A 60,318-nucleotide genomic window follows, 5' to 3' on the forward strand; every position below is an offset into this window, starting at 1 on the left:
TATTTATATATGAAAATAAAAGAATAAAATCTGTTGAAACTGTTCTAAGAAGGGGGAAAGGGGAAAGAGAGAGAACAATGGAGGGGGTAAATCTAACTAAGATATATTGTAAGCACATATGTAAATATCACTATATGTCTGTATATAACTTACATGCTAATAAAATTTTTTTTAAATCTAGAGTTATAAAAATTCAGCTTTAAAAAATTCTTGGGCAATAAAACAACTTTCATTATTCTGATTTACAAACTAGGTCTTTGAATTCAAGATAGCTAATTAAATTGTTTACTTCTCCCTCCCAATATTTTTTCCTTTAAATGACAAAATAAACATAGAAACTAGTCTCTAGAATCATTGAAAATCAGAGGAGGAATAATAACCTACCACAAAATTGAGAAATTTATACAAGACCAAGTATATGGAAACACAAAATATCTGGGTGCAGGACTAGCAAGCTAGGTACAAGCTTTCAAGAGTCTTCTCCCAAGAGCATTGCACAGATGCATTTAATCCCAGCAACAAGTTGTGACAACACAAATAAGTGTTGTCTACCAGGGAAGTTTACTGAAAACTAAGACCAGGGTTTTACTCAAAGACTGTTTAAGTAGACACCCTCTGGCAGCACATACCAACATCTCGGACTGAAAGAAAGCAGGAGTTCATAATAAACCAGTTGACAAAGTTTAGGCACAGCAAGCCTCTACACATTGAAAAACTGGGGGAAAAGAACTAGATGAATTTGAATTCCAGAAGAGAAGCCCTGTGGAGGTAGGCTCAACAGTAAGCATCTCAGTGTCTTTGGGCCTGAATCTATTCATAACTCTGGTGCCAAAAGGAATGCTTTAATGATATTTCCACAGCCTGAGCATAAGAGCCCCTGTATAAAGATGAAGGGATTGGCCTAAATGTTGGATAAGTCAGCTCTAATTTCTCTGTATCTTGCATTTAACTGAGACCTTGAAAAGACCAAATATGAGGCATCAGTCATATTCAGGAATGTGACTGAGTTTCACTAAGAGGAAGTGAACTAGCCTCAGCTCACAGGGCCGCCTAGAGTCTGGATGCTGGAGACCAATGGGAACTTGGTCTCTGTGAAGTGTTAGGGCACCAAACCAGATGTGATCCTTAAATTTTAACAACACAGAAGGCCATGAATAGAAGAGGGAGAAATGCCACAGAAGGTCTTTCAAGGAAAACTCAGTCTAAGGTTATGCATGGGAATTATAATAATCTGATAACCACTTAAGTCCAAAAATATCTCTAAGAAATAAACCTATGACTCAGGATGAATTTGAAAGATAATTTAGATTCTGGGAGATACCACGGAAGAAAGAAATCATTTGACTGTAATAGATGTAGAAAATCATTCTACCACATCTCATCAAGTACTCATTTAAAAGCTTATGAATGTGGTAAGTGTATGAAAGTTTTCAACCAAAAGCCAAACCTCAATCGGTTGCTGGTGGCTCATGCCTATAATCCTAGTTACTTGGGATTGGTAAGATCATGATTTGAGCCCAGCCCAGACAAACAGTTCTTGAGACCCTATGTCCAAAATAACCAAAGCAAAATGGACTGGAGGTGTGGCTCAACTGACTGAGTGCCTGCTTTGTAAGTGCAAAGCCCTGAGTTCAAACTCGTCTTACCAAAAAAAAAAAAAAAAAGGGACATTCTTCTGTACCTTTCACCAAGAATGATATCAATGTGGGTTTATGTATAGCAAATATTCTGAGACGTTACATGCACAAGCACATTTTTATGTTCTAACATTTGACAACTTGTCTGAATATAACATAGTGGGTTATTTTCCTTTAAAATATTTCATTATTTTCTTGAACTCAGCTTTTAAGCTTGATGTCAATGTTTCATATTCCTCTGTTAAGTGTTCGCTGTCTTTAGCTTTGCTATTCTTAAAATTTCACCATCATGTGTTTGGTTTGAGGTTTTTCCTTCTTTCTCTTGTTTTGTATCTTCTGAGCACATTCATTATGGAATTGTCTTCATTTAATTCTTGGAAATGTATCCTTCTTATAAATATTTTTGTTCTGATTTCTCTTTACTTCTGGGACCATTAATCGGATACTGGTCCTTTTAATTCCCCATCATTTCTATAGATAGATATTGATCCTCCTCGCCTCTTCACCCTTGTCTGCTGACATCTGAACTTTTTCAATCTAATCTCGCCAATCAGTGAAGGACAAGAATGAAAAACAGGTCACGCTAAGGGGAAGTCACATATGAGAAAAGGAGGGTAAAAGGAGGAAGTAAAGAAGGTAAATATGGTTAATGTACCTTCTATACAAGAATGAATATAGAATTTTTAAACCTGTTGAAATAACCATAAGAGGACTAAGGTAAAAAGGAGGAAAATGAAAGGGGTGAAACAACTTGGGATACAATACATATGTACATGGAAATATCATAATGAAACTCTCTGTATAGCTATCTTAAACAATTGAGTATCTTTTCAAAAATGGAGGACAAGAAAGTAAAACAGGTCCTTTCTGGAGGTTGGTACTAGTGGGAGGGGGAGGATATAAGGAAAGGGTACAGCAGGGCTAATATGGTAGAAATATTATGTATTCATGGGGATAAAGGCGAATGGTAGTAGGAGTGAATTTAACTAAAGTATACTGAAAGTACTTTTGTAAATGCCACAATGTACCCCTAGGACAATATATATAATAAAAATAACTAAATCAAGCAGAGAATAACAACAAAAAAAGGACAGAGTCCCAGATTACATTTTAGACACAAGATATGGCAATAAAAATTTATTATGAGGGATATACATGAAAGAATTCAGAAAGATTACATGTATATGATGTAATGATATATGGCAGACAACTATAAAGTGACAGAAATCTAATGCAGCAATACTGATAACTGACAAAAGAGAATTCAAAATAGCTTTCCTGGGGACATAACACATACTTACAAAAGGAATGTACATGCATCTAATATAGTTCTAAATTATATAAATCCCAAGCTAACAAACTATAGTTAAATTATTAAATATACAACTACAACCAAATATTTTAACATACAATAGACCCTTGGTATTTGGGGATATATGATTCTGTATACCATCATTGAAGAAAAAACTGTGAGTGCTCAAGATGCAGAGTTCAGTGCTCTACTGATACTTGATTCATCCTTCCCATAACACATCCAACTTCCATTAAAAGCATGCCACCTTTCAACAAATCAAAAATGCTCACTTTATCACCTAAATTAAGCACATTGTTTGCCTTGCTTTTTTATTATTGTTTATTCATTTATTCATATGCGTATACATTGTTTGGGCTATCTCTTCCCCTCCCCCAACCCTTCTCCTTCCTCTTCTCCAATTTTGAAGAGAATAAGCAGTAAGAGAGACATAGTATTTTTGCTAGTTGAGATAATAGCTATATAGAGAGATTCCTAGCATTGCTTCCATGTACATATGTATTATAACCCAAATTGTTTCATGTCTACCAGACCTCTTCACTACTTCCTGGTCACCTTTCCATAGTGGCCTCTATCAGTTGCACTACTTTATTAGCTCCTCTATAGTGGGCACATCAAACACTTTCAAGTTTTAGATTTCCTTCCCTTTCCCTATTCCTCCTGTATAGGTTCCCCTTAGCGTGTGACCCATGTCCAATATTACTGCATATGTTTTAGGTCTAAAGTCCACATATGAGGGAGAACATATGATTTTTGGCCTCCTGAGCCTAGCTAACTTCACTTAAGCTGATGTTCTTTGGTTTCATCCATTTACTTGCAAATACTGCCTTGCTTCTTGAGACGCATTTTTAAAGAAAATTAAGGACAGGTAAACACACAGCAGAACACACTATTTAAACATAATTAATGATAATGTGGGGCGGAGCTTTTCTGCATCAACTGAGCTGCATAATGTGTGCATGGGAATTAAAACTTTTTGGTTTTCTTTTTTTTTAAACCATTTGGCCAAACCATCACATGTAACAGATCCACAAATACGGCAGGCTTACTGTATTCAATTCTCAGAAAATAAACCAAGCAGTCAAAAAAAGCAGATTATAAATTTAAATATTTTAAAACATACTAATTTATGTTTAACCTCAATAATTAGAAAATACACATTCATTTCAAGTACAAATGGAGACATTCACAAAAGTGACAATCTCTTAAGCCAAAAAGAAAGCTTCAATATATTCTAAAAAGCTAAAACCATGCAAATCAGCTTCTCTGACAGTAATATAATGCAGGTAGAGGCAACTTTAAAAAGAATCATATACCTGCAAATTAAACATATAAGAAATCCTTGGGTTAAAGAGGAAATCATGAAAGAAGTTAGAAAACAGATAAAATTAAATAACTAAAAATACTTTCAAGGAATATTTAGAAGGCTGTATCGTTAAAATACTTCATTTAAAAATTAACCAATGAAATCAAAGTAAGAATTTAAGATGTTGCTTTTTTTACAAAACACAAAGGAACAAAAAAAATTACAAAAGATGAAATCAAGAATTAATGAAAGGAAAAAAGAGGTATTTAACAAAACCGAAAACTAATTTTTGGAAAGATAAACCTAATAGGCAGAACTATGAAAAAAAAGAGAAAATGAAAAAAAAATAAAATGGAGGAAATGTAAAACTTAAACAATTTTAACAATCAAAAGGGTGAAAAATAGGAAGTATACAGTCTAGCAGTTAGGATTCCTGGTTCACCCGGGTGGCCTAGGTTCTACTGATAGGGCAATGTGCCTGACACTTTGCTGGGCACTGGTGGCTCACCTGTCATCCTCACTACTTGGGAGGCTGAGATCGAGGTCTGTGGCCAGCCCGGACAAATAGTTGAATAGTTGGCAAGAACCCATCTCCAAAAATAAAAAAAAGGAAATTACAAAATGCTTGACAAGAATGTGAACAGGTACTGCTGATGTGGATGTAAATTCAGTCAGTCTGCAAAGCCACCCAGCAGTATTTAGTGAAATTGTGCCAGAAATATTCTTGGACAAATTCTAAAAGGAGTAAGTAAAATGTGGTCAATACCCAATTGGAGAACTAAATGTGGGCATAGCAATACAGATACACCATTAAAATATAGTAGCAAGTGAAGACTAAACAAAATGGAACATTAGAAGTATAGCCCACACACTAGAAGTTTTCAAAAATTTGATCTCTATACTCCCTAATGTTCCAAATACTCACTGAAGGTCCCAGAGAACTTCTTTAAAAAAAGACTATACAAGCATACAATTAGCCAGATAATGACATACTCTGTAGCCTCTGGAAAATTCCACTATTCACTTGTGAGAGGGAAAGACAAATATCACAGTGCTACTATGAAAAACTTCATTGGAAAGATCTGAGTCAAGCCCACTTTTTTTTTTTTTTTTTTTTTGGCAGTACTGGGGTTTGAACTCAGAGTGTCATGCTTGCTTAGCAGCCCTGTTTTGTGTTAGATATTTTTCATAGGGTCTCTTGAACTATTTGCCTGGGGCTGGCTTTGAACCTCAATCCTCCTGATTTCTGCCTCCTGAGTAGTTAGGATTACAGGCTGAGCCACCGGCCCCCCAGCTTCAGCCCACACTTTGAAGAGCTTTGTCCCACACCCACATATGTGTGTCCAACACATTAACATCTTTCTGCCTTTGTGACATTTAATTAATTAGAGAAAATTTCAAATCTGTTGTGATATTTAATTTTGCAGCAATGCTAAGTTTACATGATAGGCACTATGCAAAGTATTTTTTGCATATAACCATTTAAACCTCACATCAACCTGAGGATTACTGCAGTTTCCCCATTTTACAGATAAGCAAATTAAGGTATAGAATAGTTAACTGATTTCCCAAAGATCAACCAGCTAACTTGGAATATGTGAATTTGATCCCATACCTGGTTCTATAGCTCATGCAGAAAATCACACTTACTATACCACTTGTGATTCATATTTCATTTGCAAATCTACCTACCTGTGAGATGAGCAGTTAAGACACTGAGGAAGCCAGGTGTGGTGGTACACAACTGTAATTCCAGTTACTTGGGAAGCTGAGGCAGGACTTCAAGTTGGAGGTCAGCATGGGCAATTTAGCACTCTTGTCTTAAAATAAAAAGAGCTGGGGATGTAGCTCAGTGGTAGAATGCTATCTAGCACACATGAGGCATGTGGTTCAATCCCCAGTACCAGTGGGGGGTTGGAACCTGAGATGTGAGATTTATGGAAAATAGTAACTTGAGCTCTTCTCTCAATTACAACTTCATTTTTCCTAAAACACAAATTGAACTTTTTGACTAAACCTTCATTGGCATAGACAAAATGGCCACCTTAGAATAAACCTTGGTTGCAATAAAAGATGATCTAATCATTCCCTGGAGAAAATCCCGCAAGATAATTTGATGTGCATTTTTTTACACTCTACCTCATGTGACATGCAAAAGAAGCCTGTGATGAAGCTGGATAGGGATTATGTGGAAAGAGATTTAGACTAGTAACATCTGAACAGTAACTGAAATTCAGGTTGTTTTTCTCTCCCCATGCTCAAAAAAGGAAAAAAAAAAAAAAATCCCACCAAACTGTTTTTAGGAAGGTCTACACATTCTGACCTAAAATTTTTCTCCTCACATAACATGCTCAAATTAAACTTTTTTGGTTCTGTAAGCCAGGAAAATGCCTAACAATTTGCAGCCACATGTTTACAGAATAAAGAACTTCATGGGGCTGACGGAGTGGCTTAAGTGCAAGAGCCCCTGCCTAGCAAGTGTGAGGCCCTGACTCCAAACTCCAGTACCACCAAACAAACGAATCAAAACCAAAACCAAACAGTGCAACTTGGGCAAAATAACTCAGATATTACCCCTGTTCAAGGAATGGACAATATTTTATATCAGAGAGGCATAATGGAATGATAAAATAATTCTCTGGTTTGAGGTGTAGCTTTTCTGCTGGAGCAGTCTTTGGCAGTTTACTAAATGACATTGCTGAAATTACTCAGTAAAGAGTAGCGACGATGCCTCTCACTTATTAAACATTAAGGGACAGGGCTGGTAGAGTGGGTCAAGTGATAAAGCGTAATCCCTGAGTTCAAACCCCAGTACTACAAAAAAAAAAAAAACTGACAGTGAATGAAAAACTTTATGTTTATGATACCATTTTTCATACCCCTGAAGTAAAATTTATTATTCACTTTAATGTCCTTTTGTGCATGATCCCATTTATAACTAGTTTTAACTGCTAGAACTTGACCATCATGCTGTACTATAGAACAAAGTTTACAAAAACATAAAATCATAAAATGTACCATTTTCTGACAAGAAAGGCACTAACTCCTAATTACTCAAAGAAAAGTGTATTTTAAAACTAAACTGGTGGTTAAGTACCTGACTCCAGGGAAGTGGTTCAAAAACTGTTCTAATACCCGACCTAATTTCAAAAGATAGCTTTTTGAATGACATCAGCTACCAACTTGACAGTTACCTACACCTACATATAATTCATGGTTTAGTAAATTTGCCTTGCCAGTAGTACAGCTGCTTAACAATGGCATGTTTTGAAGTATTAATATGAAGACTGTCAACAAGGGTAAAGAGGAATGAGCCATGTCAGGACACACGGACTCTACATTAAACCATTTTTACCACATTATACAAGGTTGAGTCAGTCACTACTTCCTTTTGCCTGACATATCTTGAGGAATATATATATTATTCCCTCACATTTAAATACTAAAGATGGATATAAAATTGCACAATTTCCTTCAACGTGTTTTGTTACTTTCCTGTTAAAAGTAAAACATCTGAATTTACTTTCTTTTATAACTTCTAGAAGTATTTGATGTTCTTATTTTGTGTATAATGTAACCAGGTGTAAGGTTTTCCTTTTAGCTCTTGGTAAACTAATCCAATAGATCTCTCATCTTTAATTATAGAAAACAGAGGCTTTAAAATACTGTGTATTCACTTGGCTTTTGTTTGTAATGTCATTTCTTCCCAGCATGTTTTTTTTAATTTTTATTTTATTCATGTGTGCATACAATGTTTGGGTCATTTCTTCACCCTTACCCCCGCTCCCTCCCTAACCCCCATTAACCCTTGCTACGCAGCAGAAACTATTTTGCCCTTATTTCTAATTTTGTTGTAGAGAGAGTATAAGCAATAATAGGAAGGAACAAGGGTTTTTGCTAGTTGAGATAAGGATAGCTATACAGGGAGTTGACTCACATTGAGTTCCTGTGCATGTGTTACCTTCTAAGTTAATTCTTATTGAACTAACCTTTTCTCTAGTTCCTGGTCCCCTTCTCCTATTGGCCTCAGTTGCTTTAAAGCATTTGCTTTAGTTTCTCTGCATTGAGGGAAACAAATGCTAGCAAGTTTTTTAGGTGTCTTACCTATCCTCACCCCTCCCTTGTGTGCGCTCCCTTTTATTATGTGCTCAAAGTCCAATCCCCTTGTTGTGTTTGCCCTTGATCTAATGTCCGCATATGAGGGAGAACATATGATTTTTGGTCTTTTGGGCCAGGCTAACCTCACTCAGAATGATGTTCTCCAATTCCATCCATTTACCTGCAAATGGTAACATTTCGTTCTTCTTCATGGCTGCATAAAACTCCATTGTGTATGAATACCACATTTTCTTAATCCATTCATCAGTGGTGGGGCATCTTGGCTGTTTCCATAACTTGGCTATTGTGAATAGTGCCGCAATAAACATGGGTGTGCAGGTGCCTCTGGAGTAACCTGTGTCACATTCTTTTGGGTATATCCCCAAGAGTGGTATTGCTGGATCAAATGGTGTATCACTGTTTAGCTTTTTAAATAGCCTCCAAATTTCTTTCCAGAGTGGATGTACTAGTTTACATTCCCACCAGCAGTGTAAGAATGTTCCTTTTTCCCCGCATCCTGGCCAACACCTGTTGTTGGTGGTGTTGTTATTGATGGCTATTCTAACAGGGGTCAGGTGGAATCTTAGTGTGGTTTTGATTTGCATTTCCTTTATTGCTAGAGATGGTGAGCATTTTTTCATGTGTTTTTTTGCCATTTGAATTTCTTCTTTTGAGAAAGTTCTGTTTAGTTCACTTACCCATTTCTTTATTGGTTCATTAACTTTGGGAGAATTTAGTTTTTTAAGTTCTCTATATATTCTGGTTATCAGTCCTTTGTCTGATGTGTAGCTGGCAAATATTTTCTCCCACTCTGTGGGTGGTCTCTTCAGTTTAGAGAACATTTCTTTTGTTGAGCAGAAGCTTTTTAGTTTTATGAAGTCCTGTTTATCTATGCTGTCTCTTAGCTGCTGTGCTGCTGGGGTTCCATTGAGAAAGTTCTTGCCTATACCTATTAATTCCAGAGTATTTCCTACTCTTTCCTGTACCAACTTCAGAGTTTGGGGTCTGATATTAAGGTCCTTGATCCATTTTGACTTAATATTGGTATAGGGTGATCTACATGGACCTAGTTTCAGTTTTTTGCAGACTGCTAACCAGTTTTCCCAGCAGTTTTTGTTGAAGAGGCTGTCTATTCTCCATCCTATATTTTTAGCACCTTTGTCAAAGATAAGTTGGTTATACTTGTGTGGCTTCATATCTGGGTCCTCTATTCTGTTCCACTGGTCTTCATGTCTGTTTTTGTGCCAGTACCATGCTGTTTTTATTGTTATTGCTTTGTAATATAGTTTGAAGTCAGGTATCGTGATACCTCCAGCGTTGTTCTTTTGACTGAGTATTGCCTTGGCTATTCGTGGCTTCTTGTGTTCCCATATAAACTTAATGGTAGATTTTTCAATCTCTTTGATGTCATTGGAATTTTGATGGGAATTGTAAATTACTTTTGGGAGTATAGACATTTTTACTATGTTGATTCTACCAATCCACGAGCATGGGAGATTTCTCCACTTTCTATAGTCTTCCTCAATCTTTCTTCCAAAGTTTACAGTTTTCCTTGTAGAGGTTATTCACATCTTTTGTTAGGTTTACATCTAGGTATTTGATTTTTTTTGAGGCTATTGTAAATGGAATTGTTTTCATATATTCTTTCTCAGTTTGTTCATTATTAGTGTATAGAAATGGTAATGATTTTTCTATGTTGATTTTATATCCTGCTACCTTGCTGTAGCTGTTGATGATATGTAGGAGCTTTTGAGTAGTTTTTTGGGTCTTTAAGGTATAGGACCATATCGTCTGCAAATAGGGATATTTTGACAGTTTCTTTACCTATTTGTATTCCTTTTATTCCTTCTTGCATAATTGCTCTGGCTAGGAATTCCAGTGCTATGTTGAATAGGAGTGGAGATAGTGGGCATCATACATACTCCGTTAAGTATAATGCTGGCTGTAGGTTTGTCATATATAACTTTTATAATGTTGAGGTACTTTCCTTCTATTCCTAGTTTTCTTAGAGGTTTTATCATGAAATGGTGTTGGATCTTATCAAAGGCTTTTTCTGCATCCATTGAGATGATCAAGTGGTTTTTGTCTTTGCTTCTGTTAACGTGGTTTATTACGTTTATTGATTTTTGTATGTTGAACCACCCCTGCATTCCTGGGATGAAGCCTACTTGGTCGTGGTGAATGATCTTTTTGATGCGTTGTTGAATTCAGTTTGCCATTATTTTATTATTTCTGCATCAATGTTCATTAAGGAGATTGGCCTATAGTTCTCCTTCTTGGAGGTGTCTTTGCCTGGTTTTGGGATAAGTATAATACTGGCTTCATAAAATGTGTTAGGCAGTTTTCCTTCCCTTTCTATTTCCTGGAACAGTTTAAGGAGGGTTGGTATCAGTTCTTCTTTAAATGTCTGATAGAATTCAGCAGAGAATCCATCAGTCCTGGGCTTTTCTTTTTGGGGAAGACTCTTGATTGCTGCTTCAATTTCTTTTTATGTTATAGGTCTATTAAGGTGATTAATATCCTCTTGGTTCAGTTTTGGATGATCATATGTATCTAGAAATCTGTCCATTTCTTTAAGATTTCTGAATTTATTTGAATGTAGGTTCTCAAAGTAGTCTCTGATGTTTTCCTGAACTTCCATGGTGTTTGTTATCTCCCCTTTTGCATTCCTGATTCTACTAATTTGGGTTTTTTTTCTCCTCATTTTAGTCAGGTTTGCCAGGAGTGTGTTGATCTCGTTTATTTTTTCTTTTTTTTTTTTTTTTTTTTTTTTATTTTTTTTTTTCATTTTTCTTTTATTATTCATATGTGCATACAAGGCTTGGTTCATTTCTCCCCCCTGCCCCCACCCCCTCCCTCGTTTATTTTTTCAAAGAACCAACTTTTTGTTTCATTAATTCTTTGTACGGTTTTTTGGTTTCTATTTCATTGATTTCAGCTCTTATTTTTATTATTTCTCTCCTTTCCAGCATGTTTTCATATAGCAGTGACAAAAGATGCTCAACCTTGGCATTATTGATATAGAGTCAGACTAGTAAGAGGGGAGTCCTTTAAGTGGAATCCTTCATAGTGGACAGGGAGATCAGTGACATTCATTCTAGGGTAAAATTCATTCAGCTGAGACCTGAATGGCAAGGAGTAAACTATGCAAGTTTCTGAGTGAGGAACAATGAACTGATCAGCAGTCAAACTTTACAATTATCTTGCAACTGCTGATGACTCAAATCATGTTTTCTTACACTTGAAATTTTCAACCATCTCTCCTAAGGAATCATTAGCCTATCTTGGGCCCAATGGTATAATATTTCAGCACCATTCCTCTCATACACTTTGTTTTAGCACAAAAGAATTCAATGCAAGATGGAGAAACAAGTATGAGCACAGATTGGTATGGCAAAGCCGCCTGCCACTCCATGCTCCTGAATGAATCAGCCTCTGGTTCTCAGCAAAATCATGTCAGAGATCATGATTTTAAAATATTAACAATAGGTTTTGTACTCTAGCATTCAAATATCCAGAAAATAGTGTTAAACACTCCATTTTAATGTGGATGGTAGGTATAAGCACACACCAAGTGAAGCACTGTCCTAAGAATAAATATAGATAAGTAAGCATAAATAAAATAAGGGGAGAAAATCCAGAGACATGACTTGGAGGATGATTTGTAGATTCATCTGACTAAAGGAAGATAGACGATTTATAAAAGTAAAAACAGGAAATCTATGGATACATTAATTCATTCTTAAGGCCTGGGTTTCTTCTCAAACTAGAACATTTGGCCGTATCTCAGGAACTGAAGTTGTAAGAGTATATTCATTTCAACCACATCTAAATGGTTATAAGCAAATTCTAGATCATGTGGTGACCAATCACCTTATAACAACATATAGCTACCTATAAGAGCTTATATTTTCATATTGTGTCAGTACCATGTAATACCTAAAGCGAGAGAACTTTTATTGGGTCTATTCGCTGTTAGCTTGACAGTGTTGCAAAACTCATGTCTTAGTCAGGCACAACAGGACTACAAGATGTGGAGTTATGAGCTTAGTTTGTGAACAGTAGGCAAAAAAAATTTACAAAATTCTAACAAATGAAAAACAACTGTACACAAACCCAACCTCCTGCAATCTCTGACACAAGTACCCTCCACTGCAACAGAAATATAACCAAACACACACAAAGGCCACAAAACCCAGCAGCCCTCATAGCTCCTCCCTATCCCACCTACCTACCCATTTTCCTGCCCCCCCTTTTGTACCACCTTTACCAATTACCCAAGTTTCTATATTTAGCCTAATAACCACTACCCCCCCAACTCCCACTGTTTATAGATATTATCTACATAATATGTAAACAACTGGTTTAGCACTGAACCTGTGAATTTGTTATTCCTAAATTATACTCCAGGCCAGCAACATCAACCTGGCTAACAACCAAGTCAGTCACAACACACAAATTAAATCCAGGGAAAGAAAACAATTAAAACCACAAACTAGCCTATCAAGAACATAGTTGCACAGCACCAAGTGGAGTGATGGGAAGGAGGAGGGATGGAACCACTCTCCTCAAAAAAGTAATACAATACAGGATTCAGTGGCAAATGAAGAAAATGGATACCCAGTTACTGACCCCAACAAGAAAATGATAAATATCACTAAGGAACCCAGTGATGCCCAAAAAAAAACCAAAAAACAACAAAAAAACCACACCCTCAACAAGGAAATATTGGAAAAAACCACTGAGAAACTCATGGAGAAGAACTAGACACAGTTAGGCAAAAAGTACAAGACACACCAAAGAAATTTCAAGATGCCAAAAATAAAGAATATAAGAAGACACAGAAACAGATAAATGAACTCAGAGAGGACTTCAACAAACACCAAAGTGAAACAAAGGACACAATAAAAAAAGAGACATGAATTAAAGATGGCAACACAAAATATAAGGAGTTGAACAAAGATATGGAAAACCTCAGGAAAAAAAAAAAAAAAAGAATCAAACAGAAATCCTGGAAATAAAAAGTCCTTTTAGCCAAACAAAAAACACAGAGAAGGCTATTATTCAAGCAGACTACCAGTGGAAGACAGAATCTCAGAACTCGAAGATTAAACAGAAATTAAAGAAAAAAGAAACAAAAACGGAAGAAATGTTAGTCAAACAACTCAAGAGCTGTGAAAGGAATATGCATGAACTCAACAACTCCATCAAAAGACCAAACCTGAGAATCATGGGCAATGAAGAAGAGGTGCAAACCAAAGGAATACATAATATATTCAATAAAATAATAACAGAAAATTTCCCAACTCTCAAGAAAGTTTTGTCCATTCAGATACAGGAAGCTTCCAGGACACCAAACAGACTTGACCAAAATAGAATCTCCCCACAGCACATTATCATTAAAACAACAAGCACAGAGAAAGAATACTGAACGCTGTAAGAAAGAAAACGCAAATAACGTATAAAAGTGAGCCCATCAAAATAACAACAGATTTCACAACATAAACCTTAAAAGCAAGAAGAGCATAAAGTGAGGTATTTCAGGCACTGATATATTCTACCCAGCAAAACTATTATTCAAAATTGATGGAGCAATAAAAATGTTCCACGATAAACTAAAAAAAATGTATGACCACCAAGCCACCACTGCAGAAGAGTCTACAAGGAATTCTACACACAAAAGATGAAAGCAAACAAAACCATTAGAGGACAGGAAGTATTAAACCACAGGAAAAGACAAGCAATCAGACAGTAGCACTGATATGACTGCACACAATCACATGCTTAAACAACCTTAAACAACAAAAACAAGTAAATGGCAGGAATCAACACATACCTATCAATATTAACAGTGAATGTCACTAGACTCACCTCTCCCCCATCAAAAGACACTGTTTGGCAAACTGAATTAAAAAGGAAGATCTGACAATCTTTTGTTTACAAGAGACCCATCTTACTGACAAATAAACATTGGCTTAGGGTGAAAGGCTGGAAGATTTACCAAGCCAATGGCCCCCCAAAACAGGCAGGAGTAGCAATATTTTTATCAGACAAAGTAGACTTCAAACTTGCATTGATCAAACAAAACAAAGAAGGACATTTCATACTAATAAAACATGCAATACATCAAAAGGAAGTAACAATTAACCTAGATTAGGTTGCATTGCATTGCAGTATCAGTGCACCCAATTCCATCAAACATACACGAAAGGACTTAAAAGCACATATAGACTCCAACACAGTGGTACTGGAAGACTTTAATACCCCTCTATCACCAATAGATAGGTCATCCAAACAAAAAAAATCAACAAAAAAATCCTAGAAGTGAGTGACACCACAGATCAAATGGACATAACTGATGTCTACAGAATATCTCATCTAATAACAGCACAATATTCATTTTTCACAGACGCCCATGGAACTTTCTCCAAAATAGATCTTATCTTAGGACACAAAGCAAGCCTCAGCAAATGTAACAGAAATAACCCACTGCTTTCTATTTGATCACAATGCAATAAAAGTAGAACTCAACCATAAAAACAGCAGCAGAAAATATGCAAATAATTGGATGCAGGATAATACATTGCTCAACAATCATTGGGTCATAGAAGAAATCAAAAGATTCCAGGAAGTTCATGAAAATCAAAACACTACCTACCAGAATCTCTGGAATACAGCAAAGGCAGTCCTAAAGGAAAGTTTGTAGCCATGAGTAACATATATTAAAGGACAGAAAGATCTCAAATAAATGATCTAAGGATACATCTCAAACTCCTAGAAATACAAGAACAAGCAAAACATACAACAACCATGAGAGAATAATAAAAATAAGGGATGAAATTAACAGGAGACCAAAAAAAAAAAAAACAAAACAAAAAACGAAGACTCCACAAAACAAAAAGCTGGTTATTTTGAAAAAAATAAACAAGATGGATAAGCCCCTGGCAAATGTTACTAAAATGAGGAGGGAAAAGACCCAAATAAGTAAAATCAGAAGCAAAAAAGGGGAGAAAATAACCAAGGAAATCTAGGGAATCATCAGAGACTACTTTGAGAACCTATATTTCAATAAATTGGAAAATCATGGAATAAATGGGCAAATTTCTAGATACTTATGAGCATCAAAAACTGAACCAAGAGGATATTAACTATCTAAACAGATCTCTAACACGAAATGAATACGAAGGAGCAACAGTTTCCCTAAAAAGAAAGTTCAGGACCTGCCAGATCCTCTGTTGAACTCTACCAGACCTTTAATGAAGAACTAATATCAACACTCCTTAAAATTTTTCCATGAAATAGAAAGGGAAGGAACACTGCCTAACTCATTCTATGAAGCCAATATTACACTCATCCCAAAACCAGACAAAGACACATCCAAAAAGAACTACAGGACAATTTCCTTAACGAACACTGATGCAAAAATCCTCTATAAAATAATGGCAAGCCAAATCCAACAATGTATCAGGAAGATCATTCACTATGACCAAGTAAGCCTCATCCCAGGGATTCAGGGATGGTTCAACATATGCAAATCAATAAATGTAATACAGAACATTAATGGAAGCAAAAACAAAAACACTAGATCATCTCAATAGATACAGAAAAAGCCTTTGAAAAGATTCAACAGCACTTCATGATAACAGCTCTAAGAAAACTAGGAATAGAAGGAATGTACCTCAACATTATATATGACAGACCTACAGCCAACATCATACTTAATGGGAAAAACTGAAACCATTTCCCCTAAAGTCAGGAAACCCACTCTCCTCACGCCTATTCAACATAGTCCTGGAATTCCTAGCCAGAGCAATAAGGCAAGAATAAAAGGAATACAAATAGGTAAAGAATTTGTCAAATTATCTCTATATACAGACAACATGATCCTATACCTAAAAGACCTAAAAAACCTCCTAGACACTATAAACAGCTTTAGCAATGTAACAGGACACAAAATCATCTGACAAAAATCAGTAGCCTTTCTATACACCAACAATGAACAAATTGAGAAAGAATTAGAGGAAATCAGTTCCATTTACAATAGCTTAAAAAAAAAATCAAATACCTAGGAATAAACTTAACAAAAGATGTAAAAGACCTCTATAAGGAGAACTACAAACCAGTGAAGAAAGAGACAGAGGAAGACTACAGAAGGAAGAAAGATCTCCTGTGCTCATGGGTTGGCAGAATCAACATAGTAAAAATGACTATACTACCAAAAGCAATCAAACATATTCAACGCAACTCCCATCAAAATCCCAATGACATTCATCACATAGATTGATAAATCTACCCTAAAGTTCATTTGGAAACATAATAGTCCTGAATAGGCAAGGCAATATTCAGCAAAAAGAGCAATGCTAGAGGTATCATAATATCTGACGTCAAAGTATACTAGAGCTGTAAGTGGCACAAAAACAGATATGAAGACTTGTGGAACAGAATAGATGACCCAGATATGAATGGAACAGAATAGAGGACCCGGATATGAATACAGTTATTCCCCACCTTATTTTTGACAAGATGCCAAAAACATACAATGGAGAAAAACAGCCTCTTCAACAAATGTGGCTGGGAAAAGTGGCTATCTGCCTATCACCCTGTATTAGGACCTTACTATCAGACCCAAAACCTTGCAGTTAATTCAGGAGAGACCAGGGAATACTCTGGAAGCAATAGTTATAAGCAAGGACTTCCTCAGTTGACTTTGGATTTAAGTTATTGATTGGTACACAACTATTTCAGAGACACACAGCTGTACATACAAGACTGAAAATATAGCATATTCCATATCTATAGGAATATTTACATGGTCGTAACAGTAATAGCTACTGAGCCAATCAAAAATCATATACATATGCTAAAAAGATGTAAGGATCATTATTACATGTTGAAGATTGAGATATGGTACTATTCTGGATGTATTTAAAAAGCATAGAATCAGATGTGAAGTAAGGGGGGAAAGGAAGGACTCAAACATGAATCCAAAATTTTCAAGCTAAACAGTAAGAATGAAATTGGCATGTACTGGAATAAGGTAAACACAAAAGGGTCGCAAGTTGGGGTCATAAAAGATTAGAAGTTCAGATTTATAGTAATTTCACTATCAGGCACTCAATAAAATGTCAAGAAGACAGCTGGATATGAGTTTGAGGTTCAGAGCAAAGATTTGGATTGAAATACAAACTTAGTCATCACAACTATTGGTATTAAAAATGAGGCAAGACATAAGGAATTATCAAGCTCTACTTTGGAAATTTTCATTTTCAGATGTAAAAGAAACAGATATATAAGAAACAGAGTCAGAAGAGTAGGAAGGAAATTCACAGAAATGTGGTTGCTAAAAGCACATAGTTTCTACTCTATGGTTTTTGTTCTGCAAAATATACTACTATTTTCAATTTCTTATGTTTTTGTAAGACCCTACAGTTTCTTTCAGAGCCTTCTCTGTGTTAACTCAACCTTCATTTGAATCTTTCTATGACATGCTTATAGTATAAGCATGCTTATGGTGAATGAAACCAACTCAGCATAATAATGTTGAATCTTAAAACCAGTGAAGTCTTTTGTTAGAATTTCATCTAAATTACTGCTTCCATGACAAAAATTTATGAGATCATATTATAATAAACATTTATTTTGTAAACTATCTTATAGAGTCTAAAATCAAACAATTTCTTACTTCAACAACAGAAAGCACAATTTCAATCAATGTCTTTCCAGAAAAAGCCTACTCCAAAACTGAAGTGTCAAAACCCATGAACTGTACTACAACAAAAAAGGATGGGGGAAGGAGGGGGGAGAAAGACAATAGCTACTAAACTTCCACAGGAAGACTGTATAATTCAGGCAATGGCTAAATACCCAAGGGTACTACCCAGCCTCAAAAATTAACTGAAAATCTAAACTTAATAGAAAATTTCTTCTCAATAAGGCTTAGAAAATCATAATCTATTAAGTATACCATAGTATTAATTACATTATATAAACTGATATAAAAAAGTAAAGCATACAATATGGATTTCAAAGCCATCACTAGATGTAAACAAAACTTTTAAAAGCCATTCTTTAGCCCCAATTTAAAACAAACATTCAGGACTGGAATCTTCAGAATTTTCTAGAATCTTGAATATCCCTGTCTTCTCTTTAACTGGTCCTGAGGTCTTCATTTGATCTAAGAAAAAATATATGAAAACAGGTACTTTTTAAAAAGCATAAGAACCTAAGGGGGGAAAAAAATCATAAAAGAATTTTCAATAATATTATAAGAAGTCATCTGTCCAAAATACAAAAACCCACAGAAATGTGGGACACTTTTTTACTCAATAAGAATTAATAGTTACAAAAGCAAAAAGGTAGACTCCTATTACTACAACAACTAGAATGAGCCTGTGGAAAACACAATGTGAAGGATAAATCTGTTTTCATCTGAATTTAAAATATACAGATTTAAAACAATAAATGGAACACTGATTTTAATGTTTTCAGAGATGTTTTAAAAAGAAACTAAATCCTGGTTAGTTAAAAAGTTGAGAAGCAAGTACTATGAAAAACTTAACCTTAATAAACATTACAAATATCTTCAACTATGTATCTGTTTATGGTGTCATGTTTTACAGAGGCTTTTGTTTTTCTTTTTAATTATATAATGTGTGGGTTATTCTGTTTTAAAGACTATCTGCAAATACAAGCAATTTGGATAGATTATTTCTCTAGCCTATTATTCTCTTGTAGCATTAGTTAGGACTCGTAAAGTGAGAGCTGGTATACTTGATTACTCCTAAGTTTAGCAGCAATTTCACAGATGAATACTCTACCAGTTAAAGAGCTTTCTTCTCTATGTCTAGTTTTTAGAATTAGGAGGATGATTACGATGAGGTTTTTGTTACCTAATGAGGTAATTATCTGGTTCCTTAGTTTATGATATAAACTATTCTGGCACAAATTGTATGCTGTTGATTTTAATTGTTAATATATTTAAGATTTTCCCTTTTGTTTTCTTTCAGTTTTTTCCTATTTGAAATTTAAATTTCAGAGGCTGGCAGAGTGATTCAAGGGGGAGCATGCTTTCCTTGCAAGTGTGAGGCCCTGAGTTTAAACTGCCAAAAAGGGAAGTTAAATTTCAAATACACAGCTTATAACAAAAGATATATAAAACAATCTTTAAAGAATAGGATTAGAGGATTTACATTTCCCAAAGTATTAACTAGGTAGGTATAGTACTAGCATAGGATGAATATATGCAGCAAAGGACAGACTTGACAATATGGAAATAAACCCTTATATTTGAAATCAACTGATTTTCAACAAAGATGACAAAGAAACTCAACAGTGAAATGATAATTTCTTAACAAATGGTACTGGAACAACTTGAATACTGACATGCAAAAAAATAAGAACTCAGATTGTTACTTCATACTTTATACAATTATTTCTAATCTTTACAACACCCATAAAGGTCATGCTGCTGTCTTCTAAGAAGTTTTTAGGTTTTAGCTTTTATATTTTGGGTCCATGAACTATTTTATTTTTGTGTAGAGTATGAAGTAAGGATCTGAGTTCTTCGTCAAAATTTAAATATTTTGATCTTCAAAAAAACCCTAAACTTAAGAAATGAAAGTGAGGGCTGGAGGTGTGATTCAAGCAGTAGAGTGCCTGCAAAATTTATACCCAAGATGTGTTCTAAAATTCTTTCAATTTAATAAAACTCAGTTCCAATGAACTATTCGAAAATATACAGAAGACATTATGACACCGTATCACCCAAACTCTTAAGTTGATACAAGAAAGAGTAGGAAATACTCTGGAGTTAGTAGGTATAGGTAAGAACTTTCTCAATGAAACCCCAGCAGCACAGCAACTAAGAGATAGCATAGATAAATGGGACCTCATAAAACTAAAAAGCTTCTGTTCATCAAAAGAAATGGTCTCTAAACTGAAGAGAACACCCACAGAGTGGGAGAAAATATTTGCCAACTATACATCAGACAAAGGACTGATAACCAGAATATACAGGGAACTTAAAAAACTAAATTCTCCCAAAACTAATGAACCAATAAAGAAATGGGCAGGTGAACTAAACAGAACTTTCTCAAAAGAAGAAATTCAAATGGCCAAAAAACACATGAAAAAATGCTCACCATCTCTAGCAATAAAGGAAATGCAAATTAAAACCACACTAAGATTCCACCTCACCCCTGTTAGAATAGCCATCATCAGCAACACCACCAACAACAGGTGTTGGCGAGGATGCGGGGAAAAAGGAACCCTCTTACACTGTTGGTGGGAATGTAGACTAGTACAACCACTCTGGAAAAAAATTTGGAGGCTACTTAAAAAGCTGGACATCGATCTACCATTTGATCCAGCAATACCACTCTTGGGGATATACCCAAAAGACTGTTACTCCAGAGGCACCTGCACATCCATGTTTATTGCGGCACTATTCACAATAGCCAAGTTATGGAAACAGCCAAGATGCCCCACCACTGACGAATGGATTAAGAAAATGTGGTATCTATACACAATGGAATTTTATGCAGCCATGAAGAAGAACGAAATGTTATCATTCGCTGGTAAATGGATGGAATTGGAGAACATCATTCTGAGTGAGGTTAGCCTGGCTCAAAAGACCAAAAATCGTATGTTCTCCCTCATATGTGGACATTAGATCAAGGGCAAACACAACAAGGGGATTGGACTATGAGCACATGATAAAAGCGAGAGCACACAAGGGAGGGGTGAGGATAGGTAAGACACCTAAAAAACTAGCTAGCATTTGTTGCCCTTAATGCAGAGAAGCTAAAGCAGATACCTTAAAGTAACTGAGGCCAATAGGAAAAGGAGACCAGGAACTAGAGAAAAGGTTAGATCAAAAAGAATTAACCTAGAAGGTAACACCCACGCACAGGAAATCAATGTGAGTCAATGCCCTGTATAGCTATCCTTATCTCAACCAGCAAAACCCCTTGTTCCTTCCTATTATTGCTTATACTCTCTCTACAACAAAATTAGAGATAAGGGCAAAATAGTTTCTGCTGGGTATTGAGGGGGGGAGCGGGAGGGGATGGAGTGGGTGGTAAGGGAGGGGGTGGGGGCAGGGGGGAGAAATAAACCAAGCCTTGTATGCACATATGAATAATAAAAGGAAAATGAAAAAAAAAAAAGAATGTACTGAAAGTTTTCGAAAGTGGCTTTCCAAAAAATAAACAGATAAATGAGAGTTGTTGAAACTGTTCCAGGAATGGGGAAGGAGAGGATAAAGGAGAATGATGGAGGGGTGAACTCAACTATGATATAAGAACTTTTGTAAATGTCACAACAGTAATAAAAACAAATAAATAAAATTCAAAAAAAAAACCAAAACAAAAAACAAAAAAACCATCAAATAATATCAGAGCCTAGTTTGTAATTTCCATAGATTTCTGCAGTTAAAAATAACCATCACCAATTTCATGCTGCCAGCACAATGTCACTGAACACAGCTGGGAAAAGATGAGCAGCAGCAGCATACAGTAATATGGTATTTCCACCATATAAAAGACAAAAACCAAGAACAGAAATAACAGTAATATAAATGGATTAAATAGTAAGTGAAAATATTATAATTTATGATCAACATTGTAGGCAGTAACTTGTTCTTCTAAATTTAATCCTGTTGCTCTTATATATCAAGATAAGCAAAGAGTTAAAGGGAAGTTCTTAACAGACAAATTTCAGCTGATAAAGAATTACAGACAATAATTTTGCAACCCCTAACAAAAAAACAGTTCTAGTCAATCATCAAGGGATGCTAAATAAAAGTTGACAAGCCAGGCACTGGTGGCTCACATATGTAATCCTAGCTATTCAGGAGGCAGAGATTAGGAGGATCAAGTTTCAAAGCCAGCTCAGGCAAACAGATCCTATCTCAAAAAAAAAAAAAAAAAAAAAAACACAACCACCACAAAAAAGGGATACTAGAATGGCTCAAGGTGTAAGCCCGGCATTCAAGCCCCAATACTGCAAAAAAAGACAAGAAACTAATAGTAAGATTGGCCTGAATTTGCTGATCAAGCTTAAGCTTACTAAAAACTAAGAAACCCAGAAATGATGTACCTTCTGATATGATGAGAATAAAGCAGAGTTATTTTCCTGGCTCATATACAAAACTTAAATCTAATTAAGCCAAATTACAGAAAATATGTATAATGAAGACCAAGTTAAAGGACAACTCTACAATATGGGCGATTTTACAGGGCAAATAACTCAGGTTATTTATTGGGAGGAAGGTGTTATGAGAGAAACATAACAAGTAGTGCAATTTCGATCTTGATTAAAACTACACAAAATTTGAGACAAATGGGGAAACCTGAATGGACTGTGTAATAGATGAAATTAATGTATAAGTGACAATTCTCTTAAATGTAATAAAAATACAGTAGTTGCATTTAAAAATATGTTCTTCTCAGTAAAAAATAATAAAGAACTTATGGGCCAAATGTTTGATTGTAGAACTCCAACAAAAGAGAAATAGCAAGAAGATGAGACTGACTAAACATAGTAAACTATCGTTGTTCAATGAATTGTACAAGGGCTTTATTAGACTATGCTCTCTCTGTATATATTTCAAAGTTCCCATGAAAAATAAAGCATGACACTTACCAATGAGATCACTTCGATCTAGTAACAACTCTAGATCTTTATCACTAATGACTTTTTCTCTTGATCCTTTTACTTCCCTATAAAAGACAAAAATGTTCAAATTTATCTGAATAAATCAAAACTATGCACTACATTGTTCTAAAGTTAGGAAATTTTACCCTTCAAGGATGGGGGTGACTCAAACGGCAGAGAGCCTGCCTAGCAAGCATGAAGTCCAGAGTTCAAACTGCAGTCCTGAAAAAAAGAAAACAAAAAACGAAAAACTTACCTTTCATAATCTCTAGATTTTAATAATTCCATTAATTCCTTAGGATCTAAGAAGCTCTTAGACTGATTTAATCCAGACTGACCACCTTTGAAATGATCTAGGAAAAAAAAAAAATTCAACAGTCAACATACTAAAATTCCTTTTAAAACTACAACATACATACCCATGAGAATGGCTTAAAATTTAATAGCGACTAGAAAAGTGTTAGAAAGGAAGAACAATCAAAACTCTCAGGCTTTACTACCTCCATTTCTCTAAGCTTGACAACAGAGACAATTTTCATCTTTTGTTCAAACAGACTTTGTTGATATTTTATTGCTGCTAAGATAGAATCTCAGTAACTTATTGCCCTGGCTGGCAATGAACCACAATTCTTCTGACCTCTACCTCTTGAGTAACTGGGATTACAGATATCAGCTACTGCATCTGGCTAAAGTGAACTACTTTAATACTACTTTATTTAGTAGTACTAAAGTTTAATACTACTTTAATATACAATTAATAGCTTAATATTTAATATATTAAGAACTTGCAAGTTTTCTTAGAAACTTTTGGTAAACAAATATCTTAGAAGAAATATAAATTAAAATCATATCAAATTCCCTACGACAAAGAGTTTAGGATATTGCACCTTAAAATTATCCTTGACCCCTTTCTCTGGGCCTCATCTTAAAAAAACAAAACTAAACTAAACACTAAGGCTTCTGTATAGTCACCAACTCAGCATAGGCTGTTAACAGCTCCAAATTCCCCACTGCTTCTTTAAATTGTGTTAATTAAAAAGGTAATAATAATGACAATAACAAAAATTTACCATACACACTTAATGTACAACTGAAGTAAGATTAACATAAGTATCATTTACTTTTGTGGATGATCAACTTTTCCAGTTTTCTTTTAGCAGCTGCTCTTTCCACAATTTTCTGATCAATAGTATTTGCTGTAACAAGGCGATATACAACAACTGGCTTTGTCTGACCAATTCTATGACATCTATCCTGGGCCTGAAGATCAGACTGGGGATTCTAAAAATTAAAAGAAAAATATCACCCAACAGTATTAGGTTTAAATGAATAAAACTCATGATATATAGGTGAAGTCAATGTTCATGAAGCCAATGAGAAATTTTTGATGGAAGTTAAACTCAATTTAGACTTCATAAATAAAATCACCTCCTGTAGAGCCTTCACAGTCACAATTTTTTTTTAAATAATCCAGAGGAAACATTTCAAGTTTTTACATGCTAAAACTAAATACTTTAAAATAACTGAAACTACAACACGTACAATGAAGGATTAAAAACTCAAAATGGAAATATAATCAGCACATACCTGTACTTTCAACTTACCCAATCACTGTCATAAATGATAACTGTATCTGCTGCAGTCAAATTAATGCCCAGGCCACCAGCTCGTGTACTCACTAAGAAAATAAATACATCTGGATCTGTGTTGAAGTTGTGCATCTAAAACCAAACAGGATGTAAACACAACAAATTACAAAAGAAACTAACTTGAGCCAAAATGATCTTTCATATGTATAAAACAATTACGTTAACTAACAAAATCTCTGCCCCGTTAACAATTTTTCAAGCATTTCTCAGCCAGGTGTCAGTGACTCATATCTATAATCCACTCAGGAAACAGAGATCAGGAGGATCACATTTCAAGGCAGCTCAGGTAATTAGTTTGTGAGATCTTATCTCAAATATACCCAATGGTGAAGTGGTACGTGACAGAGTGCCTAAAGCTTAACTAAAGATAACTAATATAAAAAAAAGATGAGTAACTACAAGTGTGGTTCACGCAGCAGAATGTCTGCTTTACAAGAATGAAAGCTCTGAGTTCAAACTAACCCCTATCCCCCAACAAAAAATGATGAAAATCATTTGCCTAAAAAATGGAATTATTGGAAATAGTTGTCTGAATAAGAGGATGAATAGAAAACCTCTGTACTGATGGTGATGTTCCCTATCTTGATGAAGGTTTAAGACATATTTTCAAATGCATGTTAAAACTCATGAAATATATTTATTTACTTCAGAATGTATCATTTTGACCACAAAATTATACTGAAGTCATTGTAGAAAATAGTAACATCTACAATTCTTTTGAAATGTATTAAGAGGATGGAATGCTGAATGGACACAGCCAACAGACTGATGCTGCATCACAGATATGTGATAAAAATGTCTGACAATGATGGTTAAATAGGATATTATAAAATTGTGCCAGAAGATATACATGTGTGTATACACTAAGATTTCTTAGTACCGTTAGTACCATATCAAAGGCTTTTTTCATCCAACCACAGGGTTTTTGGTCATTCTTATAAATTTGTATGTCTTTCTTATCTATTACTTCAACAATCAAGATAAGAGTTACAAAACAGAATTTGGTATATGACATTGGTCTTACATTTTTTTCCCTCTCTGAGTAAGACATGGACCCATCAAGTCTACTGAAGTTGAAATTTCTAAGATGACAGTAATCCATCAAAATGTCCAACATTCTTGTCATTTGTGAAAAAAGCAGCACCTGAAATTTAAATATGTCTTAATGTTTCTATTGATTCTTAAAAAACTAAACAACCAAATTTCCAATCAAAAGTATTACCTTATGACCTCTTTTTTTAAGTTCTGGCAGCATTCTATCCAAAAGTAAGAACTTCCCAGAATTTGTCACTAATTCTTCATCGATCTTAAAAGTGCACAGAACAAGAAAATTCTCAATATAATTATTAATCATTTGTTTTATAAAAATGAAAATTATTTGAATAGTTCAATTTTCAATGACAAGTCATTATACAACTTATTGACACTGTTATTCGATCTTTTTTTTTTTTACAAATTACCAGACACTGATACTGAGCATATTTCATTAGGATAAGTTTATTTCTTATAACCAAGAATAACACATACAAAAATTACTGCCAATTTTTTTTTTTTCTTGCGGTACTGAAGGTTGTACTCAGGGCCTCATGCCAGCCATTTGAGCCCCCACTTAAGCCAATCTGCCAGCCCTTATTTGCACTGTGGGTATTTTCAATATTCAAACTATTTGCCTGGCCTGGCCTCCAACGGCAATCCTCGTAATCTTTGTCTCCCAAGTAGCTAGGATACAAGCATGAGCCACCGACGTGATTAGAAATCTTAACAGAAATTAAAGCACAGGAGTTTGTAAGCATCACAATTATTGAGATTAAGGAAATCTTTCACTTTTTGGTGAAATTACCACATCACAGAGGCATTTTAATTTGAATAGGCAAATTTTATTTCTTCCTTAGTCAAATATTAAACCAGTGATAGTCAAATGAGGGCAACTTTGCCCACCACCCCCAGGACTTATAGCAGTGGCTGGAGACATTTAGGTTGTCACAAATGGGGAAGGTATACACTACTGGCATCCAGAAGCTAGGTATGCCTCATGGTCTACAGTGTACAGGCCATTATCTCCTAAAAAAGTATTTGGCCAAAAATGTCAATACTGTCAGGCAAGAGAAATCCTATTGTGAAATAGTATGAATCAAGAGTTATTAAGGATTACCAAGAACAATTTATTTTAACATTATGCTATTTTTCCATTAATTGCACAAGAAAGCAATTCTATTCACATAATAGGAAACTCAAAACTCTCATCAACATTTTGGTTTTCTTTCTGGTTGTTATGAGCATGCAGGCTCATTTTGACAAGCTAAATATTAATTAAAACAAATACCGAAAAAGTGACTATCTCTGAAATAGAGAAAAAGAGTAGAGTGTAACTATATTATACAAACAAAAATGTCACTTTTTTTTCTTTTACAAAATCTGAAAACAAGAGGGTGGAATAGGTCCTGTCTGGCGGCAGGGCGGGGTTGGGGTGGGGGAGGGGGGTTGGGGGTAGGGGGATAGGGGGTGGGGAGTGGGTTGGCAACAGTTAAAATGGAGAGGATGTGAAGAAAGGGTATAGAACAGTGAATATAGTGTAAATACAGTATACACATGAATGTAAATGGAAAAATGAGACCTGCTGAAACTATTCCAGGAATGGGGGGAAAGGGGGAGGAAGGAGAATGATGGAGGGGATGAATTCAATTGTGATATATATATTTGATATAGTTTAAGAACTTCTGCAAGTGCCACAATGTACACCTACCCAACACGATAAAAAAAAGTTCACAGTATGAAAAACAGTAAAAATAAATAAAAACTAACGGTAATTCTTAGCTATTTACAGAGAATGTGTAATAAAAATTTTCAGTGAGTAAATAAAACCGTTAGTTGCACTGCACACAGAAGATAACCATCATTCTAACCCTCATGAGGTTCTCTAACTTTTGGGGAAGAATGTCTCAGCTTACTGGGATATTGTAATTTTGCTAAGATAAATAATACAGTATTTATTTTATGTAATAATAAATCAAACAAAATACTATTTACCCCAATACAAAAAAGCCACAGTAAACAAAATAAAACTTATTAAATGACATTCACCTTAAACTCTTGTGTAACAGGATCTATAGGGTACTCAATTAGATATGGATGATTACAGCATTTACGAAGTAGCATCATTATATTCTGCATCTTCAGATCAACTTCAGATTCTATAGGGATATTCACTTCCACAACAGTTCTATCAGAAGCAACAATATGTAAATATGAGAAATGCAAAAATCCAATAGAACTTAAAGAATATTTAAATTTATGTTCACACTCACACCTTTCTCTGTCCACCTCTGGCTGTATTTCACTGATTAATTTTTCCAATTCATTAGGAAAATCATCTATTTTGCTGTAATTTATTGATTTTCTAGTTCGCCGTTTTGGTCTTCCAGTAGCACTTATCTCAACTGTTTCTTTCTAAAAGAGAATTAATAGTTTGTTTAAAAGATAAGTAAAGTAAGGTGTAATATTTTTATGTACAAAATGATCTTAAGAATTAAGGAACGTCTTCTACAAGTTTAATAACTCTCTCAACATCACAATTACCAGAGATCCATAATATACAGTCAAATGTAAATGTTGCATGCACTTTTTTAAACCTAATGACAGTATCTGAAAGCAGTATGTTTATAGCTCCGTAAAGAAAAATTAATGATATGTAAAACTCTTTTGAACCTACGTAAAAAGATCCCTAATATTCAGTTACAATGATGATATCCCACCTCCAACCCTTGTAACATATGGGTGCCTACAGTGAATATTTCTTTCAAATATTTATTAATCCTGTTGGCTACCAATATATTACAAGGAATTATACATTTAGAACCATGATTCTTAAAAGCCTATGTGCTTGTTAAAAATATGTTTCCTGGGTCTTCGCTACCATTTCCTGTGTAGGGAACAGGAAATATTTCTCTTGCTCTTTTCTCCCTCCGGTACCTCTCCTAATAAACTTTACTGTTACTTTTACTTTAAAAAAAACAAGTGTTTCCAAGTTCATTCCCAGAAAGTATAATCTGAAACATGAATCTTAATTTTGTTTTCTTTTACAGTATGCAGGTGCCTAACCTATTTTTTTAGCAAGCATTTCTGATGACCACAAAATATGAACAGACTATCATTTAAATTTTAGCGGGACTATAGAAATTCACAAACAACTTTCGCTTTTGACATTATTCCTTATATTTCAATTAGAAATTCAACCAATTAAGTCAAAAAAACAAATAGGAGTCACACTGAAATCAACCATGAAATTTTATACCACATTTCATTTACTGTGTATTTCAAACCCATACTCTTACCTCAGTAGATCCAAACATTTTTGCAATTGTACGATTAACAATGGCTGTATAAAAGATCTCTTGTTTCTCTGAAAGTGGTGCATAAACAACTACTTCTCGTTTAGGAGGAACTTCAAGAGCAACATCAGATTTCAGTCTTCTCAACAAAAAAGGAGTTAGAATCTAAAATTTAAAGAAGAGTATCAATATTAAATATTCCTATTTTCAGGAAACACTGTCTCCACATTTCATACCCTTTCTTCCTATATAAACTGTATGGAACCGCAAAAAGTGACACTTAAAAGTATTACCTCCCTAAAATATTCCCATACCAGACCAGTATGACAAACTCCACAGTATCCATAGCACATTTCCTAATCTTTCAGAAACTTTATCTTGAATAATAATAAGCAGTAATAAGGATTAAAATTTAGTTCTCAAATTATAGTTTTAAAATGAGGTTTTGACTACTAGAAAAATGAACAGAGATGTTTCCTTAAGTCATAAAATTACTTTCCTTCACTACAAGCGACTATCAAATTTATAAACATAAGATAAAAATATTTTGTCACTAATTAGGCCTTTAGAAAATAACTACACTGGTTCAGCATTATTTTATATAATCTACAGCTTTACCTTTAAATCAGCTGACAATTGGATTACATATAGCAAAGCTCATTTGCAAAACTTGGTACTATTTTAAATAGTACCTATAGTAGAGAGCTGGACATGGTGGTGAACACCTGTGATCCCAGCCCCGGGGAGGCTGAGGCAGGAGGATTGTGAGCTCCATTACAGCCAGGGTTACATATTGAGACTTTGTCTCAAAAAAATCAGAAACAGGAACTGTATCAGAATAAAGACCACTACCAATGATTTAGGGGGAAAAAAAAAAAAAAAACTTTAGTAGTTCGCAGCTGTTTATCTACTGGGAATGAAAAAAAATGTAAATGTTTAGTAAATGTTTCCTTAATATGTTAAAAGATATTCATGTCTTAGTGACCAGAATGATGAAATACTTTTCTACCACTTGCACTCACTAATAAAGACATGTATAGAATATTTATAGATATATTTGCTAGTATACGAGCTTTCAAAATAGGAACAAGAAAAAGAATCTCATTTATACTTGGGCATTAGGAAAAGAAGTACAGGTATAATATGAGGAAAGGAAATTTTAAGTCTTCTTTTTCTAGTTTTAAAACTTTTTACCAGGAACCCTCTCTTGGGCCCCTCCCAGCTCTGAGAACTCTATGCTCTGCTACTTCTCTATTTCAATAAATTGTTACACACACACACACACACACACACACGATCATGTATTAAAAAAATTTTCTTTGGTGCTGGGAATTGAACCCATGGGTTCACACATGCTAGAAAAGGGCAATAGCCACTGAGCCACATTCTCAGCCCTTCTGTCTTCTGAGACAAATTATGTATCGGGCTGGTTTTGAACTCATGACCTTCCTGACTTAGCCTTCCATTTATTTGTAGGGTGATACCAGTTCCACCCCAAATCCCTCCATACAGAAAATGTTGAGAGCCTGAGAATATTCACTTGACTAAGAAAACATATGAGATTCTTAAACTGTCTCCAAATGATATCATTTTTGAATAAAGACTTTTCCCAGGTAATTCATTAAAACAGAATTAAAAGCCAAGCATAGAAGTTACATTAAAACAGTGTTATAGTCCAGGACCTGATGGATTTCTCTGCTGAATTCTATCAGACCTTTAAAGAAGAACTGATACCAACCCTCCTTAAATTGTTCCACAAAACAGAAAGGGAAGGAAAACTGCCTAACACATTTTATGAAGCCAGTATTACACTTACCCCAAAACCAGGCAAAGACACCTCCAAAAGGAGAACTATAGGCCAATCTCCTTAATGAACATTGATGCAAAAATTCTCAACAAAATAATGGCAAATCGAATTCAACAACACATGAAAAAGATTATTCACCACGACCAAGTAGGCTTCATCCCAGGAAAGCAGGGGTGGATCAACAGACGAAAATCAATAAACATAATAAACCACATTAACAGAAGCAAAGACAAAAACCACTTGATCATCTCAATAGATGCAGAAAAAGCCTTTGATAAGATCCAACACCATTTCATAAAAAAAGCTCTAAGAAAACTAGGAATAGAAGAAAGTACCTCAACATTATAAAAGCTATATATGACAAACCTACAGCCAGCATTATACTTAACGGAGTATGTATGATGCCCACTATCTCCACTCCTATTCAACATAGCACTGGAATTCCTAGCCAGAGCAATTATGCAAGAAGGAATAAAAGGAATACAAATAGGTAAAGAAACTGTCAAAATATCCCTATTTGCAGACGATATGGTCCTATACCTTAAAGACCCAAAAAACTCTACTCAAAAGCTCCTACATATCATCAACAGCTATAGCAAGGTAACAGAATATAAAATTAACATAGAAAAATCATTACCATTTCCATACACTAATAATGAACTGAGAAAGAATATATAAAAACAATTCCATTTACAATAGCCTCAAAAAAAAAAAAAAATCAAATACCTAGGTGTAAACTTAACAAAGGATATGAACGACCTCTACAAGGAAAACTATAAACTTCTCAAGAAAGACATTGAGGAAGACTATAGAAAGTGGCAAGATCTCCCATGCTCATGGATAGGTACAATCGACATAGTAAAAATGTCTATACTCCCAAAAGTAATCTACAATTCCCATCAAAATTCCAATGACATCAAAGAGATTGAAAAATCTACCATTAAATTTATATGGGAACACAAGAAGCCACGAATAGCCAAGGCAATACTCAGTCAAAAGAACAACGCTGGAGGTATCACGATACCTGACTTCAAACTATATTACAAAGCAATAACAATAAAAACAGCATGGTACTGGCACAAAAACAGACATGAAGACCAGTGGAACAGAATAGAGGACCCAGATATGAAGCCACACAAGTATAACCAACTTATCTTTGACAAAGGTGCTAAAAATATAGGATGGAGAATAGACAGCCTCTTCAACAAAAACTGCTGGGAAAACTGGTTAGCAGTCTGCAAAAAACTGAAACTAGGTCCATGTAGATCACCCTATACCAATATTAAGTCAAAATGGATCAAGGACCTTAATATCAGACCCCAAACTCTGAAGTTGGTACAGGAAAGAGTAGGAAATACTCTGGAATTAATAGGTATAGGCAAGAACTTTCTCAATGGAACCCCAGCAGCACAGCAGCTAAGAGACAGCATAGATAAACAGGACTTCATAAAACTAAAAAGCTTCTGCTCAACAAAAGAAATGTTCTCTAAACTGAAGAGACCACCCACAGAGTGGGAGAAAATATTTGCCAGCTACACATCAGACAAAGGACTGATAACCAGAATATATAGAGAACTTAAAAAACTAAATTCTCCCAAAGTTAATGAACCAATAAAGAAATGGGTAAGTGAACTAAACAGAACTTTCTCAAAAGAAGAAATTCAAATGGCAAAAAAACACATGAAAAAATGCTCACCATCTCTAGCAATAAAGGAAATGCAAATCAAAACCACACTAAGATTCCACCTGACCCCTGTTAGAATAGCCATCAATAACAACACCACCAACAACAGGTGTTGGCCAGGATGCGGGGGAAAAAGGAACATTCTTACACTGCTGGTGGGAATGTAAACTAGTACAACCACTCTGGAAAGAAATTTGGAGGCTATTTAAAAAGCTAAACAGTGATACACCATTTGATCCAGCAATACCACTCTTGGGGATATACCCAAAAGAATGTGACACAGGTTACTCCAGAGGCACCTGCACACCCATGTTTATTGCGGCACTATTCACAATAGCCAAGTTATGGAAACAGCCAAGATGCCCCACTACTGATGAATGGATTAAGAAAATGTGGTATTCATATACAATGGAGTTTTATGCAGCCATGAAGAAGAACGAAATGTTATCATTCGCAGGTAAATGGATGGAATTGGAGAACATCATTCTGAGTGAGGTTAGCCTGGCCCAAAAGATCAAAAATCGTATGTTCTCCCTCATATGTGGACATTAGATCAAGGGCAAAAACAACAAGGGGATTGGACTTTGAGCACATAATAAAAGGGAGAGCACACAAGGGAGGGGTGAGGATAGGTAAGACACCTTAAAAACTTGCTAGCATTTGTTTCCCTCAATGCAGAGAAACTAAAGCAAATGCTTTAAAGCAACTGAGGCCAATAGGAGAAGGGGACCAGGAACTAGAGAAAAGGTTAGTTCAATAAGAATTAACTTAGAAGGTAACACATGCACAGGAACTCAATGTGAGTCAACTCCCTGTATAGCTATCCTTATCTCAACTAGCAAAAACCCTTGTTCCTTCCTATTATTGCTTATACTCTCTCTTCAACAAAATTAGAGATAAGGGCAAAATAGTTTCTGCCGGGAAGCAAGGGGGTAGGTGGGGGGGCGCTATGGCATGGGGGGGGGTAATGACCCAAACATTGTATGCACATATGAATAAAAGCACTCCAAAAATGCCACCATTTTTATAAATTTATTGGATGGATATATCAAAATTCATTATCATAATCTTTATATTCAAGTAAATTGGAGGTTTTTTTAATAAAAAAGTTTTAAAAAGTAATTCTAGGGTGGGGGTGTGGCACAAACAATGTATACTCATGTAAGTAAATGTAAAAACGATAAAATAAAAGGAGATTAAAAAAAAGTAATTCTAGCAGGCTCCCTAATGAAATAATCAACCACAACAATATTGAATCACATGGTGATGATCATTTTTCAGAACACCTTTTTAAAAGGACTCATACTGGAAAGAGGCTTTTTACGTATACCCCCTTTACATTCCAATTTCTACAAACTCCCCTTGACTTGACTCTTAAATAAATTTCCTAAGAATCTTAATATCAAAACACTTTACTGTGCCTATGTCAAGGCAAAACACACCTCTTTCTTAATGTTATTTGCACCTAATGTTTCATACAGTGGGGCACTTAATGCTCCTGGAACAATTATGAGCCTAGTGAAAATGTTTTAAATTCACAAACACACACACACACATACATACATACCTGCATAAAAATACCATAGTTTACTCCAAAAAATGTGCTACACTAGTAACATATTTTAACATATATTATAAACCACTAAGGTACACTATTCCAAACACATAGTTCACAAAGGAGCAACAGACATTTTAGTATTTCAACTATGACTGCAACACATTTAGATATATAGGCAATTTGATATATAGGTTAATTGTCTGTATTTTAAAAGCTAACCTTTTCACCCAGAAATTCTACTTCTAGGAATTCTCTTCTAGGGAAATAACCAGAAATGAACTAAAACAGAAGTGTAGGTAGTACAATGTTGTTTACAGCAGAGGAAAATTTTAAAATAATAAGTAGATATAATTAACTACAGAGCAACAAGACAATGGGATAGTAAGTCACTGTTAAAGTCTAAGGACAATCTACATGTATTAAGAGAGCATTGATAATTTAACTTTTTATTTCACAAATGACAGACAACACGCGTTTACAGAGACAGAAGAGTTGGAATGACTTGGGGAAGAGGAACTATTATTTTCACTGTCCAATTCCTTACTGTTTCACTGTTTGCTCATTAGCATACAATAAACTTTAAAATCAGAAAAAAATATAAGGTGTTTAAATAGAAGGCATTCAGGGCCATATGATGAAGGGATCTTTGAAAGATAGTCTAAGGTAAAGAGGGGATCACCGGTTTCTGGGTCCCCCCTGCATTCCCCAATATGCAGTCTTTCTCTTCTCTTCTCTACAAATAAAAATCTTTCTGACCTCTATTGTGGGAGTCTGACTGTGCTTTCATTCTCAGAGCAGGGTCAAGATCCCTGAGCACCTGAAATTCCTGCGCGCCATCCATGCATCATATTTGGCAACACACGAAGGGACCAGCTGTCACCTGAGAATCCTTCAAACTACAGATGCCTCTGGTGGAGATGAAAACGACCTACTACAGCGGTCCCCTTGACGACCCCTCTCGTCAGCCCTGATGCTGTGGGCCCCTTCCCTGTCAGCAGGAAGCAGTTACTGAACAGTCCTCGTCATCCCTACCCCTAACAGCAGTTAGGGTGACCATTGAGAGGGGGGAATGAAGGACTGAAGGACAGACCTCAGGAGGTCAAGGAGACACTTCTCCTCCCTAAGGATTTGCATCTGAAAGGCATCTGGGCCCCCAGGCAATGCAAAAATAGGCTACAAAACCCACTCCCCACCCTGGCCCATGGGATCACTGGTTTCCGGGTCCCCCTGCATTCTCCAATATGCAATCTTTCTCTTCTCTTTTTCTCCAACTAAAATTCTCCACAAATAAAATCTTTCCGACCTCAAAAAAAAAAAAAATAAGGTAAAGAAGATAGAGTAGGGATTACAGGAAACAGTAGCATTAGACACCAGCCATGCAAAGAAATAAACCACACAAGTATTGTTGGCAAATATTACATGAACACATCTTCATTTTCTGGCTGACAAATATTTGTGATAAACCATGAGGGGGTTAAATAAGGATATATGAAAAAGAGCAAATTTTAGGTAAACGTGATTCGGTCATAAAACCCTGTGATCTCTGGAAGTGAAGAAAGGGCAAAAAACATCAATTAAACTTGGGAAGAGTCATTTTTCAAATCTCTACTACTACAAGGGGTTAAATAGATGGTCTCTAGGGTATTTTTGTATTCTATGAGCACAGTATGCAGAATAAGAAAATAAACACCTGGTGCAGCATATGCAACACATTCTGTTCTCTTTCTTTAGCTATAATATCTTCAGCAGTTTCAGAGAGACTAGTGATGTCAAACCAAGACTCAAAGCTGTAAAAGAAAAATGATTACAAGTTAACCCTAAGACATAAACTCATTTATATTAACATGACACAAGTTTTATAATTTCAGTTAATTTTTGTATTATTAAGAATGCAGTTATTAAATTCTCATACGCAGTTCTTTAAAAAACAACAGAAGACTTAGGGGTATGGCTGAAGTATAGAGTGCTTGATGGACCCTATATTCAAACTCCATTATCCCAAAACCAATCAAAAAAACCAACTGTGATCTGAAAGGGGATATTTTTTAAGTTAAAAAATATTAACATAAACTTGTAAGAGCATAAAGCCCAAGAAGACTAATGTAGCTTTTTTTTTGCTTGCTTTGTGGTGCTGAGGATGAAACTCAGGGTCTCAAGCATGCTAAAGCTATGACTCAACACGAAGACAAGTCTTTTTAATGACACATTCTAAACAGTTATAGAAGTTAACCAAGTTCATACCGTCTATCTCTGTAGGCATAAATCTGACCCAATCCCTCAATTTTTTTGTGTGTGGTGCTAGGAATCAAACACACAGCCAAAGCAAGCACTGTACAGTTGAGCTATAATCTCAGCCCATGGTTTTTACTAAGACACGGTCTAGCTATGTAGCACAGGTTGATGTCAAAACTCATCTTCCTGCCTCAGTTTTCCAAGTGCTTGGGTTATAAGCATGTACCACTATGGTGAACCCAACAAATGTTTCTAAATTCAACATACATATGTTGATAATGTTATCTACATACATCCTTAGTTCTTCTAATGTTAAAAAAAAACTACTCAAATGACCAAGCAAAAAGACGAACATATAATATAGGAGATAACATTAGCATATGCAATTGTGAAAAATGCTAGTTGCTTTTAACTAGTAGCTTTCAAATATGGATCGCCTGAAGTATGTTTTAAAAATTCAGATTCTTAGCTCCTACCTCAATATTCTAATGCAGTAGGTCTGCACAGGACCTGGAAAATCTTGATCATTAATAAAAATGTGCTTGGGTTACAGAAGACAACCTGGCCTTGGGCCAGCAATTTGGTAGTCAGATTTGGAATGCATAGTCAAAACATTGTAAATTATTCCCTTCACTGATGCCAACATAAGTATAAACCAATTCTTCTTTATTCATTCTTCTGTAGTATTTCCATCTTGATTATTTTTAACTTTTGATACCTCTTTTTCTATTCTAAGGACACTAATTATTTTCAGAAATTTTTTGTTTTTGAGATAGAAGCTAAAATTCAAACAGTTTCTACCATAAAAAGTGCCTAGCTGAAATCTGGAAACTTTGGTTTAATTTCTGCTCTGGTATTAACTAGTTAAATCTTGTAACAACTTTATGCCCAGGTTTTCTTATGTGTGAGGCAGGAAATGCGCTTAAACTCATTTGCCTGGGTTGTGTTTTGTAAAGATAAAATTAGAAAAATCAATCTGATAGCATTTTAGAAAGTTAAGACAAAAAAAAGTCTTAAACTATCTCAAGGTAGCATTTTTAGTTTTCCTTTAATCAATGTGAATTATTATTAAATCATCTTCTATTTATTTCCTCTTACATACTTAATGTTATGACTAAGACACACAATTTAAACCACCAAGAATCTTTCAAAACATATCATTTAAATCCAGCTACCTAGAAGGTGGCAGTTAAGTTTCAGCTAAGAGCACATACTTTCAAGGTTTGAGAACAAAAAAGAAGAAAACATTAAATAAGTGGCTTACCTACCTTTTCAAGTCATCAAATACATCTGGCAACAAAAAGTTTAGCAATGACCAAAGTTCTGATAAATTGTTTTGCAAGGGAGTACCAGTCAAAAGAAGTTTGTTATCAGCATTGAACCGTTTTAACTCCCTGATTAGACGGCACTTCATATTCTTAATCCTGTGGCCTTCATCTACTATTAAGTATTTCCAATAGCAATGCTAGAAAATGAATCGAGGGAAAATTTTTTAAAAAACAATCAAATTTTTTTTTTCCTAAAAGCATTTCTAAAAGATAAACTTTTTGTTTTAGAATGAATGGATATTGAATTTTATCATATGTTGGTATCAATTGAAAAAATCATGTTCTCCTTTGATGTAATGAAGTATATTAATGGATTCATCCCTAAAACCAGTGTATATGTGTTCCTCGAACAGACTTTCCTGTATCATGAAATAACAGCTGAAGTCCCTCATTAGTTCTGTAATCAAAGGAAACTGTACCTTTTATAACATTTGACCCAGTTGATATAAAATTCCTAAAAAAATTTAAAAAATAACCAAAGGTTTGCATTAGCTTCATGTGTTCAAAATATTAAAACAGAAGTTTTCGTTTTGAGGCATACATCTGAGGCTGACATTCTCTTTAATCTGACAATGTTCTCTCAATTTCTCTCACTTTTTTCTGGAGCTAAGTTTATCAACTTATATTTTCACAGAAAGTCACATATTTATTGTCACAAAGCTATCAGGAAACAGTTCTCATTTTTAAAATCTATGCATTCCCTTTTGCCTTACAGTTGAACAATCTTATAATCCATCCCATTTATCAGTTATTTCTGGAAATATACACAACTCTGGCAAGTACAGGTAACCTTAAAAAATATGACTGGCAAATTGGGAAAAGAGTATGAAATGATTCATCTTTGTATTTAATTTTATACAGTACATTCCCATAAGGAAATGGCGAAAATTACTATTACCTTTTAAATGTAACAACTGGAGATCCATCTAAAACTGCTAAATTAAGATACAAAACATAATTTGGAAATACATATGTTAAGGAAATGAGAAGAAACCTGAAAAACAAATTATTAAGTGGGCTCTGATACTACTGTTGTCTCTCAGGAACAGGAGGAGCCTCACACCTCCCCCACCCCTCCAAAAGTAAAATCCTTGAAATAACATTAGCTCAGTAAAGAGGAAAACCAGAAAAATTCTAGACAATGGCAAATGAAACTCGAAAGGAAGTTCAATTATTTCAATATGAGGAAGAAGAAATGAGAAGTGTTCATGTTATGTTATATACCTGAGTAGAAAACAAGAGCAGGTACAGTATGACCTTATGTATAAATTGCATCTATATGTTCACAGTATAAAAGTAAAATTCTTAGGTAGAATTAGAAGTATTTTCATATCTACACATTTTTCTATGAATAGAATCTATTATACTTTACTGTGAAGTGGTTTTGAATCTTAATACATATAATTTTAAACTTTTATTAAACTTCTGACCTAAGAATGTTACAAATCATATTCCAAAGTTTCACCCACATAAATGGAGCATTTGACAAACACTGATCATAATTATGCATGCCATAATACTCTACTCATGACCTATGTGTTTTAATGTTATGTTGAGCCCATTATTTAAGCTACTCTCCTAGTTTCATTCATGTTAAGAAAAACTCAAGGCACTCAGCAGTGACATCACATGGTCACAAAAGGGAAAAGTAGAGAAGTAAAAGAACTTTGTAAAACAGATCCAGCAGTGAAATAAGGTCACATTTCTAACCCTAGTGTAGTAACACCAAAGTTAATAAATAAGTAGCTGTAACATCAAAAAAACACAAAACAAAGCAAACAAACCAACAAAAAAAAAACCCAACCAAACAAAAAGAAACCCAGACATGGAAATGTCACTCACAATAGCTTAAGATACTCTAAAAATAACTGTCTTCAAATATTATACCTGTATTTCAATAAAATAAAAACTTCAATGTACTCAAAGTACATGTCACAAACATCTCTAATATATTAACAGATTAGGTCTATGTCTGATAGATTATAACATATTTAAAATGGTATTGTGGTCACAGATTAAAATGCCATAGGTTTTAATTTTATTAAAAAGACAACAGTGTTCATGCCAATCTCTTATTAATATAAGCCTCCAGTGTCTAGAGGAATTCACACACTACAATCAATTACTTTGACCAGAAAACTTAAACAAATGCTACCGGCTGGTGAGAAAATGGTGTAAGTACAATGTGTTTTATGGATTACAAAGAAATCATCTGTACCTGTAATGCATTTCGGTCTCTCATGGCTATTTCAAATGATGTGATTACCACAGGATGAATCTGCAGTGTCCCTTTTCTTTTGTGAATATTCCTTACCAATTTTCGACGTTCCTGCTGGGTTCCATGATATAACATAGTAGGAATCTAAAAGATTTTATATTGTTTAAGAACAAAATATAAATACCAGTAATTTGAAAAATATGAAACAAGTAATTTTCTGGGAAACAAGGTAATCTAAGTTAAGTTTTATTTTTCTATAACAAAATGTGTCAATCTAACAAATCATTTTTGACAACCAAGGAGAAAAAGAAAAAAGGTGGGGAAAAAGCCACAAGACTAAAACCACACAAAAAAATAGTTAAGAGAAAGACACAGTTGGGCAAGCTGAAAGCTATTTCTAGAAGATAATCTTCTCATAACACAGGGATGTGCATAAGATAATGTGTTCTAAAGAATACACATTACATGGATATAGACTTTTTTTTTTTTGAGTACTGGGGTTTGAACTCAGGTCCTACACCTTGAACCACTCCACAAGCCCTATTTTGTGATAGATTTTTCCAAGATAGGGTCTTTGCCTGGAGCTGGCTTTGAACCACAATCCTCCTGATCTCTGTATCCTGAGTAGCTAAGATTACAGGAGTGGACCATGGGTGCCCGGCTGAACATTCTTAAATATCCATGAAAGAATAAACAGGATTTAAAACAAAAAATTCTACTTACATCTGTCTCAGGTGAATTAAATTATCCAATCCATGAAAACCATCCAAGAACATCTAAAAATATCTAAGATAGTAAAGTATCTAAGATAGTGGTAGAGTGGCTCAAGTGGTAGAGTGCCAGCTTCGTAAGTTCAAACTCTAGTACCACTCCTTTTACAAGTTAAAAATATCTGAGATTACCAATACCCACTCGTCTATGTAAACTTACAGAAAGGCACTGCTCATACTGGGTGAGTCAAATGCTTATACAGAGATCAATATAATTATAGTAGGAGGTCTACAATCTTAATTCCTGCAACAAAATTTTAAAATGTAATTAATAATACATTTGATATAAGAAAATATGTCTTACTTCTGGTGTAAATCTTTTGAATTCAGCCATCCAGTTAGGAAGTGTAGACAAAGGGCCACAGACAAGAAAAGGTCCAGGTACTCCTCTCTGAATCATTAAGGCAATAGTAGCAATGCACTGAACAGTCTTCCCCAATCCCATTTCATCTGCTAAAATGCCATTAATTCCATTTTCCCAAAGCATCTGGACAAAAGAATGTACAATGTATTTAAACTGTGATGTAAACATCTCCTGAGATAGCAATAGGTTACTCTTCTTGAAAAGTATACTCATTATAATGAGACTGACATTCACACCCTAAGTTATAACAACACTTACAAGAAATCATTTATCAAAGCCACAAAGCGTGAAAATCTAATAAGATGTTTTTCATTTTTAAAATTTATTCAGGGTGAGGCTGAGTGGCTTGAGCTTGAGTGGCTCAAGAAGTAGAGCACCTGCCTAGCAAGTGTAAAGCCCTGAGTTCAAATCCCAGTACCACCAAAAAGAAATTATCCAGGGTAAATAAATTGGAAAAAATTAAATGCATATATATATTTGTTTTTTTGTTTTTATCTTGGGCAGTACTGGGGTTTGAACTCAAGGACTCATACTTGGTAGGCAAGTGTTATACCACTTGCGCTACTCCACCAGCCTGTTTTGTGTTAGGTATTTTCGAGATAAAGTTTAGCAAGCCATTTGCCCAGGCTGGCTTCAAACCTTGATTCTCTTGGTATCTGCCTCTTAAGTAGCTAGGATTACAATGTGAGCAACCCTCACCCAGCCAAGTATTTGTTTTGTATATAAGATAGTAAAACATAAAAGTAACAACTTAAGTTGTAGTACATTAGATTACTTAGGCTATCACAGAACAAACAATATATTGTATTAAAACTGACAAATATGCCTGGAAGCAAGGGGGAAGGGGGGAAATTTTGGAGGAGAAATGACCCAAACAATGTATGCACATGTGAATAAATGAATAATAAAAAACTGAAAAAAAAAAAAAAAGAACCTGACAAATCATTACCCTAAGCCATTCCATGCCTTCTACTTGGTACCACCGCATCACTCCTCCTGTGAAATGCTTTGGTTGTTGAAAGGGAACTGGCTGTCCATTACATTTTCGAACTGGGTCAAAAAAGAATTTAGCATTCTGCCTAACAGTTTGAGACAATCTGTCTTTAATTATGCTATTTGAATCTTTATTTTTCTGAAGATCTTCCACACAGAGATTAGTAGAGGAGGAGCTGTCATCCTAAAAGAAAAAATGATTAATCAGATGTTTGATACAAAATGTTATACTCACCCCTCATTTATCAGAAAAATGTAACTAGCAATCAAAATCTAGTCCTCGATCTAGTACAATCCAGGACTGAGAGTGTAGCTCACATGGTACAATGCTTGCCTAGCAAACAAGATGCCCTGAGTTCAATTCCTAGTACTGGACTTCTTCTGCTTCCCTATGTAACCTTGTAATTGGAGGGGTTTTCATAAGTCAACTCAGGTAACAAGTAACTTCTCTATATAAAAAGTTGGGAGGAAGAGTAATATGGGAACTGAAATCAAGCCTGCTGAAACAGAACTAAACAAAATCTTTAAAAGCTTCCACCTGGTGCGTGTATTCGTGTGTGTGTGGGTGTCTGTAAACATGGCTACAGGCACTTGCATCACTGCTATGATTACAAGTTAGAAGCATCACAGATATATGCTTAAATATTCTTATGTCAAAGAATGGAATGCCTAAATTTGGTATCTAAGTAACAATGTTGATAAGAAAGTAAACGTACAGTTTTCTTTTTTAAAGCAGAGAAATAGAGTAAATGATGAGAAATGGAATAAATGGTAATTAAAATTACTTTCCTAAGCAGTAAGTAAATGACTCAAATTTAATTTTACATTATAAATCTTACCTCATTCTCCTTTTTATTTTTTTTAGCCACAGACAAAATTTCCTAGATTGAAAAACCAAGAAAAAAAATGTGAGACATTTATTTAACAAATATTTATTCTGTGCATATTTTATGCTAGCAGATGGTGGAATATAATGAAAATAAAATTTCAAACTGGTGGTCCTTAAGAAGAATTAGGCCTTATAGTCATTTTTTGCTCATAGTCTCCTAAGAAAATTTCTGAATTAATTGTCAACATGTTGAAAAAAAAAAAAAAACCTGGAATATTCCAGTTTAAAAAAAAAAATGCCAAGTACACTAAGTACATATTCACACAGGCTGACAATGAGTTCCAATCCAGTACCACAAAAAAAATCTAACAAAAAGAAGTCTATAAAACTAAGATGACAGTTCAGATTAGTCTAAAATCGATTGAAGTTTGGTAGAAAATTTCAATTTTTTGGCAGCTTCACAATATAAATGAAATATATTAAACAGAAAAATATATTCATTATTAATTGAAAGTTTCACTTGGTCACTTAATTCTTTTTTTTTTAAAAAGTGAAACAAGTCTCTCCTTTTCTCATTACCTGCATCTACAAGTTTATATATCTTATATTTAAGGGCCGATTTTAAAATATTAACCAATTTCTTTTCATAAAACCTAAGAGCAATCAAACTATCAAAAACATGCTAAAAAGCCATTAACACTAATTCTTATAGCTTTAAGGGAACTCGAAACCTACTATAGTTATTTAACATTGAATTATCCAGTGTCCTCTTCCTTTTATTTTTTTACCTCTTTTGACATGACCTCCGAAATACTGTATGTTTCATCTTCTCTTCCTCTTTTCTTTTTCATAACTATAAAAAAAATTTCATTTTTATAGTAATTAAAAGAAATAGAAAAACATATTTTTCAAATCTAGAAGAAGGAAATTTACCTGGATTCTCTTCACTTCCAACAACTGAATTTTTACCCTGCAAAACAAAGATTTAGAATGCCACTTTTACTAAGGGTCATTATGGTATTACATATTAATAGATAATGAAGCCAATGATGGTGGCTCATGCCTATAATCCTATTCAGGCGGCAGAGATCAGGAAGATCATGGTTTGAAGCTAGCCCCAGGCAAACAGTTCATGAGACCCTATCTCGAAAAATACTGTCACAAAAAAGGGCTGGTGGAGTGACTCAAGTGGTAAAGCACCTGCCTAGCAAGCGTGAGGCCCTGAGGTCAAGCCCCAGTGCCACAAAAGAAAAGAAGATATTGACTAACTTGAGGAAAAATGTTCCTTGCAATTGAACCACACCCAGTTTTTCCAAGGTAGAAACACAAGACCCCACCTTTAGAACAAAAGGGAGTCGAGTAAGGGAACAACCTAACCTCCGCAAAGTAAGTTGGCTAGCTCAAAGTGAAAGATGTATTAAGGAGTAAATGGCTAAATCCCATAAAATTTATGAATTTATGAACTTATGAATAAACATATGTTCTTCAGAAACCAAAAATCCCTAGGACTAGCAAATAAATCATCAGTTTTGAATAACTGATTTAGTTGCAAAAAACTGCCCACTTATAAAATGTCTTCAAACATAGTATTTAAGATTCTTTCCGAAGTGAGTCAAATTTTGACATAGTAAAAAAGTCCTGATAATAAGAAAATGACAGGGTCATACTTTAGTTTTCCTTCTATTTCTTAAATAAAAAGAAACAGATTTTAAATGTTTCTATGGAGCTTGTAACAAAAGTAGGTTAACAAAGAAAAAGTAAAATTGATGATGACATAAGTAAAAAGAATATAAAGAATTGCTTCAGTATTTAAGATCACATATAAAAACTATTCTGAGGGACAAGTGGTATCCTTCAGTAGCATAGCATGTGCTTAGCATATGCCAAGAGTTAATTGCCAACACTGGGGAAAAATATTCTGGCTTGCCTTATTACCTTTGTAGCTTTTAAAGATTCCTTTTTTCTCTCCAATTTCTCTTTCTTCTTCTGTTCCTGTAAGGTAATTTTTTCTTAGATCACAAGTGGGAAATGCAACACATATCTCAACTCTCAATTGTCATCACATTATTTTCACAATAGAAAAAACTAATTTAAAAACAAGGAAGAATGTGTGTATCACATCTTTATGGAATATTAGGGAACAGATTTATTATCCTGTCACAAACAACTGAAACCCAAATAAAATGTATTAGAAAATGGTTTTCAAAAGGACAGTAAACACTGACAAAATGGAAACAGATGATACAAATCTTCTGATTGCTCAGCTTACTGCCTGAAGGAAATTTCCAAGAGCAAATAATGGAGAGAGAATCCAAATAGGCCCAAGTTTCTTTGAGTTGAGGAGATAATTAAAAACTGAGAGCTGCTAGCATTCCCAGGGTCAAGTACTAGAGAGGAAGGAGCTGCACAAAGAAAGCTATAGTTTCTCTCAAGTCTTCAGACTGAATACTGATAAGTACATGACTGTAAGGAAATCAAGGCCAGGAAAAAGGCGACCAGAAAGAAACCAGTATAGTAATTTTCTGTTCAAAGACATTAGGAAAAGGAATACCTCAATTCCTCACCTGAAGTAGAAAGTCCTAAAATATAGAGGGCATAAGTATACTATTCAAAAGGTACTAAAAACTATTCCAGATATACCTTATATTTTTAAAAGCGAGACACAGAAAGATTCAAACCATTTCCAAGAGTTGGTTAAAACCAACTTATAACTCATGAGTTATGCCTTATAACTCATTAAACTACATACTTGTGTTTTTCTATTTGTTTCACTTCATTGCACAAAGATTTAAGAACTTCAAAGAAAAAAAGAGGATTTTCCAAATGTAGCAATTGATAATTATGAAATGAGGATAATGGAGTAATTGTATTATTGGGCCAGGTGCAGTGATTTACATGTATAACCTCCTTTACTCAGGTAGTGGGAATGGAAAGATCTTGGATCAAGTTCAGCCTGGGCAAAAAAAAAAAAGGCAGAAGAATGGGAGCCAGAAGCAAGCTGGGCAAAAATGGTGATAGGTAGCAGTTAGATATGAGCAGTGGAAAAAGGAGACAGGAAAATTATATTATTTTAATAAATATTTAAAGGGTCAGACTGGCATTGGAACAAGGAAAGAGCCAGAACAGCTAGCCTTTTAGATGCTAAAGTTATAGGAACAGGGAGACAAAGAGGAGCTGCCTGCTTCTGCTTTCCCCTTTTGAGATGTTAACAAGCTACCAGGATCCCTGGATGGGTGGAGAGCAATCAAAGGGAAGTTCTAAAGCACACCTATGGTCTCTGTGACTTGGGTGGGTGGTGGGTATGACTGGGTTTGATTTGGGAGGATTACCCCTCCCTGTTTTGTCAGCCAACCAGACCCATTATCATTGACCTCATGTATCCAGCTCTTCAGTATAAAACTAGGAATTGGGGACCACCATTTTGAGTCTGTGCTCCCATTTCCTGCATAGGACAGGAAATTTTTCTTTCTCCACACCACCTCCTCCCCCCCACTGTTCTTCTCCTAATAAACTTTACTACTGTTGCTTTTATTATATCTTTGAGTCTTGCTTGAATTCTTCTGCCAGGCAAGAACAAGGGTAATTTTCCAGTAACAATGGGAGACCCTATCTGAAAAATAACCTGAAGAAAAAGAGCTGGAGGAGTATCTTAAGTGGCAGAACATTTGCCTAAAAAATAAAAGATTTATTGTATTCTCTCAACTTGCAGAAGTTCCTTGATCTCTAAACATTCTAGTAGGAAGTAAACAATAAATATGAGATAATGATGAAATAGGCTACGCAATTGTTTAGAGGAAAAGGGATGCAGGCAGCAAAAAGCCAATGCAAAGACCCAAAGGCAGGAAATGCCTGGAGAATGATTTGAAAGGCCAGGGAGCTGAGACAGGCAACTGAATTGCTTACAGTGTTATACTTTATGGGGATCTGGTCTGTGAGAAACAAGCTAGAAGGCTACATGAATGAAACACCTACAAGAAAATAAGTACTGAAGAAAATATTCTTTATCCAGTAAAACTAACTTTCAATAAAATGAAGCAATCCAGGCAACGGTGGCTCAAGCCTATAATCCTAGCTACTCAGGAGGATCGCCCTTCAAAGCCAACCCTGGGCAAATAGTTCTGAACACCCTCTATTGCAAAAAAAATCCAACACAATAAAAGGCTGGTGGAATGGCTCAAGTGCTAGAGGACCTCAGTTCAATTCCCCGTATCAGCAAAAAAAAAAAAAAAAAGCTTTCAGACATATAAAAGCTAAAAGAACAATCACCAATAGGAAATGCAAATGAAGCTGGAGAGGGTAGGAAGATAAGACAGAACCAAAAAAAAAAAAGAAAAATTAAGTAAGGGAAGGCTCGGGGCACCGTTCAAAGGGTAGAGTCAACTGCCTTGCAAGACTGAGGCCCTGAGTTCAAATAACATATCAACCCCCCCACAAGAGAAAATGCAAATCAATCTCTAATAATAGGAAACACACAAACAGAAATTTTGGTGTGGGTGATGGGAAAATATAGGGCAGAAGAATTAAAAATAGGTAAGGTGAATCATGTCCATTATCATGATTATGGTGGCTTCCCAGTTGTATTCCTGTCAAAACATAAAATTATGTATTTTAAATGTGCAGTTACTATGTCAATTAAACCTCTATGAAAGTAACACTTAAAATAATGCTATTTTAAAAATGAAATGCTTGTCAGGGAATAAAAGACACATCGTGAGTGAAATCTCAAAAATATACTGAGCATAGAAAAGACACAAAGTGCACACTTGTATGAATACTGAGGAAAAAAACCCTCAAATTTCTCCTATACTTAACACCAAAAAGACATCTATGAACAGTGTGTGAGGCAGGGGGGTTCTCCAAATATCAAGTAATCAATTATTCTACAGCTGATGAGTGTCCTCTAATTCAATTTCATTCTGATACTATCTAGAATCCCAGAGATTATGGGCTTAGTTAGTCCCAAAATTGCCTGCTTCCCTAGGCTCAATTAACTCAAGACAGCAGCTCACACAACTCTTCGAAACATTTACTAGATTATTATAAAGGACTTAACAAGATTATTAATGAACATTTGATAAAACAAGTGGATAAGACAAGTCATGGGAGAAGAGGCATGGAGCTTCCTTCCATCTGTTTCCTAACTGGAAGCTCTGCAAATTCTGTACTTTGGGGCTTTAAGGAGGCTTGACCACAAATGATCAATTTAACCAGCAGTCCCTCTCCATTCCTTAGAGGCTGGGAGGTGCAGCTGAAAGTCTGAACCCCCTAATCCTGTCTTTGACTTTCAAGTGTCCAACTCTATTCTGTCTAGGGGATCAGAGCTACTAGTTAACTCATTAGCACATAAATTTAGAGGACTCCAAACACTTTAGGAAGCATGCTAGGAAAGAATATATACTTCCTAACAATACAATGTTTCCATTTATTTAATATTCTGGAAAAGCAATACTGATCCATAGTTTCAGAAAACACATCAGTGGTTCATGATGGCACAAGATAATTTTTTGGATTAGAAATGTGTATTTTCTTGGTTATGCTGGCAGTTACACAGGTCTATACATTCACTATCCAAACTCATCAAACTATAAACTTGAAACCTGTGCATTTTATTGTACATAAATTTATACCTCAACAAAGATGCTTTTAAACATTTCTTAAGCAATTAGCTAGAGACAATCACATATACACATACCTCTAACTGCTGCTGTTCCATTTTTGTCAATAAAAATTTGGAGTAGATATTGCTTTTTTCAAGCAAATGCTGGAGTCTACGGTACCGAATTTCAGTGGATTCTCTGTCCCATGACATTCGAGCCTAACCCAAAAGAAATTTCCATAATTACTACATTTTTTTACAAACCTTGATTTTTTGCATAAGGTTTAATAAAAGTAGCTAAACAAACTCTTGAGGCTTAAGATATTTCCTTGAACACAATGAAAAAAAAATTCTTGGAATATTAACTGAAAACTGTTTTACCAATCAAAAACTGGAACAAATAACTGAAAAGATTCTTGGGTTCAGGGTTCAATAGGCAATCTGGTAATGTAGCTTAGATATAAAAATACTGAAATTTCAGAAAGTGGACATGATTTCTGTCATCTACTAAGTTGTAGGTTTCAAAAATACTTGAAATAAAAGTTAGAAAGTAAGTATTTAATTCAAGTTGGATTCAGTTTTGTTTTTGTTTTCTGGGGGGGGTGGGAAAGAAACATGGTCTAAGAAAGAGAAGTTCTCAAGCATCCTGTTGAGGCAGGCTAGGTTAGGAGATAGTCTGGGACTGCTCCCCCTCATGACTCAAGAGCTCCTTCCCCTACCCCACAGGTGAGAGGAGCCATGTAATGGCTCCCCACCTCCAAGTTCAAGGTGGCATAAAAACTACCTCCAAAAGACCTAGGCCCTTTATCTCTTCCCTCACCTGGCAGAACCAGTGACTCCCCCACTTCCCTCAATCTCATCCACCTGTTCTGCTTGGCTTCTTCCACCTGGAACAAGAGAACTAAGGTCTTCTGTGAGGGAACTCCTCCCTGTCAGCCATCTCAGCCACCAGTCTTTGAAACTAAAAGTTGGGGACCAACATTTTGAGTCTTTGCTCCAACAGGAAATGTTTCTCTTTTTCGCCCACCCCAAACCTCTGTCTATACTTTATCTTGTTATACTAAAATAAATCCTTGCTAAAGCTTTCTCCTTGTGAGACTCCTTGTTATGAGACACCGTGAAGTGCTTTTCAATGTTTGTGGATCTCAAGGACCTGTGATTTTGCGTGGAAACTGTGAAGCTATGGAAGCCCCCTCATATGTCCTCCGGTGACAGTGGAACACCTGCTGAGGTGCTGAGTTCAAACCCCAGTAACACCAAAAAAAAGACATACATACTATATATACTTAGTACTAAATTGTATGGTACTAGCAATAAATTCTGAAAAATTCAAAGAATTACTAAAATCAGAGAAGTCAGATTTCAGGAAATAGAAAATTTCATTGTCTGAAGGATAAGTAAATGACAGCAAAAGAGCTCAAGTTTCACCTATTAAGGTAGAAGTTACTGCATTAAGCAATACTAGCCCAGGCAACTGCACTAAGAAACAAACATACTTGAGTAACTTTAGTTACTCAAGGGACTTTTATAGGTTTGGTAGTTCATACCTCTCATTTTATACAGTCTAGAAAAACTCTGGACTTATCAATGTTATCCAACTGTTTGGTGTCAGATTTTTTGGTATTTTTCCTTTTTTAAACTAAACCTCCTACTTTTTAACCAATATGAATAAAAATACCAAAGTCAAGAAAAAATAACCAAACTACCCTTTCTCCCAATAATTAGGTGGTTTCCAATTAGAGGAGTTAAAGCGTTTGAAGCTGGTTTGAAATGGGGGCAGGGGTTTGGGATACAGCTAGGGCCAGCTAGGGCTGAACACTTGCCTCGCCTCTGGGTTTCTTCCCCAGTCCAACAAAAAAAAAAAGGGGGGGGGGGGGGTAGGGTAGTGATAGGGATACTGTAAGTTCACTTTTTTACTCTAAATAATGCCTCTGTACCTTGCATGCTATTTTGGTGGTGTTAGTTGCTCCAGCTTGTGATCTTTCTGTAACATTATTTTATATGTTATTGGCTTATATTCTCCTAAATATTATGTTATCACTATATAGTTTTTTTCAAAATACATTTCTTCTATACAAAACCAATGGCATGCTTTCCTTCTAATGGTATCCTAATAAATCTTTGCTTTTTCCTACAAAAAAATACCTATTAAACAAAACAATAAAACAATGGCAACAATATCTAAGAAAGTTAAGATGTCTAAGAAACTGTAAACTATCTACATGCTCACAAAAATGTCAAAAACCACATAAATCATCCATCTCATTTACACAGATAATTTCTATTAACATCTGCTCAAGCTCAATTTTCCATTCTTTTACAACAGCCTTTCTTCTATTTATACACTACAGTGACTACAATAAACAATCAATGAGAGATGTGATTATAAAAGGGGGAGATGAAAACTACTTAAGATTTTCATAAAATTTTTTTTTAACTTTTAAGTGTTTAAAAATTTTGAGGTTTTAGACCTAGCCACTACACTAAACCCTGTTAAGGTGAATTAGCATATTATAAATATAAGCCATAAGATTAATTAATTCTTAAACTTGGTTTCCAGTATTCAAAAATTTTCCTATCCTTTGTTTTTGATTTAGCAATTTAAATTTAGTATATTATAATAAACTGCAGCTCTATCTGTGGAATGCAGTGTCTTGCAGAAGTTGTTCTTGGTTGTTACAATGGAAGAATATGCTGATAGACCCTGAGGGTAGAAATTCCTCACTGAGTACCCAATTATCATTCTCAATTTTTTTTTAAAGTGGAAGTTCTATTTTAGACTATATACAATATAAACCATTTTCCTTTTACCTCTCCAGGAAATCTTCCAATTCCAACCTATTCCCTCCCCTATTTCAAAGGTAATAATGCTACAATTTAAGTCTTCTAGACTAACAATGACTTCTTTTAAAAGGAAATGTAGGTGAAAAGTCAAAGAAAATTAACAGTGGCATTTGAATGCCAAAGTCATTCTCCAGGTTCTTCACAAAACTTAGAACCTAAAGTATAATAAATGCTCCCCATTGAGGAACATGTGCTAGCTCTTCTAAATATATGCACATAAATACTCTTCTCTCTTCCAAGGAGTCTTTCCTTTTATACACTAAGTTTATTGGCCTCCAATGACATGTTTTTTAATCTCAAAAAGGGAGATATTTTGGAAATTATTCAAAGAATTTTCTTGTCACCTAAGCACTTAACTTTTTATATCAGAATCTTTCAATACCTATACATGAAGAAACAAGGTCATAACAATGGACCTCAATACTACTTTTGAGCAAATTACATATTTGGGTAAAACTGAAAAGAACTATATATTTTTGAAGGAAGGATCTAATGTGGATTAAAAATTACTCTTTAGGTTCTATGATACGTAACTGTTAAAAGCTACAGAAGCCATGCCTATCCCTCAATAATAACAGTTCCAATAAAGTTAGGACTAATTACAAAATGCTTATTCAGGGTTGAGGTTGTGGCTGAAGTAAATCACTTGCCTAGCAAGTTCAAGGTCTGGAGCTCAAACCCCAACGAGCTTGTTCATAAACTTAAAAAATATCACTGAAAGGACTGGGAAATGTAGATCAATTAGTAAAGCACTAGCCCAGAACAAGTGGAAACCCAGGGCTCAATCCCCCACATGATGGGAGGAGTGGGTGTCACTAAAAGTAGTTGTTTTTGACTCCCAGTTGATTTCATCAGCAAGTATTGTGAATTTTGACACAATATGTGAAAAAAATGTTTCTTCCTTTGAACCAATACTTCCTAGACACGTTTTTATTCTTACACTACCTCAGGCACATCTTTCATCACATGGTATTTGCCTTCTCTTAATGGATATATGAAGACAAAGGATAAAAGTGAAAATATACTCCTCAAGATAGAATTATATACTCTTACCAAGTTTGGAAGCTGATTTTATTCTGGGCACTTGCACCAGGACCTATATTTTACAATTCAACCAAGCTACATGGCTAGTAGTATATGTATTATATTCCTACAATTTTGTATGTAATACATATTATGTTCTTTTATCATCATTTAATTAGTTCAATTAAATATTTATCGATTGCCTACTACATTCCAGGTGCACAGCCTACAAAAAAACAAAACAGGCAGTTATGTACCCTAAAAAAACAACGTGAAAAAAAAAAAATCAAGTAAGTTCATAATACAGTACTATGGGAATTTATAGAACGAGAAAAGGTGATTCAGAGCAGACCCCCCAATTCCTATCTTCCCTGAAGCAAAAGGGATTAATGTCATTTAATGGGAAATTTGTCAACACATTATCTTAATTGATTATGGTCAATCATGGATAATTAGTAATAACAGAACTAGCATTACTGAAATGAAATTATACCATGGTAGTTAAAAGTGCGAATTCTGGAAGAACAGTCTATATTCAAATCTTTTTCATTTTTTTTTGGCAGGACTGGGGTTTGAACTATGGGCCTCACCCTTGCTAGGCTCTATCATTTGCTACCTATGAGATTTCAAGCAATCTCCATGTAACTCCATTTCCTCATCCATACAATAAGGAGAATACTACAACCTACCTGCTTCATAGAATAATTCAATAATTGTAATAGTTTATACTAGTAATTAAACTTGTCCACTCTAGGGCTGGCAGAGTAGCTCAAGTGGTAGAGTGCCTGAACTTAGCAAGTGTGAGGCCCTGAGCTCAGCACCAGTACCACCAAAAAATGAAAATAAACTTGGCCAGTTTAATAACAGTAATGAGCTTCAAAACACCACATCTCATAGAATAGATGAGGGTTCAATCAGTAAATACATGTAAAACAATATTTGACATATTAAATGTTCATGAAATGTTAAAAATGATGACAAAATAATTATTAATATGAAATAGGGAACCATGTGGCTCACTACTTGTTTTTTGGAGTGCATTATTTCCCAAATTAAATAGTTTGATATTTATGCTGAGTTAATTCAGCATTCAATTAATGTGCACTTCCTGAGAGGCAACAGTGATGAAAGAATTCTGGAGACAGGCTGAATGGAGTGACCAGCTACCTCAGTTTCTTCATTTGTAAATATCTGTATTAAAAGAACCTCTATCACTGTAATGGTAAGACCAAATAAGTACAAGAAAATCACTAGGCAAAACATAAGAGCTGTCTATCATTCTATCACTTCTTGCATATATAACATTAAGCAGCAAGGTGGGACTTCAGAGTACCAAACAGGAACTGAATTTTTCAAAGGTTGAAAACTGACACAACAGTCTCTGTTTAAGAAAACCAAGCAAATACAGTAACTTGTCCTTGAAAACATAACACCTCATTTTTAGAAATGATCTTTAAAGAAAACAAAAAACAAGGTGATCACTTGGGAGAACAGCACTAAACTGGGAAGAAAACATTAGACCTGGATTCCCCTCCAGCTTTGATGGACACTCACTTCTACTACTCTCTGTCTAGTACATTGCGACTACAGGTTGCCACCAGGCCTACAGTTAAGGTACAAATTTTTAAAGGATGTAAGGATGACAAAGGAAAGCTTTCAGTACTGATTTTGCAAGAATTATAGTGCTCAAACAAGCAATTTGAAATGCTCACTTAAAAGAGACTTACAGTACTTTATAGTCTGATGGAAGCCTATCAAAGCACGTGCAAAGGCTTTTGAACGATAACATCTGTAAACACACAGCGTTGATGGAACGCCACCCGGATAGTGCAGGGGGCCCGCGGGGCCAGTGGGGACGTACCTTCTCCAGCATCTTCCTCTCTCTCTCCAGTCCAGCAGCCTCCAGCTGCTCCTCCTCCTCCAGCATGGCCCGGGTAATCACAGCTGCCTCTGGCTGTCCTCCCATTTCTGGAGCTGGGGACCCTAAGAAGAAACTATCGCTTTTAAAGTCGCCAGCGATTCAACTCCGACATCACACGAGCTTCCTCTGTCCCACATGCACTTGAGGGGACGCCAGCACACCCTCGGGTTACATCCTAGGGCTTCCCACAGCCCACAGTTCGCGCGGACCCCAGTGTACAAGTCGGGATTCTGCGGAAAATACAGCTCCCTCCCACATCACAGACTCCTAGGTGTCCTCCCCTCAGCTACCCACTCCAGCTTCTCGTCCCTCTCTCCCTCCCCCAAGCTCCGACACAGCCTCCATACTGCCCACCCCCAACCCGAACGCCGCCCGAAAGGGTCTCGTCACTCACCACTGCTGCTCGCGGGCCGCTCCGCTGGCATGCTGGACACTCACTGGGAGCCGAGTCCTCTCCTTTCAGCGCCCGCAATGCCGCGCACTAATTCCTCACAGCCCCTGCCCGCTCAGCTCAGCCTCCTCACTAAATCCCCAGGCAGAGAAAAACGCGCGCTTCTCCTTCGCGGGAAACCCCGTCATCTCGCGATACTTCCGGCTCCCCCGCCTGCTCCTGGCACCAGCTGAGCGAGATTTGGCGCAGAGTCGCGGGGCCATGCGTTTTGTCTCGGGGAGATTGGGTCCTCCCGAATTTAGTTTTTAACGACCACTGTGATGTTGTGCAGTCATCTGACTATGTAGGGCCCAGCCCCGTCATATAGCTGATATGATTCCGAGCTACTTCACAGTTTCTAGCGCTCTCAGCAGTTTGCCAGGCGCCCTCGCACACTCTGTGCTTGACTAGGCCGGCCGGTGATGCTTTAGGTAGGAAAGATGTATCCACGTGAGGATCTCCTGTGTAGCCTCCTCGCCGGCCACTCGCAGAGCCTAGATCACACTGCGTGAAAATCCTCCGGAAGTGACCCAGAGGCGGGCGGGGAGAGAGAAGGGATGGGAAATTTAAGATTAAGGCGGTTCCACAAAGTTGAAACAGATCTTGAGTGCCAGGAGGGGAAGGGAGTGGAGGGGGAATTGAGAGGGTGAAGAGGATCCCTAACTAACTACGTATGTATGGAGACAGCATGAAGAAACCCACCAACTCAAGCGATAGAGAGCCTGCCTAGCAAGCGTCGAGCCCTGAGTCCAAACTCCCTGAGAGGGAGTGGGAAGCTTTGACCAAATACTGAGATGGAGCTCAATGCAGTTTCGTCTGATTCTCAAAGGACAGTGATGGATTCATTTTCTGGCACATCTTTGCAATTGTGCAAATCTTCTCCTAAGAGTGGATGGCTGTGAAAAGTTTACTCATTTACTACTTTATAGAGCCAACATTTAACTGCCTCTGGGGTAGCAAGAACTGCTGTACCAGCAATTAACTACAGGAATTAAATCCCTCTAGATAGGGAATTTACATTCCAAAATTTGGGACAGTAAGCTTGGGAGTGGGGGGTAACAAGAACAGACACCTAAATATGCTCACAACTCAAGTTTTAGCTTAATAATTAACTCATTGCTAGCCAGCCTGCTTTCGCTTACGCAAGTTTTTTTTTTTCAACAAAAATTGTACACATTCTTTTATCTTTTCTTTCTGTCCTTTCCCCAATTCCCGACAGGAGAGAACTCAAGATCTTTTAGGCTCCAGACAAGGTTTTCACTCTTCTCTACCTCCTGGAGTGAAGGAATATTCAGGCCTGCAAGAGACACTACTCTAGATAATGCCAGTACATCAGGAAGTAAACAGACATGAGACCACCATCTGGCCCAAAGTCATGCCTCAGCATGAACATCCAGAAACCCATACTAGACTTTCCCTTAAAAATCCTCCCTCCCCCTTGGGAGGAAGACTTCAGCTTTTGAGGCAGCAGCTTATTGCAGTCCTCACTTTGCCTGGCAAAACAAACAAACCTTTACTTCCTTTTCTCCAAAATCCTACTCTTGTTACTTGTGAATTGGACTGAATTTGTGGTATCAAGAGGAGTAGTCTGCAAAATATTAGAATAGGATAAAGTTGAGAATGGTTGGCTATTTTAGATTGGGCAACTAAGTGTCTGAAAGAAGTAAACACTTAAGAGAACCAATATCAAGAAGTCACCCAATCCAGAGGAAGAGCAATTCAAGCAGAAACTACAGCTTTTGAAAAAGATTAAGGCAAGAATAAGCTTGGGCATGTTTGAGAAAGAAGGCCAGTATGACTGAAGCAGAGTTGGCCAGGGAAGTAGCACAAAAACTCAGAAGAGGCACAGGGATTTTCCTCTTAGATGTTACAAATCACTATTTTTCCCTGCCCACACAAGTATCTTCTCAAAAATCCTTTTCATAGGAATGGCTTCATCATCCACCCAATCGTAGGTGCCAAAACCAAACCAAACCATTGTTCCTTTTTGCTTATACAAGGTGGTCCACCTTAAATAATTCCCTCAGCTTCCCAACACCAAATTTACAACTCTAGCAACTGAATACCTTTTCCACTTTCACCTTATGCTCTAAACACATATCCCAACAGCCTGTTTCAGGAACCTTGGATTATACATTCCATTCTCTGTTCTTAAACCACCACTCAGTCCTTTCCATTAGTATTCAAATATGCAAATCTCTATTGAGAGAGAGATCCTTTTTGCCACCAATTATTCCCTTCCCTTTATAGCTTACTTTAGAATTATTTACACTAGAAATTTTTAATTTTTAAATTACTTGCCTCCAACTTACTCAACCATCTGACTGGTCACTACACTCAACACACACCAAAATAGCCCACTAAGGTAATCAGTTACTTACCTCTATGTCACAAAACTTACTGTACAGAGCTAGGGTGTGGCTCAAGTGGTGCAGCAAGCACAAAGTCCTGAGTTCAAACCCCAATACCCAAAAAAACCCAAATGTACTGTACATACCTCAGTCATTGCACCTGTTATTTTTAATATTTTTTAAACACAAAAAAAATTTCTTTTCAATGCATAAAAATTATGCATATTTATGGGATACCATGAGATGTTTTGCTTCTATGCATTGTGTAATGTTCTCAGGGTAAACATATCTACTCAATTATTACTTCATGATAAAAACATTCAAAATTCTTCTAGCTTTAATACACACAGGCACAGGCACACACACACACACACACACACACAAACATGTCCATATAGTCACCCTACTGTGCAAAAGAACTCTGTGTAACTTCTTTCTCCCATCTAAATAACTGTTAATCAACCTTTCTCCATTTCTCCCTCCCTCCTACTTTCCCTAGTTCTTGATAATTACCATTCTATTCTCAATCTCCAGATCAACTTTCTGTATGTGTGTGTATGCGTGCTTCTACAGATCAAACCCAGGGCCTCAAGCATGCTAAGCAGACGCTCTACTACTAAGCAGTACCACCAGTCCAAAAAAACCTTTTCTAGATTCCATATGAATAAGATCATAAGATACTTGCATTTCACTACCTAACTTATTGCACTTTCATATAATGACATCTACTTCCATTCATGTTTGCACAAATGACAGGATTTCACTGATTTTTATAGCTGGCTGAACAATATTCCATGGTATATATGTGCATTTTCTTTATTACCAGGTGATACACTTAGATGTTTGCATTTCTTGGATACTGTGAATAGTGCTGTAATAAACATGGGACAGACTGATTTTCTTTGAATATATACACAACACAGGAACTGCTGGTTTCTAAGGTGGTTCTATTTTTAATTTTTTGAGGTACTTCTATGTTGTTTTCTACAATGGCTATACTAATTTCTATTCTAGATTATGCCTGGCACTATTTTGGGTAGTAGCAATTCAACAGTAATTCAATAAGATAAACAGTATTTTTTACGTCAGAATTTACACTGTACTAGAAGCAATAAACAACTACAAAAAACAATGTTGATAACAGATACTATAACAAAATATAACCCAGAATAAGGTCATGAGAATAGAGGATAGATGATTAGAGGAAAGTCCTCCACTAAGTAAAGTAACATTAAGCAGGAGAACCTGTATGAAAAGGAAAATATAAGCAATACAAAGTCCTAACAAAGATCTTTTCAGAGGAAAAAGAGTAAAAGACTTTAGACACAATGTAGACAGACTGAGAAATGACCAGAACTCCTTTGTGTATAAAAATGGGTAAGGTTGGGCTTGGAATGTGGCTTAGTAGAACAGCTGCCTGGCATGCATAGGCCCTGGGTTCAATCCCCATAAAGGTGAAAAATGAGTGGGATTAAGTAGCACTTGGAACTGGAGAGATGGGTAGACATCAGGTCACTTCCTAGTGTTTATTGGTAACCAGAATATAAAGAATTTGGATTTTTTTATTATGAGGAATGCCCTTAGAGGACCTTGAGCAAGGATATAAGATTTGATTTGTACTTTTAAAAGATAATAAAATGTTCTCATTAAAAAATCGATGAGACTTATTTGTCAAGGCCTCATATAAGTGGTTTTTTTTTTTTTTTCTTTTATTATTCATATGTGCATACAAGGCTTGGGTCATTTCTCCCTCCTGCCCCCACCCCCTCCCTTACCATCTACTCCACCCCCTCCCTCCCCCCCCACCCCCTCAATACCCAGCAGAAACTATTTTGCCCTTATTTCTAATTTTGTTATAGAGAGAGTATAAACAATAATAGGAAGGAACAAGGGTTTTTGCTAGTTGAGATAAGGATAGCTATACAGGGAGTTGACTCACATTGATTTCCTGTGTGTGTGTGTGTGTGTGTGTGTGTGTGTGTGTGTGTTACCTTCTAGGTTAATTCTTTTTGATATAACCTTTTCTCTAGTTCCTGGTCCCCTTTTCCTATTGGCCTCAGTTGCTTTTAAGGTATCTGCTTTAGTTTCTCTGCGTTAAGGGCAACAAATGCTAGCTAGTTTTTTAGGTGTCTTACCTATCCTCACCCCTCCCTTGTGTGCTCTCGCTTTTATCATGTGCTCAAAGTCCAATCCCATTGTTGTGTTTGCCCTTGATCTAATGTCCACATATGAGGGAGAACATACAATTTTTGGTCTTTTGGGCCAGGCTAACCTCACTCAGAATGATGTTCTCCAATTCCATCCATATATAAGTGGTTTTAAAAATCAAATCAGAAGAAATATCACAATGAGGTTTTATCTTATTAAGATAAAATTAGTTTTAGGGGGAAGAGGTACTTGTCCTGAAATACAATTAGACTCACTTTGTACAGATAGAATAAACTCTATCATTCAAATGCTTTCCAATGTAACTTTTCAGTTGTAACTAAAGTTCAAACACAAGCACTGAGAGCTTTTTAATAATCTGCAAAGGTTTTAATCAAGTATATTTTTTATCTTTCAAATATTAAGACTATGGATGCTAAAATTAAATGTGATTGACTTATACAGCAATCAAGATACATTATCTACTTATAATATTATCAATATTGCCTACACCAAGAGAATTTTAAACTTCAAAGTTGTACTGAAAATTAAAAATGAAGACTAGCCAGGCGCTGGTGGCTCATGCCTGTAATCCTAGTTACAGGAGGATCACAATTCAAAGCCAGCCCAGGCAAATAGTTCACGAGACCTATCTTGAAAAACATGTCACAAAAATAGTGCTCGTGGAGTGCTCAAGGTAAAGGCCCTGAGTTCAAACCACAGTACCCCTAAAAAAAAAAAAAATGAAGAACAGATGTATATATCCCACAGCTGACAATTTTATATACTCCCTCAACTCTCTTTTAGTTTATCATTCCAATTTTTATTACAAATGATTTTTCACATGCATTACAGCATTGCAAAAGTCATTTTACCTTAATTAAATCATGACAACAGTTCTGTTACATGTTCAACAAATAAAATACTTTTGTGAGGTGTTTTTTTAAAAAATCAAATTTTCTTTCCTAGTGTTCATTAAAAAACAAAATCTAGCTCACAAAATGAAATGTACACAGTAAAACCTCATTAACTGGGACCAAGGGATAATTAATATGAACCACAGAATATTTGGAAAGAAAAGCAATTCTGAAATTGCTAACTTCACAAGCCTTAGAACCTTATGTAATCTAACAAAATATTAAGAGGCAGTGCATAGCACTAGTTTCTAAGCTACATGGAAAGCCATTAGCCTGAAGTCAGAAGCTGCAAAACTTCAATGCCCTTTTATAAATTTTGTAAA

The 60,318-nt window shown here is 35.7% G+C and overlaps 1 protein-coding gene across 1 annotated transcript; it reads right to left on the bottom strand.

Moving 5' to 3' along the window:
- Positions 1 to 11,215: 11,215 nt before the first annotated feature.
- On the bottom strand, positions 11,216 to 58,600 carry Hells (helicase, lymphoid specific). Its single transcript, XM_074078726.1, has 22 exons — positions 54,547 to 58,600; positions 54,093 to 54,214; positions 48,461 to 48,583; positions 44,704 to 44,760; positions 43,702 to 43,738; positions 43,557 to 43,621; positions 42,779 to 42,820; positions 41,896 to 42,123; positions 40,887 to 41,069; positions 39,813 to 39,956; positions 37,535 to 37,731; positions 35,725 to 35,821; positions 28,989 to 29,150; positions 27,965 to 28,104; positions 27,739 to 27,877; positions 25,880 to 25,963; positions 25,682 to 25,801; positions 24,613 to 24,729; positions 24,130 to 24,289; positions 23,265 to 23,361; positions 22,997 to 23,073; positions 11,216 to 18,527 (listed from the first exon to the last, which is right to left on the bottom strand). The coding sequence occupies exons 1-22, from the start codon at positions 54,575 to 54,577 to the stop codon at positions 18,433 to 18,435; spliced, it is 2,517 nt and encodes an 838-aa protein (XP_073934827.1). The 5' UTR covers positions 54,578 to 58,600; the 3' UTR covers positions 11,216 to 18,432.
- Between the last annotated feature and the right edge of the window lie 1,718 nt (positions 58,601 to 60,318).

Source organism: Castor canadensis, chromosome 7 (assembly GCF_047511655.1).
Source record: "Castor canadensis chromosome 7, mCasCan1.hap1v2, whole genome shotgun sequence".
Taxonomy (NCBI): Eukaryota; Metazoa; Chordata; class Mammalia; order Rodentia; family Castoridae; genus Castor; species Castor canadensis.

Coding starts and splice junctions, on each gene's coding strand:
- Hells (XM_074078726.1), bottom strand. CDS start 54,577: ATGCCAGCGGAGCGGCCCGCGAGCAGCAGTG. Junction 43,739..44,703: donor AATCTTTAAAAGCTACAAAG/GTAATAAGGCAA, acceptor TTTGTTTTGCAG/GGTAAAAATTCAGTTGTTGG. Junction 18,528..22,996: donor AGATCGAAGTGATCTCATTG/GTAAGTGTCATG, acceptor ATTTTTTCTTAG/ATCAAATGAAGACCTCAGGA.